Here is a 71,168-nt window from a genome sequence, read left to right as displayed (position 1 = left end):
GCGCTCCCTCAGTACTGCCCCTCCGACAGTGCAGCGCTCCCTCAGTACTGACCCTCCGACAGTGCAGCGCTCCCTCAGTACTGCCCCTCCGACAGTGCAGCGCTCCCTCAGTACTGACCCTCCGACAGTGCAGCGCTCCCTCAGTACTGCCCGTCCGACAGTGCAGCGCTCCCTCAGTACTGACCCTCCGACAGTGCAGCGCTCCCTCAGTACTGACCCTCCGACAGTGCAGCACTCCCTCAGTACTGCCCGTCCGACAGTGCAGCGCTCCCTCAGTACTGACCCTCCGACAGTGCAGCGCTCCCTCAGTACTGCCCGTCCGACAGTGCAGCGCTCCCTCAGTACTGCCCGTCCGACAGTGCAGCGTTCCCTCAGTACAGCCCCTCCGACAGTGCAGCGCTCCCTCAGTACTGCCCCTCCGCCACTGCAGCGTTCCCTCAGTACTGCCCCTCCGACAGTGCAGCGCTCCCTCAGTACTGTCCCTCCGACAGTGCAGCACTCCCTCAGTACTGCCCCTCCGACAGTGCAGCGCTCCCTCAGTACTGCCCCTCGGACAGTGCAGCACTCCCTCAGTACTGCCCCCTCCGACAGTGCAGCGCTCCCTCAGTACTGTCCCTCCGACAGTGCAGCACTCCCTCAGTACTGCCCCTCCGACAGTGCGGCGCTCCCTCAGTACTGCCCCTCCGACAGTGTAGTGCTCCCTCAGTACTACCCCCCCGACAGTGCAGCGCTCCCTCAGTACTGCCCCTCCGACAGTGCAGCGCTCCCTCAGTACTGCCCCTCCGACAGTGCAGCGCTCCCTCAGTACTGCCCCTCCGACAGTGCAGCGCTCCCTCAGTACTGCCCCTCCGACAGTGCGGCGCTCCCTCAGTACTGCCCCTCCGACAGTGTAGTGCTCCCTCAGTACTACCCCCCCGACAGTGCAGCGCTCCCTCAGTACTGCCCCTCCGACAGTGCAGCGCTCCCTCAGTACTGCCCCTCCGACAGTGCAGCGCTCCCTCAGTACTGCCCCTCTGACAGTGCAGCGCTCCCTCGGTACTGACCCTCCGACAGTGCAGCGCTCCCTCAGTACTGCCCCTCCGACAGTGCAGCGCTCCCTCAGTACTGCCCCTCCGACAGTGCAGCGCTCCCTCAGTACTGCCCCTCTGACAGTGCAGCGCTCCCTCGGTACTGACCCTCCGACAGTGCAGCACTCCCTCAGTACTGACCCTCCGACAGTGCGGCGCTCCCTCAGTACTGCCCCTCTGACAGTGCAGCGCTCCCTCAGTACTGCCCCTCGGACAGTGCAGCACTCCCTCAGTACTGCCCCTCCGACAGTGCAGCACTCCCTCAGTACTGCCCCTCCGACAGTGCAGCGCTCCCTCAGTACTGCCCCTCGGACAGTGCAGCGCTCCCTCAGTACTGCCCCTCCGACAGTGCAGCACTCCCTCAGTACTGCCCCTCCGACAGTGCAGCACTCCCTCAGTACTGCCCCTCCGACAGTGCAGCGCTCCCTCAGTACTGCCCCTCGGACAGTGCAGCACTCCCTCAGTACTGCCCCTCCGACAGTGCAGCACTCCCTCAGTACTGGCCCTCCGACAGTGCCGCACTCCCTCAGTACTGCCCCTCCGACAGTGCAGCACTCCCTCAGTACTGGCCCTCCGACAGTGCAGCACTCCCTCAGTACTGCCCCTCCGACAGTGCAGCACTCCCTCAGCACTGCCCCTCCGACAGTGCGGCGCTCCCTCAGTACTGCCCGTCCGACAGTGCAGCGCTCTCTCAGTACTGACCCTCCGACAGTGCAGCACTCCCTCAGTACTGCCCCTCCGACAGTGCAGTGCTCCCTCAGTACTGCCCGTCCGACAGTGCAGCGCTCCCTCAGTACTGACCCTCCGACAGTGCAGTGCTCCCTCAGTACTGCCCGTCCGACAGTGCAGCGCTCCCTCAGTACTGACCCTCCGACAGTGCAGCGCTCCCTCAGTACTGCCCGTCCGACAGTGCAGCGCTCCCTCAGTACTGACCCTCCGACAGTGCAGTGCTCCCTCAGTACTGCCCGTCCGACAGTGCAGCGCTCCCTCAGTACTGACCCTCCGACAGTGCAGTGCTCCCTCAGTACTGCCCCTCCGACAGTGCAGCGCTCTCTCAGTACTGACCCTCCGACAGTGCAGCACTCCCTCAGTACTGCCCCTCCGACAGTGCAGCGCTCCCTCAGTACTGCCCGTCCGACAGTGCAGCGCTCCCTCAGTACTGACCCTCCGACAGTGCAGTGCTCCCTCAGTACTGACCCTCCGACAGTGCAGTGCTCCCTCAGTACTGACCCTCCGACAGTGCAGCGCTCCCTCAGTACTGACCCTCCGACAGTGCAGCGCTCCCTCAGTACTGCCCGTCCGACAGTGCAGCACTCCCTCAGTACTGCCCGTCCGACAGTGCGGCGCTCCCTCAGTACTGACCCTCCGACAGTGCAGCGCTCCCTCAGTACTGCCCCTCCGACAGTGCAGCGCTCCCTCAGTACTGACCCTCCGACAGTGCAGTGCTCCCTCAGTACTGCCCCTCTGACAGTGCAGCGCTCCCTCAGTACTGCCCGTCCGACAGTGCAGCGCTCCCTCAGTACTGACCCTCCGACAGTGCAGCGCTCCCTCAGTACTGACCCTCCGACAGTGCAGCGCTCCCTCAGTACTGACCCTCCGACAGTGCAGCGCTCCCTCAGTACTGACCCTCCGACAGTGCAGCGCTCCCTCAGTACTGCCCCTCCGACAGTGCAGCGCTCCCTCAGTACTGACCCTCCGACAGTGCAGCGCTCCCTCAGTACTGACCCTCCGACAGTGCAGCGCTCCCTCAGTACTGCCCCTCCGACAGTGCAGCGCTCCCTCAGTACTGACCCTCCGACAGTGCAGCGCTCCCTCAGTACTGCCCGTCCGACAGTGCAGCGCTCCCTCAGTACTGACCCTCCGACAGTGCAGCGCTCCCTCAGTACTGACCCTCCGACAGTGCAGCACTCCCTCAGTACTGCCCGTCCGACAGTGCAGCGCTCCCTCAGTACTGACCCTCCGACAGTGCAGCGCTCCCTCAGTACTGCCCGTCCGACAGTGCAGCGCTCCCTCAGTACTGCCCGTCCGACAGTGCAGCGTTCCCTCAGTACAGCCCCTCCGACAGTGCAGCGCTCCCTCAGTACTGCCCCTCCGCCACTGCAGCGTTCCCTCAGTACTGCCCCTCCGACAGTGCAGCGCTCCCTCAGTACTGTCCCTCCGACAGTGCAGCACTCCCTCAGTACTGCCCCTCCGACAGTGCAGCGCTCCCTCAGTACTGTCCCTCCGACAGTGCAGCACTCCCTCAGTACTGCCCCTCCGACAGTGCAGCGCTCCCTCAGTACTGCCCCTCGGACAGTGCAGCACTCCCTCAGTACTGCCCCCTCCGACAGTGCAGCGCTCCCTCAGTACTGCCCCTCTGACAGTGCAGCGCTCCCTCGGTATTGCCCCTCCGACAGTGCTGCGCTCCCTCAGTACTGCCCCTCGGACAGTGCGGCGCTCCCTCAGTACTGCCCCTCCGACAGTGCAGCACTCCCTCAGCACTGCCCCTCCGACAGTGCAGCACTCCCTCAGCACTGCCCCTCCGACAGTGCAGCACTCCCTCAGCACTGCCCCTCCGACAGTGCGGCACTCCCTCAGCACTGCCCCTCCGACAGTGCAGCACTCCCTCAGCACTGCCCCTCCGACAGTGCAGCACTCCCTCAGTACTGCCCCTCCGACAGTGCGGCGCTCCCTCAGTACTGCCCCTCCGACAGTGCAGCACTCCCTCAGCTCTGCCCCTCCGACAGTGCAGCACTCCCTCAGCACTGCCCCTCCGACAGTGCAGCACTCCCTCAGCACTGCCCCTCCGACAGTGCGGCACTCCCTCAGCACTGCCCCTCCGACAGTGCAGCACTCCCTCAGCACTGCCCCTCCCACAGTGCAGCACTCCCTCAGTACTGCCCCTCCGACAGTGCGGCGCTCCCTCAGTACTGCCCCTCCGACAGTGCAGCACTCCCTCAGCACTGCCCCTCCGACAGTGCAGCACTCCCTCAGCACTGCCCCTCCGACAGTGCAGCACTCCCTCAGCACTGCCCCTCCGACAGTGCGGCACTCCCTCAGTACTGCCCGTCCGACAGTGCAGCGCTCTCTCAGTACTGACCCTCCGACAGTGCAGCACTCCCTCAGTACTGCCCCTCCGACAGTGCAGCACTCCCTCAGTACTGCCCCTCTGAGAGTGCAGCGCTCCCTCAGTACTGCCCGTCCGACAGTGCAGCGCTCTCTCAGTACTGACCCTCCGACAGTGCAGCACTCCCTCAGTACTGCCCCTCCGACAGTGCAGTGCTCCCTCAGTACTGCCCGTCCGACAGTGCAGCGCTCCCTCAGTACTGACCCTCCGACAGTGCAGTGCTCCCTCAGTACTGCCCGTCCGACAGTGCAGCGCTCCCTCAGTACTGACCCTCCGACAGTGCAGCGCTCCCTCAGTACTGCCCGTCCGACAGTGCAGCGCTCCCTCAGTACTGACCCTCCGACAGTGCAGTGCTCCCTCAGTACTGCCCGTCCGACAGTGCAGCGCTCCCTCAGTACTGACCCTCCGACAGTGCAGTGCTCCCTCAGTACTGCCCCTCCGACAGTGCAGCGCTCTCTCAGTACTGACCCTCCGACAGTGCAGCACTCCCTCAGTACTGCCCCTCCGACAGTGCAGCGCTCCCTCAGTACTGCCCGTCCGACAGTGCAGCGCTCCCTCAGTACTGACCCTCCGACAGTGCAGTGCTCCCTCAGTACTGACCCTCCGACAGTGCAGTGCTCCCTCAGTACTGACCCTCCGACAGTGCAGCGCTCCCTCAGTACTGACCCTCCGACAGTGCAGCGCTCCCTCAGTACTGCCCGTCCGACAGTGCAGCACTCCCTCAGTACTGCCCGTCCGACAGTGCGGCGCTCCCTCAGTACTGACCCTCCGACAGTGCAGCGCTCCCTCAGTACTGCCCCTCCGACAGTGCAGCGCTCCCTCAGTACTGACCCTCCGACAGTGCAGTGCTCCCTCAGTACTGCCCCTCTGACAGTGCAGCGCTCCCTCAGTACTGCCCGTCCGACAGTGCAGCGCTCCCTCAGTACTGACCCTCCGACAGTGCAGCGCTCCCTCAGTACTGACCCTCCGACAGTGCAGCGCTCCCTCAGTACTGACCCTCCGACAGTGCAGCGCTCCCTCAGTACTGACCCTCCGACAGTGCAGCGCTCCCTCAGTACTGCCCCTCCGACAGTGCAGCGCTCCCTCAGTACTGACCCTCCGACAGTGCAGCGCTCCCTCAGTACTGACCCTCCGACAGTGCAGCGCTCCCTCAGTACTGCCCCTCCGACAGTGCAGCGCTCCCTCAGTACTGACCCTCCGACAGTGCAGCGCTCCCTCAGTACTGCCCGTCCGACAGTGCAGCGCTCCCTCAGTACTGACCCTCCGACAGTGCAGCGCTCCCTCAGTACTGACCCTCCGACAGTGCAGCACTCCCTCAGTACTGCCCGTCCGACAGTGCAGCGCTCCCTCAGTACTGACCCTCCGACAGTGCAGCGCTCCCTCAGTACTGCCCGTCCGACAGTGCAGCGCTCCCTCAGTACTGCCCGTCCGACAGTGCAGCGTTCCCTCAGTACAGCCCCTCCGACAGTGCAGCGCTCCCTCAGTACTGCCCCTCCGCCACTGCAGCGTTCCCTCAGTACTGCCCCTCCGACAGTGCAGCGCTCCCTCAGTACTGTCCCTCCGACAGTGCAGCACTCCCTCAGTACTGCCCCTCCGACAGTGCAGCGCTCCCTCAGTACTGCCCCTCGGACAGTGCAGCACTCCCTCAGTACTGCCCCCTCCGACAGTGCAGCGCTCCCTCAGTACTGTCCCTCCGACAGTGCAGCACTCCCTCAGTACTGCCCCTCCGACAGTGCAGCGCTCCCTCAGTACTGCCCCTCCGACAGTGCAGCGCTCCCTCAGTACTGCCCCTCCGACAGTGCAGCGCTCCCTCAGTACTGCCCCTCCGACAGTGCGGCGCTCCCTCAGTACTGCCCCTCCGACAGTGTAGTGCTCCCTCAGTACTACCCCCCCGACAGTGCAGCGCTCCCTCAGTACTGCCCCTCCGACAGTGCAGCGCTCCCTCAGTACTGCCCCTCCGACAGTGCAGCGCTCCCTCAGTACTGCCCCTCTGACAGTGCAGCGCTCCCTCGGTACTGACCCTCCGACAGTGCAGCGCTCCCTCAGTACTGCCCCTCCGACAGTGCAGCGCTCCCTCAGTACTGCCCCTCCGACAGTGCAGCGCTCCCTCAGTACTGCCCCTCTGACAGTGCAGCGCTCCCTCGGTACTGACCCTCCGACAGTGCAGCACTCCCTCAGTACTGACCCTCCGACAGTGCGGCGCTCCCTCAGTACTGCCCCTCTGACAGTGCAGCGCTCCCTCAGTACTGCCCCTCGGACAGTGCAGCACTCCCTCAGTACTGCCCCTCCGACAGTGCAGCACTCCCTCAGTACTGCCCCTCCGACAGTGCAGCGCTCCCTCAGTACTGCCCCTCGGACAGTGCAGCGCTCCCTCAGTACTGCCCCTCCGACAGTGCAGCACTCCCTCAGTATTGCCCCTCCGACAGTGCAGCACTCCCTCAGTACTGCCCCTCCGACAGTGCAGCGCTCCCTCAGTACTGCCCCTCGGACAGTGCAGCACTCCCTCAGTACTGCCCCTCCGACAGTGCAGCACTCCCTCAGTACTGGCCCTCCGACAGTGCCGCACTCCCTCAGTACTGCCCCTCCGACAGTGCAGCACTCCCTCAGTACTGGCCCTCCGACAGTGCAGCACTCCCTCAGTACTGCCCCTCCGACAGTGCAGCACTCCCTCAGCACTGCCCCTCCGACAGTGCGGCGCTCCCTCAGTACTGCCCGTCCGACAGTGCAGCGCTCTCTCAGTACTGACCCTCCGACAGTGCAGCACTCCCTCAGTACTGCCCCTCCGACAGTGCAGTGCTCCCTCAGTACTGCCCGTCCGACAGTGCAGCGCTCCCTCAGTACTGACCCTCCGACAGTGCAGTGCTCCCTCAGTACTGCCCGTCCGACAGTGCAGCGCTCCCTCAGTACTGACCCTCCGACAGTGCAGCGCTCCCTCAGTACTGCCCGTCCGACAGTGCAGCGCTCCCTCAGTACTGACCCTCCGACAGTGCAGCGCTCCCTCAGTACTGCCCGTCCGACAGTGCAGCGCTCCCTCAGTACTGACCCTCCGACAGTGCAGTGCTCCCTCAGTACTGCCCCTCCGACAGTGCAGCGCTCTCTCAGTACTGACCCTCCGACAGTGCAGCACTCCCTCAGTACTGCCCCTCCGACAGTGCAGCGCTCCCTCAGTACTGCCCGTCCGACAGTGCAGCGCTCCCTCAGTACTGACCCTCCGACAGTGCAGTGCTCCCTCAGTACTGACCCTCCGACAGTGCAGTGCTCCCTCAGTACTGACCCTCCGACAGTGCAGCGCTCCCTCAGTACTGACCCTCCGACAGTGCAGCGCTCCCTCAGTACTGCCCGTCCGACAGTGCAGCACTCCCTCAGTACTGCCCGTCCGACAGTGCGGCGCTCCCTCAGTACTGACCCTCCGACAGTGCAGCGCTCCCTCAGTACTGCCCCTCCGACAGTGCAGCGCTCCCTCAGTACTGACCCTCCGACAGTGCAGTGCTCCCTCAGTACTGCCCCTCTGACAGTGCAGCGCTCCCTCAGTACTGCCCGTCCGACAGTGCAGCGCTCCCTCAGTACTGACCCTCCGACAGTGCAGCGCTCCCTCAGTACTGACCCTCCGACAGTGCAGCGCTCCCTCAGTACTGACCCTCCGACAGTGCAGCGCTCCCTCAGTACTGACCCTCCGACAGTGCAGCGCTCCCTCAGTACTGCCCCTCCGACAGTGCAGCGCTCCCTCAGTACTGACCCTCCGACAGTGCAGCGCTCCCTCAGTACTGACCCTCCGACAGTGCAGCGCTCCCTCAGTACTGCCCCTCCGACAGTGCAGCGCTCCCTCAGTACTGACCCTCCGACAGTGCAGCGCTCCCTCAGTACTGCCCGTCCGACAGTGCAGCGCTCCCTCAGTACTGACCCTCCGACAGTGCAGCGCTCCCTCAGTACTGACCCTCCGACAGTGCAGCACTCCCTCAGTACTGCCCGTCCGACAGTGCAGCGCTCCCTCAGTACTGACCCTCCGACAGTGCAGCGCTCCCTCAGTACTGCCCGTCCGACAGTGCAGCGCTCCCTCAGTACTGCCCGTCCGACAGTGCAGCGTTCCCTCAGTACAGCCCCTCCGACAGTGCAGCGCTCCCTCAGTACTGCCCCTCCGCCACTGCAGCGTTCCCTCAGTACTGCCCCTCCGACAGTGCAGCGCTCCCTCAGTACTGTCCCTCCGACAGTGCAGCACTCCCTCAGTACTGCCCCTCCGACAGTGCAGCGCTCCCTCAGTACTGTCCCTCCGACAGTGCAGCACTCCCTCAGTACTGCCCCTCCGACAGTGCAGCGCTCCCTCAGTACTGCCCCTCGGACAGTGCAGCACTCCCTCAGTACTGCCCCCTCCGACAGTGCAGCGCTCCCTCAGTACTGCCCCTCTGACAGTGCAGCGCTCCCTCGGTATTGCCCCTCCGACAGTGCTGCGCTCCCTCAGTACTGCCCCTCGGACAGTGCAGCACTCCCTCAGTACTGCCCCTCCGACAGTGCAGCGCTCCCTCAGTACTGCCCCTCGGACAGTGCAGCACTCCCTCAGTACTGACCCTCCGACAGTGCAGCGCTCCCTCAGTACTGCCCCCTCCGACAGTGCAGCGCTCCCTCAGTACTGCCCCTCCGACAGTGCAGCGCTCCCTCAGTACTGCCCCTCCGACAGCGCAGTGCTCCCTCAGTACTGCCCCTCCGACAGTGCAGCACTCCCTCAGTACTGCCCCTCCGACAGTGCGGCGCTCCCTCAGTACTGCCCCTCCGACAGTGCAGCACTCCCTCAGCACTGCCCCTCCGACAGTGCAGCACTCCCTCAGCACTGCCCCTCCGACAGTGCAGCACTCCCTCAGCACTGCCCCTCCGACAGTGCGGCACTCCCTCAGCACTGCCCCTCCGACAGTGCGGCACTCCCTCAGCACTGCCCCTCCGACAGTGCAGCACTCCCTCAGTACTGCCCCTCCGACAGTGCGGCGCTCCCTCAGTACTGCCCCTCCGACAGTGCAGCGCTCCCTCAGTACTGCCCGTCCGACAGTGCAGCGCTCCCTCAGTACTGCCCGTCCGACAGTGCAGCGCTCTCTCAGTACTGACCCTCCGACAGTGCAGCACTCCCTCAGTACTGCCCCTCCGACAGTGCAGTGCTCCCTCAGTACTGCCCGTCCGACAGTGCAGCGCTCCCTCAGTACTGACCCTCCGACAGTGCAGTGCTCCCTCAGTACTGCCCGTCCGACAGTGCAGCGCTCCCTCAGTACTGACCCTCCGACAGTGCAGCGCTCCCTCAGTACTGCCCGTCCGACAGTGCAGCGCTCCCTCAGTACTGACCCTCCGACAGTGCAGTGCTCCCTCAGTACTGCCCGTCCGACAGTGCAGCGCTCCCTCAGTACTGCCCCTCCGACAGTGCAGCGCTCTCTCAGTACTGACCCTCCGACAGTGCAGCACTCCCTCAGTACTGCCCCTCCGACAGTGCAGCGCTCCCTCAGTACTGCCCGTCCGACAGTGCAGTGCTCCCTCAGTACTGACCCTCCGACAGTGCAGTGCTCCCTCAGTACTGACCCTCCGACAGTGCAGCGCTCCCTCAGTACTGACCCTCCGACAGTGCAGCGCTCCCTCAGTACTGCCCGTCCGACAGTGCAGCACTCCCTCAGTACTGCCCGTCCGACAGTGCGGCGCTCCCTCAGTACTGACCCTCCGACAGTGCAGCGCTCCCTCAGTACTGCCCGTCCGACAGTGCAGCGCTCCCTCAGTACTGCCCCTCTGACAGTGCAGCGCTCCCTCAGTACTGCCCGTCCGACAGTGCAGCGCTCCCTCAGTACTGCCCCTCCGACAGTGCAGCGCTCCCTCAGTACTGACCCTCCGACAGTGCAGCGCTCCCTCAGTACTGACCCTCCGACAGTGCAGCGCTCCCTCAGTACTGCCCGTCCGACAGTGCAGCGCTCCCTCAGTACTGACCCTCCGACAGTGCAGTGCTCCCTCAGTACTGCCCATCCGACAGTGCAGCGCTCCCTCAGTACTGCCCCTCTGACAGTGCAGCGCTCTCTCAGTACTGACCCTCCGACAGTGCAGCACTCCCTCAGTACTGCCCCTCCGACAGTGCAGCGCTCCCTCAGTACTGCCCGTCCGACAGTGCAGTGCTCCCTCAGTACTGACCCTCCGACAGTGCAGTGCTCCCTCAGTACTGCCCCTCCGACAGTGCAGCGCTCCCGCAGTACTGCCCGTCCGACAGTGCAGTGCTCCCTCAGTACTGCCCGTCCGACAGTGCAGTGCTCCCTCAGTACTGACCCTCCGACAGTGCAGCGCTCCCTCAGTACTGACCCTCCGACAGTGCGGCGCTCCCTCAGTACTGCCCGTCCGACAGTGCAGCACTCCCTCAGTACTGCCCGTCCGACAGTGCGGCGCTCCCTCAGTACTGACCCTCCGACAGTGCAGCGCTCCCTCAGTACTGCCCGTCCGACAGTGCAGCACTCCCTCAGTACTGCCCGTCCGACAGTGCGGCGCTCCCTCAGTACTGACCCTCCGACAGTGCAGCGCTCCCTCAGTACTGCCCGTCCGACAGTGCAGCGCTCCCTCAGTACTGCCCCTCTGACAGTGCAGCGCTCCCTCAGTACTGCCCCTCCGACAGTGCAGCGCTCCCTCAGTACTGCCCCTCCGACAGTGCAGCGCTCCCTCAGTACTGACCCTCCGACAGTGCAGCGCTCCCTCAGTACTGCCCCTCCGACAGTGCAGCGCTCCCTCAGTACTGCCCCTCCGACAGTGCGGCGCTCCCTCAGTACTGCCCCTCCGACAGTGCAGCATTCCCTCAGTACTGACCCTCCGACAGTGCAGCGCTCCCTCAGTACTGCCCCTCCGACAGTGCAGCGCTCCCTCAGTACTGACCCTCCGACAGTGCAGCGCTCCCTCAGTACTGACCCTCCGACAGTGCAGCGCTCCCTCAGTACTGCCCCTCCGACAGTGCAGCGCTCCCTCAGTACTGACCCTCCGACAGTGCAGCGCTCCCTCAGTACTGCCCGTCCGACAGTGCAGCGCTCCCTCAGTACTGACCCTCCGACAGTGCAGCGCTCCCTCAGTACTGACCCTCCGACAGTGCAGCACTCCCTCAGTACTGCCCGTCCGACAGTGCAGCGCTCCCTCAGTACTGACCCTCCGACAGTGCAGCGCTCCCTCAGTACTGCCCGTCCGACAGTGCAGCGCTCCCTCAGTACTGCCCGTCCGACAGTGCAGCGTTCCCTCAGTACAGCCCCTCCGACAGTGCAGCGCTCCCTCAGTACTGCCCCTCCGCCACTGCAGCGTTCCCTCAGTACTGCCCCTCCGACAGTGCAGCGCTCCCTCAGTACTGTCCCTCCGACAGTGCAGCACTCCCTCAGTACTGCCCCTCCGACAGTGCAGCGCTCCCTCAGTACTGTCCCTCCGACAGTGCAGCACTCCCTCAGTACTGCCCCTCCGACAGTGCAGCGCTCCCTCAGTACTGCCCCTCGGACAGTGCAGCACTCCCTCAGTACTGCCCCCTCCGACAGTGCAGCGCTCCCTCAGTACTGCCCCTCTGACAGTGCAGCGCTCCCTCGGTATTGCCCCTCCGACAGTGCTGCGCTCCCTCAGTACTGCCCCTCGGACAGTGCAGCACTCCCTCAGTACTGCCCCTCCGACAGTGCAGCGCTCCCTCAGTACTGCCCCTCGGACAGTGCAGCACTCCCTCAGTACTGACCCTCCGACAGTGCAGCGCTCCCTCAGTACTGCCCCCTCCGACAGTGCAGCGCTCCCTCAGTACTGCCCCTCCGACAGTGCAGCGCTCCCTCAGTACTGCCCCTCCGACAGCGCAGTGCTCCCTCAGTACTGCCCCTCCGACAGTGCAGCACTCCCTCAGTACTGCCCCTCCGACAGTGCGGCGCTCCCTCAGTACTGCCCCTCCGACAGTGCAGCACTCCCTCAGCACTGCCCCTCCGACAGTGCAGCACTCCCTCAGCACTGCCCCTCCGACAGTGCAGCACTCCCTCAGCACTGCCCCTCCGACAGTGCGGCACTCCCTCAGCACTGCCCCTCCGACAGTGCGGCACTCCCTCAGCACTGCCCCTCCGACAGTGCAGCACTCCCTCAGTACTGCCCCTCCGACAGTGCGGCGCTCCCTCAGTACTGCCCCTCCGACAGTGCAGCGCTCCCTCAGTACTGCCCGTCCGACAGTGCAGCGCTCCCTCAGTACTGCCCGTTCGGCAGTGCAGCGCTCTCTCAGTACTGACCCTCCGACAGTGCAGCACTCCCTCAGTACTGCCCCTCCGACAGTGCAGTGCTCCCTCAGTACTGCCCGTCCGACAGTGCAGCGCTCCCTCAGTACTGACCCTCCGACAGTGCAGTGCTCCCTCAGTACTGCCCGTCCGACAGTGCAGCGCTCCCTCAGTACTGACCCTCCGACAGTGCAGCGCTCCCTCAGTACTGCCCGTCCGACAGTGCAGCGCTCCCTCAGTACTGACCCTCCGACAGTGCAGTGCTCCCTCAGTACTGCCCGTCCGACAGTGCAGCGCTCCCTCAGTACTGCCCCTCCGACAGTGCAGCGCTCTCTCAGTACTGACCCTCCGACAGTGCAGCACTCCCTCAGTACTGCCCCTCCGACAGTGCAGCGCTCCCTCAGTACTGCCCGTCCGACAGTGCAGTGCTCCCTCAGTACTGACCCTCCGACAGTGCAGTGCTCCCTCAGTACTGACCCTCCGACAGTGCAGCGCTCCCTCAGTACTGACCCTCCGACAGTGCAGCGCTCCCTCAGTACTGCCCGTCCGACAGTGCAGCACTCCCTCAGTACTGCCCGTCCGACAGTGCGGCGCTCCCTCAGTACTGACCCTCCGACAGTGCAGCGCTCCCTCAGTACTGCCCGTCCGACAGTGCAGCGCTCCCTCAGTACTGCCCCTCTGACAGTGCAGCGCTCCCTCAGTACTGCCCGTCCGACAGTGCAGCGCTCCCTCAGTACTGCCCCTCCGACAGTGCAGCGCTCCCTCAGTACTGACCCTCCGACAGTGCAGCGCTCCCTCAGTACTGACCCTCCGACAGTGCAGCGCTCCCTCAGTACTGCCCGTCCGACAGTGCAGCGCTCCCTCAGTACTGACCCTCCGACAGTGCAGTGCTCCCCTCAGTACTGCCCGTCCGACAGTGCAGCGCTCCCTCAGTACTGCCCCTCTGACAGTGCAGCGCTCTCTCAGTACTGACCCTCCGACAGTGCAGCACTCCCTCAGTACTGCCCCTCCGACAGTGCAGCGCTCCCTCAGTACTGCCCGTCCGACAGTGCAGTGCTCCCTCAGTACTGACCCTCCGACAGTGCAGTCCTCCCTCAGTACTGCCCCTCCGACAGTGCAGCGCTCCCGCAGTACTGCCCGTCCGACAGTGCAGTGCTCCCCTCAGTACTGCCCGTCCGACAGTGCAGTGCTCCCTCAGTACTGACCCTCCGACAGTGCAGCGCTCCCTCAGTACTGACCCTCCGACAGTGCGGCGCTCCCTCAGTACTGCCCGTCCGACAGTGCAGCACTCCCTCAGTACTGCCCGTTCCGACAGTGCGGCGCTCCCTCAGTACTGACCCTCCGACAGTGCAGCGCTCCCTCAGTACTGCCCGTCCGACAGTGCAGCACTCCCTCAGTACTGCCCGTCCGACAGTGCGGCGCTCCCTCAGTACTGACCCTCCGACAGTGCAGCGCTCCCTCAGTACTGCCCGTCCGACAGTGCAGCGCTCCCTCAGTACTGCCCCTCTGACAGTGCAGCGCTCCCTCAGTACTGCCCCTCCGACAGTGCAGCGCTCCCTCAGTACTGCCCCTCCGACAGTGCAGCGCTCCCTCAGTACTGACCCTCCGACAGTGCAGCGCTCCCTCAGTACTGCCCCTCCGACAGTGCAGCGCTCCCTCAGTACTGCCCCTCCGACAGTGCGGCGCTCCCTCAGTACTGCCCCTCCGACAGTGCAGCATTCCCTCAGTACTGACCCTCCGACAGTGCAGCGCTCCCTCAGTACTGCCCCTCCGACAGTGCAGCGCTCCCTCAGTACTGACCCTCCGACAGTGCAGCGCTCCCTCAGTACTGACCCTCCGACAGTGCAGCGCTCCCTCAGTACTGCCCCCTCCGACAGTGCAGCGCTCCCTCAGTACTGACCCTCCGACAGTGCAGCGCTCCCTCAGTACTGCCCGTCCGACAGTGCAGCGCTCCCTCAGTACTGACCCTCCGACAGTGCAGCGCTCCCTCAGTACTGACCCTCCGACAGTGCAGCACTCCCTCAGTACTGCCCGTCCGACAGTGCAGCGCTCCCTCAGTACTGACCCTCCGACAGTGCAGCGCTCCCTCAGTACTGCCCGTCCGACAGTGCAGCGCTCCCTCAGTACTGCCCGTCCGACAGTGCAGCGTTCCCTCAGTACAGCCCCCTCCGACAGTGCAGCGCTCCCTCAGTACTGCCCCTCCGCCACTGCAGCGTTCCCTCAGTACTGCCCCTCCGACAGTGCAGCGCTCCCTCAGTACTGTCCCTCCGACAGTGCAGCACTCCCTCAGTACTGCCCCTCCGACAGTGCAGCGCTCCCTCAGTACTGTCCCTCCGACAGTGCAGCACTCCCTCAGTACTGCCCCTCCGACAGTGCAGCGCTCCCTCAGTACTGCCCCCTCGGACAGTGCAGCGCTCCCTCAGTACTGCCCCCCTCCGACAGTGCAGCGCTCCCTCAATACTGCCCCTCTGACAGTGCAGCGCTCCCTCGGTATTGCCCCTCCGACAGTGCTGCGCTCCCTCAGTACTGCCCCTCGGACAGTGCAGCGCTCCCTCAGTACTGCCCCTCCGACAGTGCAGCACTCCCTCAGTACTGCCCCTCCGACAGTGCAGCACTCCCTCAGTACTGCCCCTCCGACAGTGCAGCGCTCCCTCAGTACTGCCCCTCGGACAGTGCAGCACTCCCTCAGTACTGACCCTCCGACAGTGCAGCGCTCCCTCAGTACTGCCCCTCCGACAGTGCAGCGCTCCCTCAGTACTGCCCCTCCGACAGCGCAGTGCTCCCTCAGTACTGCCCCTCCGACAGTGCAGCACTCCCTCAGTACTGCCCCCTCCGACAGTGCGGCGCTCCCTCAGTACTGCCCCTCCGACAGTGCAGCACTCCCTCAGCACTGCCCCCTCCGACAGTGCAGCACTCCCTCAGCACTGCCCCTCCGACAGTGCAGCACTCCCTCAGCACTGCCCCTCCGACAGTGCGGCACTCCCTCAGCACTGCCCCTCCGACAGTGCGGCACTCCCTCAGCACTGCCCCTCCGACAGTGCAGCACTCCCTCAGCACTGCCCCTCCGACAGTGCAGCACTCCCTCAGTACTGCCCCCTCCGACAGTGCAGCGCTCCCTCAGTACTGCCCCTCGGACAGTGCAGCACTCCCTCAGTACTGACCCTCCGACAGTGCAGCGCTCCCTCAGTACTGCCCCTCCGACAGTGCAGCGCTCCCTCAGTACTGCCCCCTCCGACAGCGCAGTGCTCCCTCAGTACTGCCCCTCCGACAGTGCAGCACTCCCTCAGTACTGCCCCTCCGACAGTGCGGCGCTCCCTCAGTACTGCCCCTCCGACAGTGCAGCACTCCCTCAGCACTGCCCCTCCGACAGTGCAGCACTCCCTCAGCACTGCCCCTCCGACAGTGCAGCACTCCCTCAGCACTGCCCCTCCGACAGTGCGGCACTCCCTCAGCACTGCCCCTCCGACAGTGCGGCACTCCCTCAGCACTGCCCCTCCGACAGTGCAGCACTCCCTCAGTACTGCCCCCTCCGACAGTGCGGCGCTCCCTCAGCACTGCCCCTCCGACAGTGCAGCACTCCCTCAGTACTGCCCCCCCCGACAGTGCAGTGCTCCCTCAGTACTGACCCTCAGACAGTGCAGCGCTCCCTCAGTACTGCCCCTCCGACAGTGCGGCGCTCCCTCAGTACTGCCCCTCCGACAGTGCGGCGCTCCCTCACTGACCCTCCGACAGTGCAGCACTCCCTCAGTACTGACCCTCCGACAGTGCAGCACTCCCTCAGTACTGACCCTCCGACAGTGCGGCGCTCCCTCACTGACCCTCCGACAGTGCAGCACTCCCTCAGTACTGACCCTCCGACAGTGCAGCACTCCCTCAGTACTGCCCCTCCGACAGTGCAGCACTCCCTCAGTACTGCCCCTCCGACAGTGCGGCGCTCCCTCAGTACTGCCCCTCCGACAGTGCAGCACTCCCTCAGCACTGCCCCTCCGACAGTGCAGCACTCCCTCAGCACTGCCCCTCCGACAGTGCAGCACTCCCTCAGCACTGCCCCTCCGACAGTGCGGCACTCCCTCAGCACTGCCCCCTCCGACAGTGCGGCACTCCCTCAGCACTGCCCCTCCGACAGTGCAGCACTCCCTCAGTACTGCCCCTCCGACAGTGCGGCGCTCCCTCAGTACTGCCCCTCCGACAGTGCAGCGCTCCCTCAGTACTGCCCGTCCGACAGTGCAGCGCTCCCTCAGTACTGCCCGTCCGACAGTGCAGCGCTCTCTCAGTACTGACCCTCCGACAGTGCAGCACTCCCTCAGTACTGCCCCTCCGACAGTGCAGTGCTCCCTCAGTACTGCCCGTCCGACAGTGCAGCGCTCCCTCAGTACTGACCCTCCGACAGTGCAGTGCTCCCTCAGTACTGCCCGTCCGACAGTGCAGCGCTCCCTCAGTACTGACCCTCCGACAGTGCAGCGCTCCCTCAGTACTGCCCGTCCGACAGTGCAGCGCTCCCTCAGTACTGACCCTCCGACAGTGCAGTGCTCCCTCAGTACTGCCCGTCCGACAGTGCAGCGCTCCCTCAGTACTGCCCCTCCGACAGTGCAGCGCTCTCTCAGTACTGACCCTCCGACAGTGCAGCACTCCCTCAGTACTGCCCCTCCGACAGTGCAGCGCTCCCTCAGTACTGCCCGTCCGACAGTGCAGTGCTCCCTCAGTACTGACCCTCCGACAGTGCAGTGCTCCCTCAGTACTGACCCTCCGACAGTGCAGCGCTCCCTCAGTACTGACCCTCCGACAGTGCAGCGCTCCCTCAGTACTGCCCGTCCGACAGTGCAGCACTCCCTCAGTACTGCCCGTCCGACAGTGCGGCGCTCCCTCAGTACTGACCCTCCGACAGTGCAGCGCTCCCTCAGTACTGCCCGTCCGACAGTGCAGCGCTCCCTCAGTACTGCCCCTCTGACAGTGCAGCGCTCCCTCAGTACTGCCCGTCCGACAGTGCAGCGCTCCCTCAGTACTGCCCCTCCGACAGTGCAGCGCTCCCTCAGTACTGACCCTCCGACAGTGCAGCGCTCCCTCAGTACTGACCCTCCGACAGTGCAGCGCTCCCTCAGTACTGCCCGTCCGACAGTGCAGCGCTCCCTCAGTACTGACCCTCCGACAGTGCAGTGCTCCCTCAGTACTGCCCGTCCGACAGTGCAGCGCTCCCTCAGTACTGCCCCTCTGACAGTGCAGCGCTCTCTCAGTACTGACCCTCCGACAGTGCAGCACTCCCTCAGTACTGCCCCTCCGACAGTGCAGCGCTCCCTCAGTACTGCCCGTCCGACAGTGCAGTGCTCCCTCAGTACTGACCCTCCGACAGTGCAGTGCTCCCTCAGTACTGCCCCTCCGACAGTGCAGCGCTCCCGCAGTACTGCCCGTCCGACAGTGCAGTGCTCCCTCAGTACTGCCCGTCCGACAGTGCAGTGCTCCCTCAGTACTGACCCTCCGACAGTGCAGCGCTCCCTCAGTACTGACCCTCCGACAGTGCGGCGCTCCCTCAGTACTGCCCGTCCGACAGTGCAGCACTCCCTCAGTACTGCCCGTCCGACAGTGCGGCGCTCCCTCAGTACTGACCCTCCGACAGTGCAGCGCTCCCTCAGTACTGCCCGTCCGACAGTGCAGCACTCCCTCAGTACTGCCCGTCCGACAGTGCGGCGCTCCCTCAGTACTGACCCTCCGACAGTGCAGCGCTCCCTCAGTACTGCCCGTCCGACAGTGCAGCGCTCCCTCAGTACTGCCCCTCTGACAGTGCAGCGCTCCCTCAGTACTGCCCCTCCGACAGTGCAGCGCTCCCTCAGTACTGCCCCTCCGACAGTGCAGCGCTCCCTCAGTACTGACCCTCCGACAGTGCAGCGCTCCCTCAGTACTGCCCCTCCGACAGTGCAGCGCTCCCTCAGTACTGCCCCTCCGACAGTGCGGCGCTCCCTCAGTACTGCCCCTCCGACAGTGCAGCATTCCCTCAGTACTGACCCTCCGACAGTGCAGCGCTCCCTCAGTACTGCCCCTCCGACAGTGCAGCGCTCCCTCAGTACTGACCCTCCGACAGTGCAGCGCTCCCTCAGTACTGACCCTCCGACAGTGCAGCGCTCCCTCAGTACTGCCCCTCCGACAGTGCAGCGCTCCCTCAGTACTGACCCTCCGACAGTGCAGCGCTCCCTCAGTACTGCCCGTCCGACAGTGCAGCGCTCCCTCAGTACTGACCCTCCGACAGTGCAGCGCTCCCTCAGTACTGACCCTCCGACAGTGCAGCACTCCCTCAGTACTGCCCGTCCGACAGTGCAGCGCTCCCTCAGTACTGACCCTCCGACAGTGCAGCGCTCCCTCAGTACTGCCCGTCCGACAGTGCAGCGCTCCCTCAGTACTGCCCGTCCGACAGTGCAGCGTTCCCTCAGTACAGCCCCTCCGACAGTGCAGCGCTCCCTCAGTACTGCCCCTCCGCCACTGCAGCGTTCCCTCAGTACTGCCCCTCCGACAGTGCAGCGCTCCCTCAGTACTGTCCCTCCGACAGTGCAGCACTCCCTCAGTACTGCCCCTCCGACAGTGCAGCGCTCCCTCAGTACTGTCCCTCCGACAGTGCAGCACTCCCTCAGTACTGCCCCTCCGACAGTGCAGCGCTCCCTCAGTACTGCCCCTCGGACAGTGCAGCGCTCCCTCAGTACTGCCCCCTCCGACAGTGCAGCGCTCCCTCAATACTGCCCCTCTGACAGTGCAGCGCTCCCTCGGTATTGCCCCTCCGACAGTGCTGCGCTCCCTCAGTACTGCCCCTCGGACAGTGCAGCGCTCCCTCAGTACTGCCCCTCCGACAGTGCAGCACTCCCTCAGTACTGCCCCTCCGACAGTGCAGCACTCCCTCAGTACTGCCCCTCCGACAGTGCAGCGCTCCCTCAGTACTGCCCCTCGGACAGTGCAGCACTCCCTCAGTACTGACCCTCCGACAGTGCAGCGCTCCCTCAGTACTGCCCCTCCGACAGTGCAGCGCTCCCTCAGTACTGCCCCTCCGACAGCGCAGTGCTCCCTCAGTACTGCCCCTCCGACAGTGCAGCACTCCCTCAGTACTGCCCCTCCGACAGTGCGGCGCTCCCTCAGTACTGCCCCTCCGACAGTGCAGCACTCCCTCAGCACTGCCCCTCCGACAGTGCAGCACTCCCTCAGCACTGCCCCTCCGACAGTGCAGCACTCCCTCAGCACTGCCCCTCCGACAGTGCGGCACTCCCTCAGCACTGCCCCTCCGACAGTGCGGCACTCCCTCAGCACTGCCCCTCCGACAGTGCAGCACTCCCTCAGTACTGCCCCTCCGACAGTGCAGCACTCCCTCAGTACTGCCCCTCCGACAGTGCAGCGCTCCCTCAGTACTGCCCCTCGGACAGTGCAGCACTCCCTCAGTACTGACCCTCCGACAGTGCAGCGCTCCCTCAGTACTGCCCCTCCGACAGTGCAGCGCTCCCTCAGTACTGCCCCTCCGACAGCGCAGTGCTCCCTCAGTACTGCCCCTCCGACAGTGCAGCACTCCCTCAGTACTGCCCCTCCGACAGTGCGGCGCTCCCTCAGTACTGCCCCTCCGACAGTGCAGCACTCCCTCAGCACTGCCCCTCCGACAGTGCGGCACTCCCTCAGCACTGCCCCTCCGACAGTGCGGCACTCCCTCAGCACTGCCCCTCCGACAGTGCAGCACTCCCTCAGTACTGCCCCTCCGACAGTGCGGCGCTCCCTCAGCACTGCCCCTCCGACAGTGCAGCACTCCCTCAGCACTGCCCCTCCGACAGTGCAGCGCTCCCTCAGTACTGACCCTCAGACAGTGCAGCACTCCCTCAGTACTGCCCCTCCGACAGTGCGGCGCTCCCTCAGCACTGCCCCTCCGACAGTGCAGCACTCCCTCAGTACTGACCCTCCGACAGTGCAGCGCTCCCTCACTGACCCTCCGACAGTGCAGCACTCCCTCAGTACTGACCCTCCGACAGTGCAGCACTCCCTCAGTACTGTCCCTCCGACAGTGCAGCACTCCCTCAGTACTGCCCCTCCGACAGTGCAGCGCTCCCTCAGTACTGTCCCTCCGACAGTGCAGCACTCCCTCAATACTGCCCCTCTGACAGTGCAGCGCTCCCTCGGTATTGCCCCTCCGACAGTGCTGCGCTCCCTCAGTACTGCCCCTCGGACAGTGCAGCGCTCCCTCAGTACTGCCCCTCCGACAGTGCAGCACTCCCTCAGTACTGCCCCTCCGACAGTGCAGCACTCCCTCAGTACTGCCCCTCCGACAGTGCAGCGCTCCCTCAGTACTGCCCCTCGGACAGTGCAGCACTCCCTCAGTACTGACCCTCCGACAGTGCAGCGCTCCCTCAGTACTGCCCCTCCGACAGTGCAGCGCTCCCTCAGTACTGCCCCTCCGACAGCGCAGTGCTCCCTCAGTACTGCCCCTCCGACAGTGCAGCACTCCCTCAGTACTGCCCCTCCGACAGTGCGGCGCTCCCTCAGTACTGCCCCTCCGACAGTGCAGCACTCCCTCAGCACTGCCCCTCCGACAGTGCAGCACTCCCTCAGCACTGCCCCTCCGACAGTGCAGCACTCCCTCAGCACTGCCCCTCCGACAGTGCGGCACTCCCTCAGCACTGCCCCTCCGACAGTGCGGCACTCCCTCAGCACTGCCCCTCCGACAGTGCAGCACTCCCTCAGTACTGCCCCTCCGACAGTGCAGCACTCCCTCAGTACTGCCCCTCCGACAGTGCAGCGCTCCCTCAGTACTGCCCCTCGGACAGTGCAGCACTCCCTCAGTACTGACCCTCCGACAGTGCAGCGCTCCCTCAGTACTGCCCCTCCGACAGTGCAGCGCTCCCTCAGTACTGCCCCTCCGACAGCGCAGTGCTCCCTCAGTACTGCCCCTCCGACAGTGCAGCACTCCCTCAGTACTGCCCCTCCGACAGTGCGGCGCTCCCTCAGTACTGCCCCTCCGACAGTGCAGCACTCCCTCAGCACTGCCCCTCCGACAGTGCGGCACTCCCTCAGCACTGCCCCTCCGACAGTGCGGCACTCCCTCAGCACTGCCCCTCCGACAGTGCAGCACTCCCTCAGTACTGCCCCTCCGACAGTGCGGCGCTCCCTCAGCACTGCCCCTCCGACAGTGCAGCACTCCCTCAGCACTGCCCCTCCGACAGTGCAGCGCTCCCTCAGTACTGACCCTCAGACAGTGCAGCACTCCCTCAGTACTGCCCCTCCGACAGTGCGGCGCTCCCTCAGCACTGCCCCTCCGACAGTGCAGCACTCCCTCAGTACTGACCCTCCGACAGTGCAGCGCTCCCTCAGTACTGCCCCTCCGACAGTGCAGCGCTCCCTCAGTACTGACCCTCCGACAGTGCAGCACTCCCTCAGTACTGCCCCTCCGACAGTGCAGCACTCCCTCAGTACTGCCCCTCCCACAGTGCGGCGCTCCCTCAGTACTGACTCTCCGACAGTCCCGAGGGGGGGAGGATGGTTCAATCTATCTATAAACACTATTAATGTTCAATCACACCTTGTCTCCCGGCACAAAGGCATCAAAAAAATGTTTGTAAAACAATCACCATTTTAAACCACTTTTTTTATTCATGTACAGATTATGTGTCAGGACTCGTAGATCAGAGCACATGACAAGTGCTCGGGTTCGCTAAACAGCAATGTGATAATGGTTTTTTTAGGGAACAGGTTCCTCTACATTACCCTGACAGTGTGTCCCCACTTTATACCCAGTGTCAGCATCGAGCGCTCCCAGGGCAGGTACAGCACGGGTTAGATACAGTGTAGAGCTCCCTCTACATTACCCTGACAGTGTGTCCCCACTTTATACCCAGTGTCAGCATCGAGTGCTCCCAGGGCAGGTACAGCACGGGTTAGATACAGTGTAGAGCTCCCTCTACATTACCCTGACAGTGTGTCCCCCACTTTATACCCAGTGTCACCATCGAGCGCTCCCGGGGCAGGTACAGCACGGGTTAGATACAGTGTAGAGCTCCCTCTACATTACCCTGACAGTGTGTCCCCACTTTATACCCAGTGTCAGCATCGAGTGCTCCCAGGGCAGGTACAGCACGGGTTAGATACAGTGTAGAGCTCCCTCTACATTACCCTGACAGTGTGTCCCCACTTTATACCCAGTGTCACCATCGAGCGCTCCCAGGACAGGTACAGCACGGGTTAGATACAGTGTAGAGCTCCCTCTACATTACCCTGACAGTGTGTCCCCCACTTTATACCCAGTGTCAGCATCGAGCGCTCCCAGGGCAGGTACAGCACGGGTTAGATACAGTGTAGAGCTCCCTCTACATTACCCTGACAGTGTGTCCCCACTTTATACCCAATGCCAGCATCGAGCGCTCCCAGGGCAGGTACAGCATGGGTTAGATACAGTGTAGAGCTCCCTCTACATTACCCTGAGTGTGTCCCCACTTTATACCCAGTGTCAGCATCGAGCGCTCCCAGGGCAGGTACAGCATTGGTTAGATACAGTGTAGAGCTCCCTCTACATTACCCTGACAGTGTGTCCCCACTTTATACCCAGTGTCAGCATCGAGCGCTCCCAGGGCAGGTACAGCACGGGTTAGATACAGTGTAGAGCTCCCTCTACATTACCCTGACAGTGTGTCCCCACTTTATACCCAGTGTCACCATCGAGCGCTCCCGGGGCAGGTACAGCATGGGTTAGATACAGTGTAGAGCTCCCTCTACATTACCCTGACAGTGTGTCCCCCACTTTATACCCAGTGTCAGCATCGAGCGCTCCCAGGGCAGGTACAGCACGGGTTAGATACAGTGTAGAGCTCCCTCTACATTACCCTGACAGTGTGTCCCCACTTTATACCCAGTGTCAGCATCGAGCGCTCCCAGGGCAGGTACAGCACGGGTTAGATACAGTGTAGAGCTCCCTCTACATTACCCTGACAGTGTGTCCCCACTTTATACCCAATGCCAGCATCGAGCGCTCCCAGGGCAGGTACAGCACGGGTTAGATACAGTGTAGAGCTCCCTCTACATTACCCTGACAGTGTGTCCCCACTTTATACCCAATGCCAGCATCGAGCGCTCCCAGGGCAGGTACAGCACGGGTTAGATACAGTGTAGAGCTCCCTCTACATTACCCTGACAGTGTGTCCCCACTTTATACCCAGTGTCAGCATCGAGCACTCCCGGGGCAGGTACAGCACAGGTTAGATACAGTGTAGAGCTCCCTCTACATTACCCTGACAGTGTGTCCCCACTTTATACCCAGTGTCAGCATCGAGCGCTCCCAGGGCAGGTGCAGCACGGGTTAGATACAGCGTAGAGCTCCCTCTACATTACCCTGACAGTGTGTCCCCACTTTATACCCAGTGTCAGCATCGAGCGCTCCCAGGGCAGGTACAGCACGGGTTAGATACAGTGTAGAGCTCCCTCTACATTACCCTGACAGTGTGTCCCCACTTTATACCCAGTGTCAGCATCGAGCGCTCCCAGGGCAGGTACAGCATGGGTTAGATACAGTGTGGAGCTCCCTCTACATTACCCTGACAGTGTGTCCCCCACTTTATACCCAGTGTCACCATCGAGCGCTCCCAGGGCAGGTACAGCACGGGTTAGATACAGTGTAGAGCTCCCTCTACATTACCCTGACAGTGTGTCCCCACTTTATACCCAGTGTCAGCATCGAGCACTCCCAGGGCAGGTACAGCACGGGTTAGATACAGTGTAGAGCTCCCTCTACACTACCCTGACAGTGTGTCCCCACTTTATACCCAGTGTCAGCATCGAGCGCTCCCGGGGCAGGTACAGCACGGGTTAGATACAGTGTAGAGCTCCCTCTACATTACCCTGACAGTGTGTCCCCACTTTATACCCAGTGTCAGTATCGAGCGCTCCCAGGGCAGGTACAGCACGGGTTAGATACAGTGTAGAGCTCCCTCTACATTACCCTGACAGTGTGTCCCCCACTTTATACCCAGTGTCAGCATCGAGCGCTCCCAGGGCAGGTACAGCACGGGTTAGATACAGTGTAGAGCTCCCTCTACATTACCCTGACAGTGTGTCCCCACTTTATACCCAGTGTCAGCATCGAGCGCTCCCGGGGCAGGTACAGCACGGGTTAGATACAGTGTAGAGCTCCCTCTACAGTGACAGGATCGGACAAAGTCAGCATGGATTTACAAAAGGTAAATCGTGCTTGACTAATCTGGAATTTTTTGAGGATGTAACTGGTAAAATTGATGAGGGAGAACCAGTGGATGTGGTGTATTTGGACTTTCAGAAGGCTTTCGATAAGGTCCCGCATAAGAGATTAGCGTGTAAAGTTAATGCACATGGGATTGGGGCAAGGTATTGACTTGGATAGAGAACTGGTTGGCAGACAGGAAGCAAAGAGTTGGAATAAACGGGTCTTTTTCCGAGTGGTGGGCAGTGACTAGTGGGGTACCGCAGGGATCGGTCCTGGAACCCCAGCTATTCACAATATATATTAATGATCTAGACGAGGGAATTGGATGTAATATCTCCAAGTTTGCAGACGACACAAAGCTGGGTGGGAGAAAATTACTGGTACAGCACACTACAGACATAAAATGCTTATACTTAAAGGGAATGGGGAACACACGGCACAATCGAGGGAAAACAACTATATTAGCTATCCCCTTAATTCCCACCCCCTATACCTAACTAGATTAGACTATGAGGGGCCAGGACTTCATGCTCACCAATCCAAGAACTTGTTACGTTTTTTTTTTTAAATGGTTGAATGTTTTGGGTTCACTCCTTGTGCACTGTGTGGCCTGCCGACGTCACGTGGTTCCAGCGCGCTGCAAGGGTGCCGTCCAGGTAAAATACCCCAATACTGAAGTCTCTGCCTGGGTATTTTACCTTGCAGGACGGGCTCTTCAGTTGATATTCTTCCTTGGTTGATCCTGTTGGATTGAATGAGCTGGACTGAGGGCCCGTTTAGTCGAAGCCCCACGCAGTCTTCTTCATACAACCCGTCCTGGTTGTAATCTGGCAGCAAGTTGAGAGGCAGGAGAGAAGAGGCAAGAGAGAGAGTGGCTTCCTGATGGGCCCATAGTTATACCCCCATCGGGAGCCCTTATCTGCGCTCCAAATCAGTTCAGTCCTTTGTCTGATCTGGGTGAGCTCATTTAAATGTTTAAAGACGTTTATAAAAATGACCTGTAGAGTGATAGTCGTTATGTCTAAAGTAGCCTCGAAACCCTGGCCGTTGTTAAAGACAAGTTGTGAATTGCTCCCATTCAGACTTAATGGCCCTGGTGAGCGGTTCCCGATTTAAAATGCAGAAAGCCTAATGGCTTGATGGAGCCCATTCCAACTTAATGACTGGAATGTACAGTCTTTTTGTTCATTCTATCAGTCCTTACAAAGTCTTTGATTAGCTTAAAACTTGAACTCCTTGACCTGTTTGTTTTGCAGAACCTTTGTTTTAAAATCCCATTTGGCCTGGTCACCAGGTTTACTGCAGCCATTTTGGGTACCCTGGTTTTAAAATCAGGTCCGTCCAGGGTCCCTTTTGATTAATAACTTTGGGGAAGGTTGGAATTTTGAGAACCTTACAACAGGTTGGGTGATTGGGCAGAAGCATGGCAGATGCAATATAACGTGGATAAATGCGAGGTTATCCACGTTGGTGTCAAAAACAGGAAGGCAGATTATAATCTGAACGGCAATAGATTGGGAGAAGGGGAAGTGCAACGAGACCTGGGTATCCTTGTGCACCAGTCGCTGAAGGTAAGCATGCAGGTGCAGCAGGCGGTTAAGAAGGCAAATGGTATGTTGGCCTTCGTAGCGAGAGGGTTCGAGTACAGGAGCAAGGAAGTCTTGCTGCAGTTGTACAGGGCCTTGGTGAGACCACACCCTGAGTATTGTGTGCAGTTTTGGTCGCCTTATCTGAGGAAGGATGTTCTTGCCATGGAGGGAGTGCAGCGAAGATTCACCAGACTGATACCTGGGATGGCAGGAATGACTTATGAGGAGAGATTGGATCGATTGGGCTTATACTCGCTGGAGTTTAGAAGAATGAGAGGGGATCTTATTGAAATTCATAAAATACTAACAGGACTAGATAGACTGGTTGCAGGAAGGATGTTCCCGATGGCCGGGGAGTCCAGAACCGGGGGTCACAGTCTAAGGATAAGGGGTAAGCCATTTAGGACTGAGATGAGGAGGAATTTCTTCACCCAGAGAGTGGTGAACCTGTGGAATTCTCTACCACAGAAGGCAGTGGAGGCCAATTCATTAAATATATTCAAGAAGGAGTTGGATATATTTCTTAAGGCTAAAGGGATCAAGGGATATGGAGAGAAGGCAGGGACAGGGTACTGAATTTGGATGATCAGCCATGATCGCATTGAATGGCAGAGTAGGCTCGAGGGGCCGAATGGCCTACTCCTCCTATTTTCTATGTTTCTATTTTTCTGACTGTGTCCCCCACTTTATACCCAGTGTCAGCATCGAGCGCTCCCAGGGCAGGTACAGCACGGGTTAGATACAGTGCAGAGCTCCCTCTACATTACCCTGACAGTGTGTCCCCCACTTTATACCCAGTGTCAGCATCGAGCGCTCCCAGGGCAGGTACAGCACGGGTTAGATACAGTGTAGAGCTCCCTCTACATTACCCTGACAGTGTGTCCCCCACTTTATACCCAGTGTCAGCATCGAGCGCTCCCAGGGCAGGTACAGCACGGGTTAGATACAGTGTAGAGCTCCCTCTACATTACCCTGACAGTGTGTCCCCACTTTATACACCGTGTCAGGATCGAGCACTCCCAGGGCAGGTACAACACGGGTTATCCACACACCCTCCGGGGCGGGAGTTGACCCCAGTTCCCGGCAGGTGAAAGTTCAGTATCTGACCCCCTGACCTCACCCCAGTCCCCAAGGATTAAAAAGTAAGTTGCGGACAGTTGGTTTTTACGGCTTCCGAAAGAATCTGAGCACGAGGTAGCAGGCCAGACGGCAGGCCACCATAAATAGGAGGAGAATGACGACATTGGCCCAGATCGGGAGCGTGACGTTAAAATGGGCCAAGATCTCGTCGCTGGAGGTGTTGGTTGTGTTTCTGACCATATTGCAGTGCCGATAGGCTGAGTTCTCCGCTTTACATCTGCAACACAACAAATTAATAAATCATTTAGAGATGGTCCCTAACTAGCAGGTACATATTTGAGGAAACAGGTTAAGGAGAATGTGTGTTTAGGGACGGTCACTAATTATCAGGTACATGTGTAAGGGAGCTGATTGAGGAGTGTGTGTGTTTAGGGACAGTCACTAACTATCAGGTACATGTGTAAGGGAGCTGATTGAGGAGTGTGTGTGTTTAGGGACAGTCACTAACTATCAGGTACATGTGTAAGGGAGCTGATTGAGGAGAGTGTGTGTTTAGGGACAGTCACTAATTATCAGGTACATGTGTAAGGGAGCTGATTGAGGAGAGTGTGTGTTTAGGGACAGTCACTAACTATCAGGTACATGTGTAAGGGAGCTGATTGAGGAGAGTGTGTGTTTAGGGACAGTCACTAACTATCAGGTACATGTGTAAGGGAGCTGATTGAGGAGTGTGTGTGTTTAGGGACAGTCACTAACTATCAGGTACATGTGTAAGGGAGCTGATTGAGGAGTGTGTGTGTTTAGGGACAGTCACTAACTATCAGGTACATGTGTAAGGGAGCTGATTGAGGAGTGTGTGTGTTTAGGGACAGTCACTAACTATCAGGTACATGTGTAAGGGAGCTGATTGAGGAGAGTGTGTGTTTAGGGACAGTCACTAACTATCAGGTACATGTGTAAGGGAGCTGATTGAGGAGTGTGTGTGTTTAGGGACAGTCACTAACTATCAGGTACATGTGTAAGGGAGCTGATTGAGGAGTGTGTGTGTTTAGGGACAGTCACTAACTATCCATCAGTGACACAGAAGGAGCGAGGTACTCACAGAATGGTGTGATCATCGGAGAACTCCACGCTCAGCATGATGTGGAACGGGTAGAGCACAAATGCCAGGTAGCGAGCCCAGGTGAGCCAGGACGGAAACCGCTGAATGTAGAACCCGCCCAGAACGACATTGCTCAGCATGATGATAGTGGCAAGGATGATGGACTGGTCAATCCTGAGGAAGACAACGCTGGCAAACAAACCAATGGACTGAGAGAAACAGAGAAGAGGAGGTGTGGAATGAATATCATCAGTCTACATGTAAAACCCCATCCGCCTTTATTCCAATAAGCTCATTACCCCCTCTGCCACCGCACTCCCCCACTTTACTACTACTCTAGGAGTCACTAAGATTCACTCTCCCATCTGAGTCAAAATGTCATCGGTTCGAGCCCCACAATTCCAGGCCAAAAATCCCCCAGGTTGCAAGTGCTGAGGGAGCATTGCACTGTTGGAGGGGCAGTACTGAGGGAGCACTGCACTGTCGGAGGGGCAGTACAGAGGGAGCGCTGCACTGTCGGAGGGGCAGTACTGAGGGAGCACTGCACTGTCGGAGGGGCAGTACTGAGGGAGCGCTGCACTGTCGGAGGGGCAGTACAGAGGGAGCGCTGCACTGTCGGAGGGGCAGTACTGAGGGAGCATTGCACTGTTGGAGGGGCAGTACTGAGGGAGCACTGCACTGTCGGAGGGGCAGTACAGAGGGAGCGCTGCACTGTCGGAGGGGCAGTACTGAGGGAGCGCCGCACTGTCGGAGGGGCAGTACTGAGGGAGCACTGCACTGTCGGAGGGGCAATACTGAGGGAGCGCTGCACTGTCGGAGGGGCAGTACAGAGGGAGCGCTGCACTGTCGGAGGGGCAGTACTGAGGGAGCACTGCACTGTCGGAGGGGCAGTACTGAGGGAGCGCTGCACTGTCGGAGGGGCAGTACGGAAGGAGTGCTGCACAGTCGGAGGGACAGTACTGAGGGAGCACTGCACTGTGGGAGGGGCAGTACTGAGGGAGCACGGCACTGTGGGAGGGGCAGTACTGAGGGAGCGCTGCACTGTCGGCGTGTCTGTACCGAGCGAGCGCTGCACTGTCGGAGTGGCAGTACCAAGGGAGCGCTGCACTGTCGGAGGGGCAGTACTGAGGGAAAGCTGCACTGTGGGAGGGGCAGTACTGAGGGAGCGTTGCGCTGTAGGAGGGGCAGTACTGAGGGAATGCTGCACTGTTGGAGGGGCAGTACTGAGGGAATGCTGCACTGTTGGCGGGGCAGTACTGAGGGAGTGCTGCACTCTCGGACGGACAGTACTGAGGGAGCATTGCACTGTTGGAGGGACAGTACTGAGGGAGCGCTGCACTGTTGGAGGGGCAGTACTGAGCGAGCGCTGCACTCTCGGACGGACAGTACTGAGGGAGCATTGCACTGTCGGAGGGACAGTACTGAGGGAGCACTGCACTGTGGGAGGGGTAGTACTGAGGGAGCACTGCACTATCGGAAGGGCAGTACTGAGGGAGCACTGTCGGCGTGTCTGTATCGAGCGAGCGCTGCACTGTGGGAGGGGCAGTACTGAGGGAGCGCTGCACTGTCGGATGTGCCGACTTTCAGAGAAGACGTTAAACTGAGAACCACATCAGTCCTCAGGCGGACGTAAAAGGACCCTCGGACAGTATTTCGAAGAAGACCGGGGGTGTCCTGGAGCCCAATATTTATCCCTCAACCAGCCTCACTAAGAGTACAGTTTATCTGGCCGTTTAACACACTCCTGTTTGTGGGAGCTTTCTGTGCGCAGATTGGCTACTGCGCTTCCTACAATACAACAGTGACTACACATCAAAAAATTATTTCATTGGCTGTAGAGCACTTTGGGCCGTCCTGGAGTTGTGAAAGGCACTATATCGAGGTACACTGTCAGGGTAATATAGAGTATCTAACCCATGCTGTACCTGTCCTGGGAGCGCTCGATGCTGACACTAGGTATAAAGTGGGGACACACTGTCAGGGTAATGTAGAGGGAGCTCTACACTGTAACCTGTGCTGTACCTGCCCTGGGAGTGCTCGATGCTGACACTAGGTATAAAGTGGGGGACACACTCTCAGGGTGATGTAGAGGGAGCTCTACACTGTATGTAACCCGTGCTGTACCTGCCCTGGGAGTGCTCGATGCTGATACTGGGTATAAAGTGGTGGATACACTCTCAGGATAATGTAGAGGGAGCTCTACACTGTATCTAACCCGTGCTGTACCTGCCCTGGGAGTGCTCGATGCTGACACTGGGTATAAAGTGGGGGAAACACTCTCAGGATAATGTAGAGGGAGCTCTACACTGTATCTAACCCGTGCTGTACCTGCCCTGGGAGTGCTCGATGCTGACACTGGGTATAAAGTGGGGGATACACTGTCAGGGTAATGTAGAGGGAGCTCTACACTGTATCTAACCCGTGCTGTACCTGCCCCGGGAGCGCTCGATGCTGACACTGGGTATAAAGTGGGGGATACACTGTCAGGGTAATGTAGAGGGAGCTCTACACTGTATCTAACCCGTGCTGTACCTGCCCTGGGAGGGCTCGATGCTGACACTGGGTATAAAGTGGGGACACACTCTCAGGATAACGTAGAGGGAGCTCTACACTGTATCTAACCCGTGCTGTCCTTGCCCCTCACTTACCTGTGCTGTCACTGCGCTGAGCATTAACAGACCCATATCTGTGAAGTAGGCAGTCACTCCATTGAGACCGCCCATCCAGAAGGCAATGGTTATGCTGATGGCTGGCTGGACGATAGTCAAGGGCAACTCGCTTGTCATCTTGGCCAGATAATAAGCAGACAGGCGGTAGGACCCAGATAGCCTTTCCTTGTTGATGATTGGCCGTTCCAATGGGACTGAAAGACACAAGAGGTCCTGTGAGACCTTGTAGAGCCTGGGCCCCCTGACGCTACAGAATCGCCCCACTTGGAGCGAGCGAGCGGCTGTGACTCCCAGGTGAATACAGCCGCACACTTGCACACAGACACACACATGCACACAGACCCACACTGCCACACCCGCACACAGACCCACACAGCCACACGTGCACACAGACCCACACTGCCACACGTGCACACAGACCCACACTGCCACATGTGCACACAGACCCACACTGCCAGACCCGCACACAGACCCACACTGCCACACGTGCACACAGACCCACACTGCCAGACCCGCACACAGACCCACACTGCCACACGTGCACACAGACCCACACTGCCAGACCCGCACACAGACCCACACTGCCACACGTGCACACAGACCCACACTGCCACACGTGCACACAGACCCACACTGCCACACGTGCACACAGACCCACACTGCCACACGTGCACACAGACCCAAACTGCCAGACCCACACACAGACCCACACTGCCACACGTGCACACAGACCCACACTGCCACACGTGCACACAGACCCACACTGCCAGACCCGCACACAGACCCACACTGCCACACGTGCACACAGACCCACACTGCCACACGTGCACACAGACCCACACTGCCACACGTGCACACAGACCCACACTGCCACACCCGCACACAGACCCACACTGCCACACGTGCACACAGACCCACACTGCCACATGTGCACACAGACCCACACTGCCACACGTGCACACAGGCCCACACTGCCACACGTGCACACAGACCCACACTGCCACACGTGCACACAGACCCACACTGCCACACGTGCACACAGACCCACACTGCCACACGTGCACACAGACCCACACTGCCACACCCGCACACAGACCCACACTGCCACACGTGCACACAGACCCACACTGCCACACCCGCACACAGACCCACACTGCCACACGTGCACACAGACCCACACTGCCACACATGCACACAGACCCACACGTGCACACAGACCCACACTGCCAGACCCGCACACAGACCCACACTGCCACACATGCACACAGACCCACACTGCCACACGTGCACACAGACCCACACTGCCAGACCCGCACACAGACCCACACTGCCACACGTGCACACAGACCCACACTGCCAGACCCGCACACAGACCCACACTGCCAGACCCGCACACAGACCCACACTGCCAGACCCGCACACAGACCCACACTGCCAGACCCGCACACAGACCCACACTGCCACACGTGCACACAGACCCACACTGCCACACGTGCACACAGACCCACACTGCCAGACCCGCACACAGACCCACACTGCCACACGTGCACACAGACCCACACTGCCACACGTGCACACAGACCCACACTGCCAGACCCGCACACAGACCCACACTGCCACACGTGCACACAGACCCACACTGCCAGACCCGCACACAGACCCACACTGCCACACGTGCACACAGACCCACACTGCCACACGTGCACACAGACCCACACTGCCACACGTGCACACAGACCCACACTGCCACACGTGCACACAGACCCACACTGCCACACGTGCACACAGACCCACACTGCCACACGTGCGCACAGACCCACACTGCCACACGTGCACACAGACCCACACTGCCACACGTGCACACAGACCCACACTGCCACACGTGCACACAGACCCACACTGCCACAGGTGCACACAGACCCACACTGCCACACGTGCACACAGACCCACACTGCCAGACCCGCACACAGACCCACACTGCCAGACCCGCACACAGACCCACACTGCCACACGTGCACACAGACCCACACTGCCACACGTGCACACAGACCCACACTGCCACACGTGCACACAGACCCGCACTCGCACACACACTCCTGCCCACCCCTGGACTATACGCTAACTAGATGTATTACAGTGCTTGTGAAGTTGGTGAAACTCACATGAATTTAAGGACTCGTAGACTGCAGAGAATCCCCAGAATATGAGCAGAAAGTAAAGCTGAAACAACAATGAAGGAGACAGATTAGCATAACATCCAGCTCACCCGAGTCAATCAAGTTGGTCAGCATTCCCTCGGTACTGCCCCTCTGACAGTGCAGCACTTCCTCAGAACTGCCCCTCCGACAGTGCAGCGCTCCCTCAGTGCTGCCTCTCCGATAGTGCAGTGCTCCCTCAGTTCTGCCTCTCCGACAGTGCAGCGCTCCCTCAGTACTGCCCCTCCGAAGGTGCAGCTCTCCCTCAGTACTGGCCCTCCCAACAGTGCAGCGCTCCCTCAGTACTGCCCCTCCGACAGTACAGCGCTCCCTCAGTGCTGCCCCTTCAACAGTGCAGCACTCCCTCGGTACTGCCTCTTCAACAGTGCAGTGCTCCTTCAGTACTGCCCCTCCGACAGTGCAGTGCTCCCTCAGTACTGCCCCTCCGACAGTGCAGTGCTCCCTCAGTACTGCCCCTCCGACAGTGCAGTGCTCCCTCAGTACTGCCCCTCCGACAGTGCAGTGCTCCCTCAGTACTGCCCCTCCGACAGTGCAGCGCTCCCTCAGTACTGCCCTTCCGACAGTGCAGTGCTCCCTCAGTACTGCCCCTCCGACAGTGCAGTGCTCCCTCAGTACTGCCCTTCCGACAGTGCAGCGCTCCCTCAGTATTGCCCCTCTGACAGTGCAGCACTCCCTCGGTACTGCCTTTTCGACAGTGCAGTGCTCCTTCAGTACTGCCCCTCCGACAGTGCAGCGCTCCCTCAGTACTGCCCTTCCGACAGTGCAGCGCTCCCTCAGTACTGCCCCTCCGACAGTGCAGTGCTCCCTCAGTACTGCCCCTCCAACAGTGCAGTGCTCCCTCAGTACTGCCCCTCTGACAGTGCAGCACTCCCTCAGTACTGCCCCTCCGACAGTGCAGTGCTCTCTCAGTACTGCCCCTCCAACAGTGCAGTGCTCCCTCAGTACTGCCCCTCTGACAGTGCAGCGCTCCTTCAGTTCTGCTCCTCGGCTGCCCGAATAGTTTCTATGGAAGCGAGAGGGATTATGGGATGAACGTACCAATGCTGCTTGGGCCTGGATCTGTTCCTCTAACGTAGGCAGTTGCCACTAAATGACACCGGGAATGACGGCCATGGTCAGGGTCCTGATGAGATTGAGCCAGGACAGGATGACCCATCGCTGTTGCTTGAAGTTGCGGGCTGTTAGGGTGCGGTACTGAGTCCAAAAGGAAGAGGCCCATCTTCTGTTCTGCTCCTCCTCCAAGGCCAGAGGGGACTCACCTGAAACACGGGGCGGGAGAGAGTTGATTTAGATTGTTACATCCAAGGTTCATGGGGAGCCGATAGAGAAGGTTCCTCCTGATAGCCAGAGTCTGACCGTCTTCTTAAACCCCTCTCCCCTGTCTCCTCCAGCCTCACATCTGACCACAAGTGTGAGGAGCTCATGGACTTCTTTGTCTCTAAGATTGAGACCATCCGTTCAGCTGCCTCTGCCACTTCCTTTCCTTCCCCTAGCCCACGGGCCAAACTTCCTCTAAGGATCCCCCAAGCCCTAGCCCTGAACTCACATCTTTCTCCAGTTTCTCTCCAATCTCCCCTCCTGAAACAGCTCTCATCAAAGTCACAAATTACACCCTTTGTGACTGTGACAAAGGTAAACTATCCCTCCTCGTCCTTGACTTGTCTGCAGCCTTTGACACGGTTGACCACTCCATCCTTCTCCAACACCTCTCACCGTCGTCCAGCTGGGTGGGACTGCACTGGCCTGGTTCCATTCTTATCTAATCGTAGCCAGAGAATCACCTGCAACGGCTTCTCTTCCCGCTCCCACATCGTTACCTCTGGTGTCCCCCAAGGGTCTATCCTTGGCCCCCGTCTATTTCTCATCTACATGTTGCCCCATGGCGACATCATCTGAAAACACAGCGTCAGTTTCCACATGTATGCTAACGACACCCAGCTCCACCTCAGCACCACTTCTCTCGACCCCTCCACGGTCTCTAAATTGTCAGACTGCTTGTCTGACATCCAGTTCTAGATGAGCAGAAATTTTCTCCAATTAAATATTGGGAAGACCGAAGCCATTGTTTTCGGTCCCCGGCAGAAACTCCGTTCCCGAGCCACTGACTCCATCCCTCTCCCTAACATCTATCTGAGACTGAAACACACTGTTCACAACCTTGGTGTCATATTTGACTCTGAAATGAGCTTCCGGCCACATATCCTCAGCATCACTAAGACCGCCGATTTCCACCTCCGTAACATTGCCCGTCTCCGCCCTTGCCTCAGCTCATCTGCGGCTGAAACCCTCATCCATGCCTTTGTTACCTCTAGTCTTGACTATTCCAACACACTCCTAGCTGGCCTCCCACATTCTACCCTAATAGAGTATGAGAGTAAGCTTTCAGGGAACATAAAAACTGACTGACTGTAAAAGCTTCTATAGATATGTGAAGAGAAAAAGATTGGGGAAGTCAAGCGTAGGTCCCTTGCAGTCAGAATCAGGGGAATTTATAATGGGGAACAAAGAAATGGCTGACCAATTAAATACATACTTAGGTTACATAATAAGAACATAAGAAATAGGAGCAGGAGTAGGCCAATCGGCCCCTCGAGCCTGCTCCGCCATTCAATAAGATCATGGCTGATCTGACCCTAACCGCCAATCTACTATCACAGAACCATCTCCTGAATCTAACAGAATTAGACACACAAAATAGGAGCAGGATCAGGCTACACGGGCCCTGGGTCCGCTCCGCTACCCACAGGGCCATGACCGAGCCGAACCTAGACTCATGTCCAAATTCCTGCCCGCTCCCCGTAACCCTTAATTCCCTTTACTTCTAGGAAACTGTCTATTTCTGTTTTAAATTTATGTAATGATGTAGCTTCTACAGCTTTTTGGGGCAGCATATTCCATGGACCTACCACCCTCTGAGTGAAGTAGTTCCTCCTCCTCTCAGTTTTGAAAGAGCAGCCCCTTATTCTAAGACTATGCCCCCTCGTTCTAGTTTCACCCATCATCGGGAACATTCTCCCCGCATCCACCCGATCCAACCCCTTCACAATCTTATATGTTTCAATAAGATCGCCTCTCATTCTTCTGAACTCCAATGAGTAGAGTCCCAATCTACTCAACCTCTCCTCATATGTCCATCCCCTCATCCCCGGGATTAACCGAGTGAACCTTCTTTGTACTGACTCGAGAGCAAGTATGTCTTTTCTTAAGTATGGACACCAAAACTGTATGTAGTATTCCAGGTGCGGTCTCACCAATACCTTGTACAACTGAAGCAATACCTCCTTATTTTTATATTCTATCCCCCTAGCAATGAAAGCCAACATTCCATTGGCCTTCTTAATCACTTGCTGCACCTGCATACTAACCTTTTGAGTTTCGTGCACCAGGACCCCCAGATCCCTTTGTACTTCAGTATTTTCCAGTTTCTTGCCATTAAGATAATAACTTGCTCTACGATTTTTCCTGCCAAAGTGCATAACCTCACACTTTCCAGTATTGTATTCCATCTGCCAAATCTCTGCCCACTTACTTAGCCTGTCTATGTCCCCTTGCAGGTTTTTTATGTCCTCCTCACTCACTACTTTCCCCCCCATCTTAGTATCATCTGCAAACTTTGATATGTTACACTCGGTCCCCTCCTCCAAATCGTTAATATAGATTGTAAAGAGTTGGGGACCCAGCACCGACCCCTGCGGAACACCACTAGTTACTGATTGCCAGTCTGAGAATGAACCATTTATCCCAACTCTCTGCCTTCTGTTAGATAGCCAATCCTCTATCCATGCCAGAATATTACCCCCAATCCCGTGATTTTTTATCTTAAGCAATAATCTTTTCTGTGGCACCTTGTCAAATGCCTTTTGGAAGTCTAAATACACTACGTCCACTGGTTCCTCTTTATCCATCCTGTATGTTACTTCCTCAAAGAACTCCAGCAAATTTGTCAAACATGACTTCCCCTTCATAAAACCATGCTGACTTTGTCCTATTAAATTATGATTATCTAAATGTCCTGTTACTGTCTCCTTAATAATGGACTCCAAAATTTTACCGACCACAGATGTTAGGCTAACCGGTCTATAGTTTCCAGCCTTCTGTCTACTGCCCTTTTTAAATAAGGATGTTACATTAGCAGTTTTCCAGTCTGCCGGGACCTTTGCCGAGTCCAGGGAGTTTTGGAAAATTATTACCAATGCATCGACAATCCCTACCGCCACTTCCCTCAAGACCCTAGGATGTAAGCCATCCGGTCCAGGTGATTTATCCGCCTTGAGTCCCATTATTTTACCGAGTACCACTTCCTTAGTGATTTTGATTGTGTTTAGCTCCTCCCCCCCTATTGCCCCCTGTTTGTCCAGTGTTGGGATATTCTTAGTGTCCTCTACTGTAAAGACTGATACTAAATATTCATTCAGTGTTTTTGCCATCTCCATATTTCCCACCATTAATTTCCCGATCTCATCCTCTAAGGGACCAACATTTACTTTAGTCACCCCTTTTCTTTTTGTATAACTATAAAAACTCTTACTATCTGTTTTTATATTTTTTGCTAATTTACTTTCATAATCTATCTTCCCTTTCTTAATTAATCTTTTTGTTATCTTTTGCTGTCTTTTAAAGTTTTCCCAATCCTCTATCCTCCCACTAGATTTGGCTACCTTATATGCCCTTGTTTTTAGTCGAATACTATGCTTAATTTCTTTACTTAGCCACGGATGGCTGTCTTTTCTTTTACACCCTTTTCTTCTCAGTGGAATATATATTTTTTGGAAGTTGTAAAATAACTCCTTAAATGTACACCACTGATCATGTATCGTCTTACCCATTAATCTATTTTCCCAATCCACTCTACTCAATTCTGCTCTCATACCTTCATAGTCTCCTTTATTCAAGCTTAGCACGCTTGTTTGAGATCCAACCTTCTCACCCTCTAATTGAATATGGAATTCAACCATGTTATGGTCACTCATTCCAAGGGGATCCTTTACTAGGACATTTTTAATTAATCCTGTCTCGTTACACAGGACCAGATCTAAGGTTGCTTGCCCCCTGGTCGGTTCAGTTACATACTGCTCAAGAAACCCATCCCTAATACATTCAATGAACTCATCCTCAAGGCAGCCCTGCCCAATTTGATTTGTCCAATTAATATGATAGTTAAAAGCCCCCATAATTATAGATGTTCCCTTATTACAAGCCTCAACTATTTCCTGATTGATACTCCGTCCAACAGAGTTGCAACTGTTCGGAGGCCTATAGACTACGCCCACTAGTGTTTTTTTCCCCTTATTATTCCTTATCTCCACCCAAACTGTTTCATTATCCTGATCTTTTGACCCAATATCATTTCTCTGTATTACAGTGATTCCTTCCTTTATTAACATAGCCACCCCACCTCCCCTTCCTTCCTGCCTGTCCTTCCTGATCGTTAAATAACCTGGTATGTTTAATTCCCAGGCATTGTCACCCTGCAGCCATGTTTCTGTAATGGCCACAAGATCATACCCATATGTAGTTATTTGTGCCATTAACTCGTCTATTTTGTTACGAATGCTACGTGCATTCAGATAAAGAACTTTCAAATATGTTTTGTGACACTTAGTTCCTGCTTTTGCCCTTTTTATTACTTTACCTTTTACTCCATACTTTCTGCCCCTTCCTGACACGCTCTGGTTTTTAATTTCCCCACTGCTACCTAAGTCTATGACCTTCTCTGTTGTCATTTTTATTATTTGCTCTCTAGGAACCTCCCCCCCACTAGTTAGTTTAAAGCCCTCTCTACAGCCCTAGTTATATGATCCGCCAGGACTCTAGTCCCAGCACTGGCCAAGTGAAGCCCGTCCCAACGGAACAGCTCCCTCCTGCCCCAGTACTGGTGCCAGTGTCCCAGGAAGCAAAACCCATTTCTCCCACACCAGTCTTTGAGCCACGCATTTAACTCTCTAATTTTATTTGTCCTAGCCAAATTCGCTCGTGGCTCAGGTAATAATCCAGAGATTATTACCCTTGAGGTTCTGTCTTTTAATTTGACCCCTAGCTGCTCATACTCCTTTAACAGAACCGGCTTCCTAGTCCTATCTATGTCGTTTGTACCAACATGGACCACGACAACTGGATCAACCCCCTCCCACTGCAAGTTTCTTTCCAGCCCAGAGAAGATGTCCTTAACCCTGGCAGCGGGTAGGCAACACAGCCTACGGGACTCTCGCTCTCGGCTGCAGAGAACTCTATCTATCCCCCTAATAATACTATCCCCTACCACTACAACATTTCTATTTACTCCCCCCTCTTGAATGGCCCCCCGTTCCACGGTGCTGTGGCCAGGTTGCTCATCCTCCCTGCATTCCCTGCTCCTGTCCCCACAGGGAGTAAGAACCTCGAACCTGTTGGACAAGAGCAAGGGCTGCGGCTCCTCCAACACTACCTCCTGGATCCCCGTACCTGCCTCACTCATAGTCACACCTTCCTGTCCCTGACCATGGGCTACATCTGAATTAATTAACTTCATAGGTGTGACCACCTCCTGATACACAGAGTCCAGGAACTTCTCCCCCTCCCTGATGTGTCGCAGTGTCTGAAGCTCAGACTCCAGCTCATCAACACGGAGCTGGAGTTCCTGTAGCAGCAGACACTTGTCACAGACGTAATCACCATGAGCCTCAATGGGGTTCACCGGCTCCCACATCTCGCAACAGTAACACATCACCTGCTCCATTCTATGTAATTAATTAAATGTTTTATTGTTAGTTATGGACACCCTCTGCCCGATTTTAGATGCTAGTATCCCCTTTAATTAATTGGATTTAAATTAAATCAATTCCTCTAATTACACCAGTTAAATGGTTTACCAACAGTCACTCTGCACCAGAAAGGCCTTATTAGCTGCAACCCACAGTTCTGTCTTTACAAAGGAGGACACAAATAACCTCCCAGAGATGTCGGGGAACATAGGGTCTAATGAAAGGGAGGAACTGAATGAAATCAGTGTTTGTAGGGAAATGGTGTTAGGAAAATTGACGGGATTGAAGGCCGATAAATTCCCAGAGCCTGATAATCTACATCCTAGGGTACTTAAGGAAGTGGCCCTAGAAATAGTAGATGCATTGCTGGTCATCTTCCAAAATTCTATGGACTCTGGCACAGTTCCCATGGATTGGAGGGTAGCTAATGTAACCCCACTATTTAAAAAAGGTGGTCGAGAGAAAATGGAGAATTATAGACCGGTAAGCCTGACATCAGTAGTGGGGAAAATGCTGCAGTCCATTGTAAAAAATGTAATAACAGAGCACTTGGAACACAGTGACAGGATCAGACAAAACCAACATGGATTGCTTGACTAATATACTGGAATTTTTTGAGGATGTAACTGGTAGAATAGATAAGGGAGAACCAGTGGATGTGGTGTATTTGGACTTTCAGCAGGCTTTCGATAAGGTCCTGCATAAGAGATTAGCATGCAAAGTTAAAGCACATGAGATTGGGGGTAAGGTTCTGACGGATAGAGAACTGGTTGGTAGACAGGAAGCAAAGAGTTGGAATAAACGGGTCCTTTTCCGAGTGGCAGGCAGTGACTAGTGGCGTACCGCAGGGATCAGTGCTAGGTCCCCAGCTATTCACAATATATATTAATGATCCAGACGAAGGAACTAGATGTAATATCTCCAAATTTGCAAATGACACAAAGCTGGGTGGGTGGGTCTGCTGTGAGGAGGATGCAGAGAAACTCCAGAATGATTTGGACAGCTTGGGCGATTGGGCAAAAGCATGGCAGATGCAGTATAATATGGATAAATATGAGGTTATCCACTTTGGTGGCAAAAACATGAAGGCAGATTATTATCTGAACGGCAATAGATTGGGAGAAGGGGAAGTGCAACGAGACCTGGGTGTCCTTGTGCACCAGTCGCTGAAGGTAAGCATGCAGGCGCAGCAGGTGGTTAAGAAGGCAAATGGTATGTTGGCCTTCATAGCGAAAGGGTTTGATTACAGGAACAAGGATGTCTTGCTACAGTTGTACAGGGCCTTGGTGAGACCACACCTTGAGTATTGTGTGCAGTTTTGTTTGCCTTATCTGAGGAAGGATGTTCTTGCCATGGAGGGAGTGCAGCGAAGATTCACCAGACTGATACCTGGGATGGCAGGAATGACGTATGAGGAGAGATTAGGTAGATTGGGCTTATATTCGCTGGAGTTTAGAAGATTGAGAGGGGATCTCATTGAAACTTATAAAATTCTTAACAGTACTAGACAGACTAGATGCAGGAAGGATGTTCCCGATGGCGGGGAGTCCAGAACCAGGGGTCACAGTCTAAGGATAAGGGGTAAGCCATTTAGGACAGAGATGAGGAGGAATTTCTTCACCCAGAGAGTGGTGAACCTGTGGAATTCTCTACCACAGAAGGCAGTTGAGGCAATTCATTAAATATATTCAAGAAGGAGTTAGATATATTTCTTAAGGCTAAAGGGATCAAGGGATATGGGGAGACGGCAGGGACAGGGTACTGAATTTGGATGATCTGCCATGATCTCATTGAATGGCGGAGCAGGCTCGAGGGGCCGAATGGCCTACTCCTGCTCCTATGCTATGTAAACTTGAGGTGATTCAAAACTCGGCTGCCTGTGTCCTAACTCACACCAAGTTCACCCATCTCCCCTGTGCTCGTTGACCTACATTGGCTCCCGGTTCAGCAATGCCTCGATTTCAAAATTCTCCTTGTTTTCTATTCCCTCCATGGCCTCGCCCCTCCCTATCTCTGTAATCTCCTTCAGCCCCACAACCCCCCCGAGATACCTGCGCTCCTCTAATTCTGCCCTCTTGAGCATCCCTGATTATAATCGCTCAACCTTTGGTGGTCGTGCCTTCTGTTGCTGGGCCCTTAGCTCTGGAATTCCCTGCCTAAACCTCTCCGCCTCGCTATCTCTCTCTCCTTTAAGACGCTCCTTAAAACCTACCTCTTTGACCAAGCTTTTGGTCACCTGCCCTAATTTCTCCTTATGTGGCTCGGTGTCAAATCTTCTGTCTGATAATACTCCTGTGAACTGCCTTGGGACGTTTTACTACGTTAAGGGTGCTATATAAATACCAGTTGTTGTTGTTGTAGATACAGTGTAGAGCTCCCTCTACATCACCCTGACAGTGTGTCCCCCACTTTATACCCAGTGTCAGGATCAAGCGCTCCCAGGGCAGGTACAGCATGGGTTAGATACAGTGTAGAGCTCCCTCTACATTACCCTGACAGTGTGTCCCCACTTTATACCCAGTGTCAGGATCAAGCGCTCCCAGGGCAGGTACAGCACGGGTTAGATACAGTGTGGAGCTCCCTCTACATCACCGTGACAGCCTGTCCCCCACTTTATACCCAGTGTCAGCATCGAGCGCTCCCAGGGCAGGTACAGCACGGGTTAGATACAGTGTAGAGCTCCCTCTACATCACCGTGACAGCCTGTCCCCCACTTTATACCCAGTGTCAGCATCGAGCGCTCCCAGGGCAGGTACAGCATGGGTGAGATACAGTGTAGAGCTCCCTCTACATCACCGTGACAGTGTGTCCCCCACTTTATACCCAGTGTCAGCATCGAGTGCTCCCAGGGCAGGTACAGCACAGGTTAGATACAGTGTAGAGCTCCCTCTACATCACCGTGACAGTGTGTCCCCCACTTTATACCCAGTGTCAGCATCGAGCGCTCCCAGGGCAGGTACAGCACGGGTTAGATACAGTGTAGAGCTCCCTCTACATTACCCTGACAGTGTGTCCCCACTTTATACCCGGTGTCAGCATCGAGCGCTCCCAGGGCAGGTACAGCACGGGTTAGATACAGTGTAGAGCTCCCTCTACATTACCCTGACAGTGTGTCCCCACTTTATACCCAGTGTCAGCATCGAGCGCTCCCAGGGCAGGTACAGCACGGGTTAGATACAGTGTAGAGCTCCCTCTACATTACCCTGACAGTGTGGTCCCACTTTATACCCAGTGTCAGCATCGAGCGCTCCCAGGGCAGGTACAGCACAGGTTAGATACAGTTTGGAGCTCCCTCTACATTACCCTGACAGTGTGTCCCCCACTTAATACCCAGTGTCAGCATCAAGCGCTCCCAGGGCAGGTACAGCACGGGTTAGATACAGTGTAGAGCTCCCTCTACATTACCCTGACAGTGTGTCCCCACTTTATACCCAGTGTCAGCATCGAGCGCTCCCAGGGCAGGTACAGCACGGGTTAGATACAGTGTAGAGCTCCCTCTACATTACCCTGACAGTGTGTCCCCCACTTTATACCCAGTGTCAGCATCGAGCGCTCCCAGGGCAGGTGCAGCACAGGTTAGATACAGTGTGGAGCTCCCTTTACATTACCCTGACAGTGTGTCCCCCACTTTATACCCAGGTCAGCATCGAGTGCTCCCGGGGCAGGTACAGCATGGGTTAGATACTGCGTAGAGCTCCCTCTACATTACCCTGACAGTCTGTCCCCCACTTTATACCCAGTGTCAGCATCGAGTGCTCCCAGGGTAGGTACAGCACGGGTTAGATACAGTGTAGAGCTCCCTCTACATTACCCTGACAGTGTGGTCCCACTTTATACCCAGTGTCAGCATCGAGCGCTCCCAGGACAGGTACAGCACGGGTTAGATACAGTGTAGAGCTCCCTTTACATTACCCTGACAGTGAGTGCCTGAGATTTGGGGAATATTCGGTACCTTGCTTCCGTGCGTGGTTGGATCCTGTCAGCTGAAGATGCTTGTTCATGGTGAGGCCGATGGGAATTTTGGCATCTGTCACCTCAGTGTAACCAGGATGCCATGGTGATTCCAGGCTGATTTTTCTAGGAATGTGGAGGAAACAGGTAAGAGACAGGAGCGTCGCTCCTTTAGTTTAAAGGCATGACGCTGAAATCAATTTGATAATTAGTTAGTGCTAAACCTGTATCAATCACTGGTTAGGCCCAATAATGGGCACCGCATCTTTGGAAGGATGTCAAGGCCTTGGAGAGGGTGCAGAGGAGATTGACCAGAATGATACCAGTGATGAGGGACTTTAGTAATGTGGAGAGACTGGAGAAGGCAGGATTCTTCTCCTTGGAGCAGACAAGGTTAAGGGGAGATTGACCAGAATGGTACCAGGGATGAGGGACTTCAGTTACCTGGAGATGTTGTGGTTGTTCTCCTTAGACCAGAGAAGGTTAAGGGGAGAATTGACCAGAATGGTACCAGGGATGAGGGACTTCAACAATGTGGAGAGACTGGAGATGTTGTGGTTGTTCTCCTTAGACCAGAGAAGGTTAAGGGGAGAATTGACCAGAATGGTACCAGGGATGAGGGACTTCAACAATGTGGAGAGACTGGAGAAGCTGGGCTTGCTCACCTTAGAGCAGAGAAGGTTAAGGGGAGATTTAATCGTGGCATTCAAAATCATGAAGCATTAAGGAGCAACTGTTCCCACTGGTAGGGGGTCGGTAACCAGAGGACACAGATTTCAGGTAATTGGCAAAAGAACCAGAGGAGGAGATGAAGAGTATTTTGTTGATGCGGCGAGTTGTTGTGATCTGGAACGCGCTGCCTGAAAGGGCGGTGGAAGCAGATTCAACAGTGACTTTCAAAAGGGGAATTGGAGAAATACTTGAAGGGGAACATTTTGCAGGGCGATGGGGAACGGGCAGCGGGGGGAGTGGGACTAATTGGATCGATCTTTCAAAGAGCCGGCACAGGCACGATGGGCCGAATGGGCTCCTTCTGTGCTGTATCATTCTATGATTCTAATAATCAGGAAAGATTGAACAGACTGGGGCTCTTTCCTCAAGAAAAGAGAAGTCTGAGGGGTGACCTGATGGAGGTCTTTCAGTTTATGGAAGTGTTTGATGGGCTAGACATAGAGAGGATGTTTCCACCTGTAGAACTAGGGGCCATCAATATAAGATAGCCACTAATAAATCCAATAGGGAATTCTGGAGAAACTTCTTTACCCAGAGAGTGGTGAGAATTTACAGCATAAAATTCTCATCCTTGTTTTCAAATCACCTCCCTGACCTCACCCCTCCCTATATCTGTAACCTCCCCCAGCCCCAATAAGCTTTGAGGTCTCTGTGCTCCTCCAATCACAGCCTGTCGCGCATCCTCGATTTTAATCGCTCCACCATTGGCGGCTGTGCCTTCAGCTGCCTGGGCCCTAAGCTCTGGAATTCCCTCACTAACCCACTCTGCCTGTCTCTATTCTCCTTTAAGACGCCCCATAAAACCAACCTCTTTGACCAAGCTTTTGGTCACCTGTCCTAATATCTCCTTATATGGCTCAGTCTCAAATTTTGTTTGATAATCGCTCCTGTGAAGCGCCTTGGGATGTTTTACAATGTTAAAGGCGCTGTATCAATGCAGGTTGTTACTGTATTTAAAAAATAATATTTATTCATTCATGGGATGTGGGTGTCCCTGGCAAGGCCAGCATTTTTTAAAATTTGTTTATGGGATGTGGGCGTCGCTGGCAAGGTGTGGAGCTATAGTAGGGGGTAGTGCACAGCCAAATATAGAGGAAAAAACAAGTCAGCCTGGAAGGCAGAGCAAATATATAACAGCACAAGGGAGTATGGCAAGGCTGGATGGCATTTATTTTAATGCAAGGATTCTTGCGAGTAAGGCAGATGAATTGAAAGTGGGAACACATGGGAGTATGATATTGTTGCTATCACGGAGACATGGGTGAGGGAGGAGCAGGACTGGCAGCTCAATATTCCGGGGTATAGAATCTTCAGGCGAGACAGAGGGGGTGTAAAAGAGGAGGGGGTGTCACAATATTAATCAAGGAGTCAATTACTGCTGTAAGGTGGGATGATATCTTAGCAGGTTCCTCTAATGAGGCCATATGGGTAGAACTTAGAAACAAAAAGGGGGCAAGCACTTTGCTGGGAGTGTACTATAGACCCCCAAACAGGCAGGGGGAGATAGAGGAACAGATATGTAGGCAAATCTCAGAGAAGTGTAGAAATAATAGGGTAATAATAGCGGGGGATTTCAATTTCCCCAATATTAACTGGGATAGTCAGAGTGTGAAAGGCTTAGAGGGTGCGGAATTCTTAAAGTGCATCCAGGAGAGCTTTTTGAGCCAGCATGTAGAAAGTCCTACAAGAGAGGGGATGGTACTGGACCTAATTCTAGGGAATGTAGCTGGGCAAGTGGTAGAGGTGTCAGTCGGAGAGCATTTTGGTCACAGTGACCATAATTCGATGAGATTGAAGGTAGTCATGGAAAAGGACAAAGATGGACCGGAAATAAAGGTTCTAAATTGGGGGAAGGCTGATTTAATATGATACGGCAGGATCTGGCCAAAATGGACTGGGATCAGCTACTTGTAGGAAAATCCACATTAGAGAAATGGGAGTCTTTCAAAAAGGAAATAGAGAGAGTACAACGCCAACATGTTCCTGTAAAGATCAAGGGTGGGACCAACAAGCCCAGGGAACTCTGGATGTCAAGGGATATACAAGAATGGATTAGGAAAAAAAGGGAGGCTTTTGGCAGATACAAAGGACTAAAAACAGTGGAAGCCCTAGAGGAGTATAGAAAGTGCAGGGGGGTACTTAAAAAAGAAATTAGGAGAGCGAAGGGGGGGAATGAAAAAACACTGGCGGGCAAAATAAAGGAAAATCCCATGGTGTTTTATAAGTATATTAAGGGCAAGACGGTAACCAGGGAAAGAGTAGGACCCATTAGGGACCAAAGTGGCAATCTGTGCATAGAGCCGGAAGATGTAGATGAGGTTTTAAATGAATATTTTGCACCTGTGTTCACTATGGAGAAGGACGATGTAGGCATAGAAATTAAGCAGGGGGATTGTGATATACTTAAACAAATTAGTATTGAGAGGAAGGAGGTACTAACGGTTTTAGTGGGCTTAAAAGTGGATAAATCCCCAGGCCCAGGCGAGATGTATCCCAGGCTGCTGTGTGAGGCAAGGGAGGAGATTGCAGGGGCTCTGACATAAATTTTTAGAACCTCTCTGACCACAGGGGAGGTGCCAGAAGACTGGAGGACAGCTAACATAGTTCCATTATTCAAGAAGGGTAGTAGGGATAAACCAGGGGATTACAGGCCAGTGAGCCTAACATCGGTGGTAGGGAAATTATTGGAAAAAGTTCTGAGGGACTGAATTAGTCTCCACTTGGAGAGGCAGGGATTAATCAGGGATAGTCAGCATGGCTTTGTCAGGGGGAGATCATGTCTGACCAATTTGATTGAATTTTTCGAGGGGGTGAATAGGTGTGTGGATGAGGGTAGTGCAGTTGATGTAGTCTACATGAACTTCAGTAACGCTTTTGACTAAGTTCCGCATGGGAGACTGGTCAAGAAGGTAAGAGCCCATGGGATCCAGAGCAATTTGGCACATTGGATCCAAAATTGGCTTAGTGGCAGGAGGCAGAGGGTGATGGTCGAAGGTTGTTTTTGTGACTGGAAGCCTGTGTCCAGTGGTGTACCGCAGGGATCGGTGCTGGGTCCTTTGCTGTTTGTACTGTACGTTAATGATTTAGATATGAATGTAGGAGGTAGGATCAGTAAGTTCACAGATGACACGAAAATTGGTGGCGTGGTAAATAGCGAGGAGGGAAGCCTCAGGCTACAGGACGATATAGACGAGTTGGTTAGATGGGCAGAACAGTGGCAAATGGAATTTAACCCTGAAAAGTGTGAGGTGATGCATTTTGGGAGGACTAACAAGGCAAGGGAATACACAATGAATGGTAGGACCCTAGGAAGGACAGAGGATCAGAGGGATCTTGGTGTGCATGTACATAGATCCCTGAAGGCAGCAGGACAGGTAGATAAGGTGGTTAAAAAGTCATATGGGATACTTGCCTTCATTAGCCGAGGCATAGAATATAAGAGCAGGGAAGTTATGATGGAGCTGTACAAAACGCTAGTTAGGCCACAGCTGGAACACTGTGTGCAGTTCTGGTCGCCACCCTATAGGAGGGATGTGATTGCATTGCAGAGGAGATTCACCAGGATGTTACTTGGGCTGGAACGCTTCAGCTATGAAGAGAGACTGGACAGGCTGGGGTTGTTTTCCTTCGAGCAGAGAAGGCTGAGGGGGGAACCTGATTGAGGTGTACAAAATTATGAGGTAGATAGAAAGGAACTTTTCCCCTTAGTAGAGGGGCCAATAACCAGGGGGCATAGTTTCAAGGTAAGGGGCAGGAGGTTTAGAGGGAATTTGAAGAAAAACATTTTCACCCAGAGGGTGGTTGGAATCTGGAACTCACTGCCTGAAAGGGTGGTAGAGGCAGGAACCCTCACAACATTCAAGAAGCATTTAGATGAGCACTTGAAACGCCACAGCATACAAGGCTACGGACCAAGTGCTGGAAAATGGGATTAGAATAGCTTGATGGCCGGCGCGGACACGATGGGCCGTTGGGCCTCTTTCTGTGCTGTATACCTCTATGACTCTATTATTGCCCATCCCTAATTGTCCTTGAGAAGGTGGTGGTGAGCCGCCTTCTTGAACTGCTGCAGTCCGTGTGGTGAAGGTACTCCCACAGTGCTGTTAGAAAGAGAGTTCCAGGATTTTGGTCCAGCGACTATGAAGGATCGACGATATACTTCTAAGTCAGGATGGTGTGTGACTTGGAGGGGAACTTGGAGGTGGTGGTGTTCCCATGCGCCTGCTGCCTTTGTCCTTCTAGGTGGAAGAGGTTGCGGGTTTGGAAGGTGCTGTCGAAGATGCCTTGGTGAGTGTGGTAAACCACTGTTTGTATTCCTGTTTGTCCTGTTTGTATTCCACTGTGTACATGCCTGGACATGCCTCGGCTGACTCCTCCCACAGGTCCTAGTATAAAGGTGACTGCTCCCCAGCCCTTAGTATCATGGACCGGTCGACCACGCGAGGCAGACCTCCATTCTGTTGTTAATAAAAGCCTTTGGTTACTCTTCTAACTCTCAGTCTTTTATGAGTAATTGATAGCGCATCAATTTTATTAACAACATTTTTATAATGGAGAAGATCCTCACACCAGCATGCCTGGACTTAGATCATCGGGAGGCGGACTCATCCACCAAGTTTACTCACTGGCTTAAGTGTTTTGAAAAATTCCTGACCGCCTCCGAAGCAATCAAATCGGACGAGGACAAACTGGATGTCCTGACCTCCAAAGTGAACCACCGAGTGTACTCGGTCATCCAAGACGCGACCTCGTATGCGGACGCTATCAAGCTCCTCAAGGACCAGTACACGCGCCCAGTGAACGAAGTGTATGCCAGGCACCTCCTGGGGAGTCGTAAACAACAACCTGGGGAATCGACCGTGGAATACCTTCAGGCACTGTCTGTGCTTGGCCGGGCCTGTGGTTGTAAGGATGTAAAGGCCGCCGTGTACACAGAGGAACTTATCCGGGACGCTTTTGTAGCGGGCCACAGATCCAATTACACCCGACAGCGACTGTTGGAGCAGAGTAACCTCGACCTCAACAAGGCCTCTGAACTCGCACTATCATTGGATGCAGCCTACCAGGGCATGGATGCCTACTCCTCTGCACCGTGGACGCCGCGGGGAATGACAGCCTGGGACACGGTAGGACCGCCTCATAGCGCCGTGCCACCCCAGCCACACCCCAACAACGGCCCAACTACCGCAGCAGTGTCCCAAGGCCAGACAGCAGTGCCCCAAGGCCAGAAATGCTACTTCTGTGGCCAGGCAAAACACCCCAGAGCGCGCTGCCCGGCGAAAAACGCGATCTGCTCGGGCTGCGGGAAGAAGGGACACTACGCTAGCGTCTGCAGGGCCAAAGCCACCCCGAACCCCAGCAGCGCCGCGTGTGGGCCATGCGGGCCGCCATCTTGGACCTCCCCGGCCATGTGCGAATCACCGGTACAGCAGCCATTTTGGACGCCTCCAGCCACATGGGGATCATGGACGCCGCCATCTTGGACGACAGCCGGGACGCAGCAGGCCCCCGACACTGCCTCATCTGATACCCGCAGCGACACACCGACCCCTACGCTGGCATCCGTTACACTGGACCAAGCGAGACCGCACCAACTGGCCAGTTCCACAATGGATATTAAGGTAAATGGTCACGATACAATCTGCCTTTTTGACTCTGGGAGCACGGAGAGCTTCATCCACCCCGACACAGTGCGGCGTTGCTCTCTCCCAGTCCTGCCTGCGCAACAGCGGATTTCTATGGCCTCCGAGTCCCAGTCGGCGGACATCGGCGGCTACTGCGTGGTGACACTCGTAGTAGACGGGACCGTGTACGATCATTTTAAACTTCTGGTCCTGCCTGACCTCTGCGCTGCCGTCCTGCTGGGGTTAGATTTTCAGTGCCACCTTAAAAGTGTTACGATGGCGTACGGTGGACCCCTACCCCCACTCACAGTCCGCAGCCAGCAGCTTCCAAACTGCCCGCCGCGCACCAGGTGCAACCTCTCCACACTCAGAGTCACCCCCCCCCAACTGTTTGCTAACCTCACCCCCGACTGTAAGCCCATCGCCATGAAGAGCAGGCGATACAGTGCCGGGGACAGGGTTTTCATTAAAACCGAAGTGGAGCGGCTCCTGAAAGGAGGGATTATTGAGGGCAGCACCAGCCCCTGGCGAGCCCAGGTTGTGGTCGTTAAGACCGGCGAGAAGCAGCGCCTGGTCATCGACTACAGCCAGACAATAAATCGCTACACCCTGCTGGACGCCTACCCACTCCCCCGTATAGCTGATATGGTCAACCAGATCGCGCAGTACCGCGTCTTCTCGACCATTGACCTGAAATCAGCGTACCACCAGCTCCCCATCCGCCCTGAGGACCGCCAGTACACTGCCTTTGAGGCAAACGGCCGCCTCTATCACTTCCTTAGGGTTCCCTTTGGCGTCACCAACGGGGTCTCCGTCTTCCAAAGGGAGATGGACCGGATGGTAGATCAAAATGCGTTGCAGGCCACTTTCCCATATCTGGACAATGTGACCATCTGCGGCCGTGACTTGCAGGACCATGACGCAAACCTCGAAAAATTCCTCCGCACCGCCCAACTCCTAAACCTGACATATAACAAGGAGAAGTGCATATTCCGCACAAACCGCCTCGCCATCCTTGGCTGTGTTGTGGAACACGGAGTCATCGGCCCCGACCCCGACCGGATGCGTCCCCTTATGGAACTTCCACTGCCCCACTGCCTCAAGGCCCTGAAGAGGTGCCTAGGGTTTTTCTCCTATTACGCCCAGTGGGTCCCCTACTATGCGGACAAGGCCCGTCCGCTGATCAAGTCCACCTCTTTTCCCTTGACGGCAGAGGCCCGCTTAGCCTTCCACCGTATCAAGGAGGACATTGCCAAAGCCACCATGCACGCAGTGGACGAATCCATCCCCTTCCAGGTGGAAAGCGACGCGTCTGACTTTGCCCTGGCCGCTACCCTCAATCAGGCGGGGAGACCCGTGGCCTTCTTTTCACGAACCCTCCAAGGCCCGGAGACCAGACACTCCACTGTTGAGAAGGAGGCCCAGGCGATTGTGGAGGCTGTGCGTCATTGGAGGCACTACCTGGCCGGAAAACGATTTACCCTGCTCACTGACCAGCGTTCAGTTGCTTTTATGTTTAACAACAAGCAGAGGGGCAAAATCAAAAATGACAAGATCTTGAGGTGGAGAATCGAACTTTCCACCTACAACTACGAGATCTTGTACCGGCCCGGGAAGCTAAATGAACCCCCGGATGCGCTATCGCGTGGCACCTGCGCCAGCGCGCAGATCGATAGACTGCGGGCCCTCCACAATGACCTCTGCCACCCGGGGGTCACCAGGTTCTTCCACTTCATCAAGGCCCGCAACCTGCCTTACTCTATTGAGGAGGTCAGGACCATGACCAGGAACTGCCAAGTCTGCGCTGAGTGCAAACCGCACTTTTATAGACCAGACAGGGCCCACCTGATAAAAGCCACTCGCCCCTTCGAGCGCCTGAGCGTCGATTTTAAAGGGCCTCTCCCCTCCTCCGACCGCAATGTGTACTTCCTCAATATTATTGATGAGTACTCCCGTTTCCCGTTCGCCTTCCCCTGCCCGGACATGACCAGTGCCACGGTCATTAAATGTCTGAACAACCTCTTCACCCTGTTCGGCTTCCCCAGCTATATCCATAGCGACCGGGGCCTATCGTTTATGAGCGACGAACTCCGTCAGTACCTGCTAACTAGGGGTATTGCCACAAGCAGGACCACCAGTTATAACCCCCGGGGGAACGGACAGGTGGAAAGAGAAAATGCGACAGTTTGGAAGGCCGTCCTGCTAGCCTTAAAGTCTAGGGGCCTTCCAACCTCCCGCTGGCAGGATGTGCTCCCCGATGCGCTCCACTCTATTCGGTCACTGCTCTGCACTGCCACTAACGCCACCCCTCATGAGAAAATGTTTGTCTTCCCAAGGAAGTCCACATCGGGGACATCGCTACCGCCATGGCTGACGTCCCCAGGGCCGGTCCTACTGAGAAGACACGTGAGGACCCATAAAACGGACCCCCTGGTCGAGAGGGTCGACCTCCTCCACGCCAACCCCCAGTATGCTTACATCGCATACCCAGACGGGCGGGAGGACACAGTCTCCATAAGAGACCTTGCACCCTCGGGGGCCGCAGTAACCCACTACCCACTACCACCCCCCCCATGATCCGATATCCAGCCCCAGCAGACGGCAGGCCTGGGCCCCGCGACCCGCTCGACATCTACGAGGACGACACGCCTGTGCCACAGCCTACGCTGGACTCGACGCCGGAAACTTCACTACCCCTGCCGTCGCCACGCAGATCACAGCGGCAGACAAGACCTCCGGAGAGACTCCAATACACTAACTTTTAATACACTTCACCCCGCCGGACTCAATTTTAAACAAGGGGTGAATGTGGTAAACCACTGTTTGTATTCCTGTTTGTCCTGTTTGTATTCCACTGTGTACATGCCTGGACATGCCTCGGCTGACTCCTCCCACAGGTCCTAGTATAAAGGTGACTGCTCCCCAGCCCTTAGTATCATGGACCGGTCGACCACGCGAGGCAGACCTCCATTCTGTTGTTAATAAAAGCCTTTGGTTACTCTTCTAACTCTCAGTCTTTTATGAGTAATTGATAGCGCATCAGTGAGTTGCTGCAGTGCATTTTTTAGATGGTACACACTGCAGCCACGGTGCGCCGGTGGTGGAGGGAGTGAATGTTTAAGGTGCTGGATGGGGTGCCGATCAAGCGGGCTGCTTTGTCTTGGATGGTGCTGAGCTTCTTGAATGTTGTTGGAGCTGCACTCATCCAGGCAAGTGGAGAGTATTCCATCACACTCCTAACATGTGCCTCGTACATAATGGAAATCTTTGGGGGAGTCAGGAGGTGAGACACTCGCTGCAGAATACCCAACCTCTGACCTGCTCTTGTAGCCACAGTATTTATGTGGCTGGTCCAGTTAAGTTTCTTGTCAAATCTGTGAAATTCTATGTCATTTGGGAAGAGGCTAGGCCTATACTTCCTAGAGTTTAGAAGAATGAGAGGTGACGTCATTGAAATGCATAAAATTCTTAAGGGGCTTGACAGGGTAGATGCTGAGAGGCTGTTTCACCAGGCTGGGGAGTCGAGAACCAGGGGTCATAGTCTGACGTGCGAAATTTCCTTAAATCAGGGGGCTCTGAGTCTTTGGAATTCTCAATCCCAGAGCGCTGTGGTTGAGTATATTCAAGACAGAGATCGAGCGACTTGTTGATAATAAGGGAACCAAGGGATACTGCGGGAAGGTGGATTTGAGGTTGAAGATCAGCCATGATCTCATTGAATGGTGGAGCGGACTCGAAGGCCCGAATGGCCTATTCTTGCTCCTGTTTCTTATGATCTTACGTTAATACCAGAATGGTCAGTCACGGTGAGGCGTTGGTGAGATGCAGATGTGACGAGGTGGAGTTTGTAAGCTTAGCCCCAGGCTGGAGAAAGTAGCTGCACATAAACGTGGGTCCAGTCCTCAGTCAGTCAAGCCCTGGACTTGCTGGGCTCTGAAACTAGTGAGACCTGACCCACATTACCGAGGGCACTCGCACCCTTTCACTGACCTCGATGGAGTGTTCAAGGGGTGACGGCTGCACACGTCAAGTGTGAGTGTGAATCACAACACTTCGAGCACCCAAAGGATTCAACAAGGACAGTTTAAAGGGTCCCTGACAGAGAGAATCCCTCTTTAAACAGGTTCCCTGATGGAGAGACTCCCTCTTTAAACAGGGTCCCTGACGGAGAGACTCCCTCTTTAAACAGGGTCCCTGACGGAGAGACTCCCTCTTTAAACAGGGTCCCTGACGGAGAGACTCCCTCATTAAACAGGGTCTCTGACGGAGAGACTCCCTCTTTAAACAGGGTCCCTGATGGAGAGACTCCCTCTTTAAACAGGGTCCCTGACGGAGAGACTCCCTCATTAAACAGGGTCCCTGACGGAGAGACTCCCTCTTTAAACAGGGTCTCTGATGGAGACTCCCTCTTTACCAGGGGTCCCTGATGGAGAGACTCCCTCTTTAAACAGGGTCCCTGACGGAGAGACTCCCTCTTTAAACAGGGTCCCTGACGGAGAGACTCCCTCTTTAAACAGGGTCCCTGATGGAGAAACTCCCTCTTTAAACAGGGTCCCTGACGGAGAGACTCCCTCTTTAAACAGGGTCTCTGACGGAGAGACTCCCTCTTTAAACAGGGTCCCTGACGGAGAGACTCCCTCTTTAAACAGGGTCCCTGACGGAGAGACTCCCTCTTTAAACAGGGTCCCTGATGGAGAGACTCCCTCTTTAAACAGGGTCCCTGACGGAGAGACTCCCTCTTTAAACAGGGTCCCTGACGGAGAGACTCCCTCTTTAAACAGGGTCCCTGACGGAGAGACTCCCTCTTTAAAAGGGGTCCCTGACGGAGAGACTCCCTCTTTAAACAGGGTCCCTGACGGAGAGACTCCCTCTTTAAACAGGGTCCCTGACGGAGAGACTCCCTCTTTAAACAGGGTCCCTGACGGAGAGACTCCCTCTTTAAACAGGGTCCCTGACGGAGAGACTCCCTCTTTAAACAGGGTCCCTGACGGAGAGACTCCCTCTTTAAAAGGGGTCCCTGACGGAGAGACTCCCTCTTTAAACAGGGTCCCTGATGGAGAGACACCCTCTTTAAACAGGGTCCCTGATGGAGAGACTCCCTCTTTAAACAGGGTCCCTGACGGAGAGACTACCTCTTTAAACAGGGTCCCTGACGGAGAGACTCCCTCTTTAAACAGGGTCCCTGACGGAGAGACTCCCTCTTTAAACAGGGTCCCTGACGGAGAGACTCCCTCTTTAAACAGGGTCCCTGACGGAGAGACTCCCTCTTTAAAAGGGGTCCCTGACGGAGAGACTCCCTCTTTAAACAGGGTCCCTGACGGAGAGACTCCCTCTTTAAACAGGGTCCCTGACGGAGAGACTCCCTCTTTAAACAGGGTCCCTGATGGAGAGACACCCTCTTTAAACAGGGTCCCTGACGGAGAGACTCCCTCTTTAAAAGGGGTCCCTAACGGAGAGACTCCCTCTTTAAAAGGGTCCCTGAAAGAGAGACTCCCTCTTTAAACAGGGTCCCTGACGGAGAGACTCCCTCTTTAAACAGGGTCCCTGACGGAGAGACTCCCTCATCAAACAGGGTCCCTGATGGAGAGACTCCCACTTTACTCGGGGTCCCTGATGGAGAGACTCCCTCTTTAAACAGGGTCCCTGACGGAGAGACTCCCTCTTTAAAAGGGCCCCTGAGTTTTTTCAGATCTGGAACGAGCGGTTGAATGTCAGAGTTGCGGTGTAAGTTGGCGGTCTCTTACCGTAACTCATTCGCCGCTGCCATTATCCTCTGTCTCACCTCGGGAGATTGTTTGACTTTTTCCACTAAAGAAAGGACAGACAGTTTAGCGTGGAAATCCTTTCCCTCAAACTGCAGTCGGGAGAAGGTGTGGGGACACTATCAATATTGTGCTTCATTCTGCTTTGTACCTCACTTTGGAAAATTTTCCTGCTCTCCTGGACTCCAGACTCGACAATGCCAACGTTCTCCTGGCCGGCTTCCCACCTCCCACCCTCCGTAACCTGCAGCTCATCCGAAACTCCTCCCCGCCCCGTATCCCAACTCATCACCGCCCCTGTGTTCACTAACCTATATTGTCTCCTGGTTCAGCAAATCCTTGAATATAAAATTCCCTATCCTCATGTTCAAATCCCTGCATAGAGTCACCCCACTCTCCCTATCTCTGTAACCTCCTCCAGCCCCAACAACCCTCCCTATCTCTGTAACCTCCTCCAGCCCCTACAACCCTCCCTATCTCTGTAACCTCCTCCAGCCCCTACAACCCTCCCTATCTCTGTAACCTCCTCCAGCCCCTACAACCCTCCCTATCTCTGTAACCTCCTCCAGCCCCTACAACCCTCCCTATCTCTGTAACCTCCTCCAGCCCCTACAACCCTCCCTATCTCTGTAACCTCCTCCAGCCCCTACAACCCTCCCTATCTCTGTAACCTCCTCCAGCCGCTACAACCCTCCCTATCTCTGTAACCTCCTCCAGCCGCTACAACCCTCCCTATCTCTGTAACCTCCTCCAGCCCCTACAACCCTCGCTATCTCTGTAACCTCCTCCAGCCCTCCGAGATCTCTGCGCTCCTCCAATTTTGGCGTCTTGCACATCCCGCCACTCCCCCCCCACCCCCCCCCCCCGATTTCCATTGCTCCACTATCGGCGGCCGTGCCTTCAGCTGCTTCGGTGCTTAGCTCAACCTCTCCGCCTCTCTCGCCCCCTTTAAAACGCTCCTTAAAACCTGCCTGCTTGAACGTAGGAGCAGAGGAACAGGAGGAGGCCATTCAGCCCCTTGAGCCTTTTATATAGGAACAGGAGGAGGCCATTCAGGCTCTCGAGCCTTCCCGCCATTCACTGAGATCATCGCTGATCTGTATCCTAACTCCTTCCACACTCCTTGGCTCCATATCCTTTTGTACCCTTGTCTAGCAAAAATCTAGCTCTCTCAGATTTAAAATGATTAATTGAGCTGGCATCTACTGCCTTTAGTGGGAGAGAGTTCCACACTTCTACCACCCTTTGTGTGAAGAAGTGTTTCCTAACCTCTCTCCTGAATGGCCCGGCTCTGATTTTAAGGTTATGTCCCCATGTCCTAGACTCCCTCAACAGCAAGAAATAGCTTCTCTCTATCGAACGCCATCAATTCCTTTCAAAATCCCCCCAAAAATCTCTAAAGAATAGCTCATCCACTTTGGACCTACAAAGGATAGATCCGAGTACTTTCTAAATGGTGAAAAGCTACAAGCAGTGGCGGCCCAAAGAGACTTCGGGGTCCATGTACACAGATCATTAAAGTGTCATGGACAGATACAGAAAATAATCAAAGGCTAATGGAACGCTGGCCTTTATATCGAGAGGACTAGACTACAAGGAGATAGAAGTTACAGAACAGCTGTACAGAACCCTGGTTAGACCACACCTGGAGTACTGTGAGCAGTTTTGGGTTTCACACTTTAGGAAGGATGTGCAGCGTAGATGTCCCAGAATGATACCTGGACTCCAAGGTATAATTATGAGGAGAGACTACACCAACTAGGGTTGTAGTCCCTGGAACTTAGAAGGTTAAGGGGTGATTTGATCAAAGTGTTCAAGATATTAAGAGGAACTTCCGCAAACAGCAGTCGATGCTGGGTCAGTTAATTTTAAATCTGATATTGGTAGATTTTTGTTAACCAAAGGTATTAAGGGACATGGGGGCAAAGGCGGTTATAAGGAGTTCGGTCACAGATCAGCCATGTTCTTATTGAATGACGGAACAGACTCGATGGGCTGAATGACCTCCTGTTCCTATGTTGACCAAATCAATCTCTTATCCTTCGATATTCCAGGGACCACGTTCGAGTTCAAGCAGAGAAGGTTGAAGGTACAATTCGATCTCGTACCATCTCGGGGCTTGTTAGAACATTGAGATACTCACAGATAAAGTCAGCAGGATTGTTGTGTGGGGCACAATGGAGGCCGATAGCAGCAAAGAATTCCAGGATTTGGGATGAGGCTCCGTAGTATGCGATCTGCAAAATAAGGAGAATCAGAAATGAGTGGGAATTCCACTGGGTCCCTCACTGTATCTAACCAGTGCCCTGGACTGAGAGGGTTGTCCTATGAGGAGAGATTGGTTAGAATGAGCGGAGTAGAAAAAAATCTCATTGAAACATGTAAACTTCTGAGAGGGCTTGACAGGGTAGATGCTGAGAGGCTGTTTCCCCCCGGGCTGGAGAGTCTAGAACTAGGGGTCTCAGAATAAGGGGTCGGCCATTTAGGACTGAGATGAGGAGGAATTTCTTCACTCAGAGGGTTGTGAACCTTTGAAATTCTCTACCCCAGGGGGCTGTGGTGGCTCAGTCGCTGATTATGTTCAAGACTGAGATCGACACATTTTTGGATACTAAGCGAATCAAGGGATGTGGGGATAGGACGGGAAAGTGGATTTGATGTAAAAGTTCAGCCATGATCCTATTCAATGGCGGAGCATGCTTGACGGGCTGAACGGCCTACTCCTCCTCCTATTTCGTACGTTCTTATGCCCTGGGAGCGCTCGATACTGACACTGGGTATAAAGTGGGGACACACTGTCAGGGTAATGTAGAGGGAGCTCTACACTGTATCTAACATGTGCTGTACCTGCCCTGGGAGCGCTCGATGCTGACACTGGGTATAAAGTGGGGACACACCGTCAGGGTAATGTAGAGGGAGCTCTACACTGTATCTAACCCGTGCTGTACCTGCCCTGGGAGTGCTCGATGCTGACACTGGGTATAAAGTGGGGACACACCGTCAGGGTAATGTAGAGGGAGCTCTACACTGTATCTAACCCGTGCTGTACCTGCCCCGGGAGCGCTCGATACTGACACTGGGTATAAAGTGGGGGACACACTGTCGGGGTATTGTAGAGGGAGCTCTACACTGTATCTAACCCGTGCTGTACCTGCCCTGGGAGCGCTCGATGCTGACACTGGGTATAAAGTGGGGACACACCGTCAGGGTAATGTAGAGGGAGCTCTACACTGTATCTAACCCGTGCTGTACCTGCCCCGGGAGCGCTCGATACTGACACTGGGTATAAAGTGGGGGACACACTGTCGGGGTATTGTAGAGGGAGCTCTACACTGTATCTAACCCGTGCTGTACCTGCCCTGGGAGCGCTCGATGCTGACACTGGGTATAAAGTGGGGGACACACTGTCAGGGTAATGTAGAGGGAGCTCTACACTGTATCTAACCCGTGCTGTACCTGCCCTGGGAGCGCTCGATGCTGACACTGGGTATAAAGTGGGGGACACACTGTCAGGGTAGTGTAGAGGGAGCTCTACACTGTATCTAACCTGTGCTGTACCTGCCCTGGGAGTGCTCGATGCTGACACTGGGTATAAAGTGGGGACACACTGTCAGGGTAATGTAGAGGGAGCTCTACACTGTATCTAACCCGTGCTGTACCTGCCCTGGGAGCGCTCGATGCTGACACTGGGTATAAAGTGGCGACACACTGTCAGGGTAATGTAGAGGGAGCTCTACACTGTATCTAACCCGTGCTGTACCTACCCTGGGAGCGCTCGATGCTGACACTGGGTATAAAGTGGGGACACACTGTCAGGGGAATGTAGAGGGAGCTCTACACTGTATCTAACCCGTGCTGTACCTGCCCTGGGAGCGCTCGATGCTGACACTGGGTATAAAGTGGGGACACACTGTCAGGGTAATGTAGAGGGAGCTCTACACTGTATCTAATCCGTGCTGTACCTGCCCTGGGAGCGCTCGATGCTGACGCTGGGTATAAAGTGGGGACACACTCAGGGTAATGTAGAGGGAGCTCTACACTGTATCTAACCCGTGCTGTACCTGCCCTGGGAGCGCTCGATACTGACACTGGGAATAAAGGGGGGACACACTGTCAGGGTAATGCAGAGGGAGCTCTGCATTGTATCTAACCCATGCTGTACCTGCCCTGGGAGCACTCGATGGTGACACTGGGTATAAAGTGAGCTCTCGATACTGACACTGGGTATAAAGTGAGCACTCGATGGTGACACTGGGTATAAAGTGAGCTCTCGATACTGACACTGGGTATAAAGTGAGCTCTCGATACTGACACTGGGTATAAAGTGAGCGCTCGATACTGACACTGGGTATAAAGTGAGCTCTCGATACTGACACTGGGTATAAAGTGAGCTCTCGATACTGACACTGGGTATAAAGTGAGCTCTCGATACGGACACTGGGTATAAAGTGAGCGCTCGATACTGACACTGGGTATAAAGTGAGCTCTCGAAACTGACACTGGGTTTAAAGTGAGCTCTCGACACTGACACTGGGTATAAAGTGAGCTCTCGATACTGACACTGGGTATAAAGTGAGCGCTCGATACTGACACTGGGTATAAAGTGAGCTCTCGATACTGACACTGGGTATAACGTGAGCTCTCGATACTGACACTGGGTATAAAGTGAGCTCTCGATACTGACACTGGGTATAAAGTGAGCTCTCGATACTGACACTGGGTATAAAGTGAGCACTCGATACTGCCACTGGGTATAAAGTGAGCTCTCGATACTGCCACTGGGTATAAAGTGAGCTCTCGATACTGCCACTGGGTATAAAGTGAGCTCTCGATACTGCCACTGGGTATAAAGTGAGCACTCGATACTGACACTGGGTATAAAGTGAGCTCTCAATACTGACACTGGGTATAAAGTGAGCTCTCGATACTGACACTGGGTATAAAGTGAGCACTCGATACTGACACTGGGTATAAAGTGAGCTCTCGTTACTGACACTGGGTATAAAGTGAGCTCTCGATACACTGGGTATAAAGTGAGCTCTCGATACTGACACTGGGTATAAAGTGAGCTCTCGATACTGACACTGGGTATAAAGTGAGCACTCGATACTGACACTGGGTATAAAGTGAGCTCTCGATACTGACACTGGGTGTAAAGTGAGCACTCGATACTGACACTGGGTATAAAGTGAGCTCTCGATACTGACACTGGGTATAAAGTAAGCTCTTGATACTGACACTGGGTATAAAGTGAGCTCTCAATACTGACACTGGGTATAAAGTGAGCTCTCGATACTGACACTGGTTATAAAGTGAGCACTCGATACTGACACTGGGTATAAAGTGAGCTCTCGATACTGACACTGGGTATAAAGTGAGCACTCGATACTGCCACTGGGTATAAAGTGAGCTCTCGATACACTGGGTATAAAGTGAGCTCTCGATACTGACACTGGGTATAAAGTGAGCTCTCGATACTGACACTGGGTATAAAGTGAGCTCTCGATACTGACACTGGGTATAAAGTGAGCACTCGATACTGACACTGGGTATAAAGTGAGCTCTCGATACTGACACTGGGTATAAAGTGAGCACTCGATACTGACACTGGGTATAAAGTGAGCTCTCGATACTGACACTGGGTATAAAGTGAGCTCTCGATACTGACACTGGGTATAAAGTGAGCTCTCGATACTGACACTGGGTATAAAGTGAGCTCTCGATACTGCCACTGGGTATAAAGTGAGCACTCGATACTGACACTGGGTATAAAGTGAGCTCTCGATACTGACACTGGGTATAAAGTGAGCACTCGATACTGACACTGGGTATAAAGTGAGCTCTCGATACTGACACTGGGTATAAAGTGAGCTCTCGACACTGACACTGGGTATAAAGTGAGCTCTCGATACTGACACTGGGTATAAAGTGAGCTCTCGATACTGCCACTGGGTATAAAGTGAGCACTCGATACTGACACTGGGTATAAAGTGAGCTCTCGATACTGACACTGGGTATAAAGTGAGCTCTCGATACTGACACTGGGTATAAAGTGAGCGCTCGATACTGACACTGGGTATAAAGTGAGCTCTCGATACTGACACTGGGTATAAAGTGAGCTCTCGATACTGACACTGGGTATAAAGTGAGCGCTCGATACTGACACTGGGTATAAAGTGAGCTCTCGATACTGACACTGGGTATAAAGTGAGCACTCGATACTGACACTGGGTATAAAGTGAGCGCTCGATACTGACACTGGGTATAAAGTGAGCTCTCGATACGGACACTGGGTATAAAGTGAGCGCTCGATACTGCCACTGGGTATAAAGTGAGCTCTCGATACTGACACTGGGTATAAAGTGAGCGCTCGATACTGACACTGGGTATAAAGTGAGCGCTCGATACTGACACTGGGTATAAAGTGAGCACTTGATACTGACACTGGGTATAAAGTGAGCTCTCGATACTGACACTGGGTATAAAGTGAGCACTCGATACTGACACTGGGTATAAAGTGAGCTCTCGATACTGACACTGGGTATAAAGTGAGCTCTCGATACTGACACTGGGTATAAAGTGAGCGCTCGATACTGACACTGGGTATAAAGTGAGCGCTCGATACTGACACTGGGTATAAAATGAGCTCTCGATACTGACACTGGGTATAAAGTGAGCTCTCGATACTGACACTGGGTATAAAGTGAGCGCTCGATACTGACACTGGGTATAAAGTGAGCTCTCGATACTGACACTGGGTATAAAGTGAGCTCTCGATACTGACACTGGGTATAAAATGAGCTCTCGATACTGACACTGGGTATAAAGTGAGCTCTCGATACTGACACTGGGTATAAAGTGAGCTCTCGATACTGACACTGGGTATAAAGTGAGCGCTCGATACTGACACTGGGTATAAAGTGAGCTCTCGATACTGACACTGGGTATAAAGTGAGCGCTCGATACTGACACTGGGTATAAAGTGAGCTCTCGATACTGACACTGGGTATAAAGTGAGCTCTCGATACTGACACTGGGTATAAAGTGAGCTCTCGATACTGACACTGGGTGTAAAGTGAGCTCTCGATACTGACACTGGGTATAAAGTGAGCTCTCGATACTGACACTGGGTGTAAAGTGAGCTCTCGATACTGACACTGGGTATAAAGTGAGCTCTCGATACTGACACTGGGTATAAAGTGAGCTCTCGATACTGACACTGGGTATAAAGTGAGCGCTCGATACTGACACTGGGTATAAAGTGAGCTCTCGATACTGACACTGGGTATAAAGTGAGCTCTCGATACTGACACTGGGTATAAAGTGAGCTCTCGATACTGACACTGGGTATAACGTGAGCTCTCGATACTGACACTGGGTATAAAGTGAGCTCTCGATACTGACACTGGGTATAAAGTGAGCACTCGATACTGACACTGGGTATAAAGTGAGCACTTGATACTGCCACTGGGTATAAAGTGAGCTCTCGATACTGACACTGGGTATAAAGTGAGCTCTCGATACTGACACTGGGTATAAAGTGAGCTCTCGATACTGACACTGGGTATAAAGTGAGCTCTCGATACTGCCACTGGGTATAAAGTGAGCACTCGATACTGACACTGGGTATGAAGCGAGCTCTCGATACTGACACTGGGTATAAAGTGAGCTCTCGATACTGACACTGGGTATAAAGTGAGCTCTCGATACTGACACTGGGTATAAAGTGAGCTCTCGATACTGACACTGGGTATAAAGTGAGCTCTCGATACTGACACTGGGTATAAAGTGAGCTCTCGCTACTGACACTGGGTATAAAGTGAGCTCTCGATACTGCCACTGGGTATAAAGTGAGCACTCGATACTGACACTGGGTATAAAGTGAGCACTCGATACTGACACTGGGTATAAAGCGAGCTCTCGATACTGACACTGGGTATAAAGTGAGCACTCGATACTGACACTGGGTATAAAGTGAGCGCTCGATACTGACACTGGGTATGAAGCGAGCTCTCGATACTGACACTGGGTATAAAGTGAGCTCTCGATACTGACACTGGGTATAAAGTGAGCTCTCGATACTGACACTGGGTATAAAGTGAGCTCTCGATACTGACACTGGGTATAAAGTGAGCTCTCGATACTGACACTGGGTATAAAGTGAGCTCTCGCTACTGACACTGGGTATAAAGTGAGCTCTCGATACTGCCACTGGGTATAAAGTGAGCACTCGATACTGACACTGGGTATAAAGTGAGCACTCGATACTGACACTGGGTATAAAGCGAGCTCTCGATACTGACACTGGGTATAAAGTGAGCACTCGATACTGACACTGGGTATAAAGTGAGCGCTCGATACTGACACTGGGTATAAAGTGAGCACTCGATACTGACACTGGGTATAAAGTGAGCTCTCGATACTGACACTGGGTATAAAGTGAGCACTCGATACTGACACTGGGTATAAAGTGAGCTCTCGATACACTGGGTATAAAGTGAGCACTCGATACTGACACTGGGTATAAAGTGAGCTCTCGATACTGACACTGGGTATAAAGTGAGCTCTTGATACTGACACTGGGTATAACGTGAGCTCTCGATACTGACACTGGGTATAAAGTGAGCTCTCGATACACTGGGTATAAAGTGAGCTCTCGATACTGACACTGGGTATAAAGTGAGCTCTCGATACTGACACTGGGTATAAAGTGAGCACTCGATACTGACACTGGGTATAAAGTGAGCTCTCGATACTGACACTGGGTATAAAGTGAGCTCTCGATACTGACACTGGGTATAAAGTGAGCACTCGATACTGACACTGGGTATAAAGTGAGCTCTCGATACACTGGGTATAAAGTGAGCTCTCGATACTGACACTGGGTCTAAAGTGAGCACTCGATACTGACACTGGGTATAAAGTGAGCGCTCGATACTGACACTGGGTATAAAGTGAGCTCTCGATACTGACACTGGGTATAAAGTGAGCTCTCGATACTGACACTGGGTATAAAGTGAGCACTCGATACTGACACTGGGTATAAAGTGAGCTCTCGATACACTGGGTATAAAGTGAGCACTCGATACTGACACTGGGTATAAAGTGAGCTCTCGATACTGACACTGGGTATAAAGTGAGCTCTTGATACTGACACTGGGTATAACGTGAGCTCTCGATACTGACACTGTGTGTGGAGGTGGTGACAGTCTTTGGGCTGGCCGTGGGGATGAGACACACGTACCTCTCCGTCGCTCATCAGCAGCAGTTTGTCGAACATGTGGAAGATCTGCGATGAGGGCTGATGGATCGAGGTTACGACTGTCTTACCATGCTTTTCCACGCAGCGTTTCAACGTACGGCACAGGCTGTCGGCTGTGCTTGAATCCAATCCAGAAGTTGGCTACTGGGGAACAAAATACAACAACATCCACCTCTGGGTGGGCAATGGGAGGAGGAGCAGGGAGGGTGACGATGGAGGGGGAGGGGAGATGGGGAGCGGCGACAGGGGAGTGGGGACGGTGGAGGGGGAGTGGGGATGGGGAGAGGGGGAGCGGAGGGGGGGGAGGGGAGAGGGAGGGGGACCGTGGAGGGGTGTTGGGGACGGTGAAGGGGGAGCGGGGAAGGTGAAGGGGGAGCAGGAACAGATAGAGGGAGGGAGGGACAGCAGGAGCAGGGAACGGGGTGAAGAGAGGTAGAGGAGGGACAGGGGGAGGGGGAGGAGAGAGGTAGAGAAAGGACAGGGGGAGGGTGGTGAAGAGAGGTAGAGGAGGGACAGGGGGAGTGTGGTGAAGAGAGGTAGAGGAGGGACAGGGGGAGGGGGAGGAGAGAGGTAGAGGAGGGAAAGTGGGAGGGTGGTGAAGAGAGGTAGAGGAGGGACAGGGGGAGGGTGGTGAAGAGAGGTAGAGGAGGGACAGGGGGAGTGTGGTGAAGAGAGGTAGAGGAGGGACGGGGGAGGGGGAGGAGAGAGGTAGAGGAGGGACAGGGGGAGGGTGGTGAAGAGAGGTAGAGGAGGGACAGGGGGAGTGTGGTGAAGAGAGGTAGAGGAGGGACAGGGGGAGGGGGAGGAGAGAGGTAGAGGAGGGACAGTGGGAGGGTGGTGAAGAGAGGTAGAGGAGGGACAGGGGGAGGGTGGTGAAGAGAGGTAGAGGAGGGACAGGGGGAGTGTGGTGAAGAGAGGTAGAGGAGGGACGGGGAGGGTGGTGAAGAGCGGTAGAGGAGGGACAGGGGGAGGGTGGTGAAGAGAGGTAGGGGAGGGACAGGGGGAGGGTGGTGAAGAGAGGTAGAGGAGGGACAGGGGGAGGGTGGTGAAGAGAGGTAGAGGAGGGACAGGGGGAGGGTGGTGAAGAGAGGTAGAGGAGGGACAGGGGGAGGGTGGTGAAGAGAGGTAGAGGAGGGACAGGGGGAGGGTGGTGAAGAGAGGTAGAGGAGGGACGGGGAGTGTGGTGAAGAGAGGTAGTGGAGGGACAGGGAGGGTGGTGAAGAGAGGTAGAGGAGGGACGGGGAGGGTGGTGAAGAGAGGTAGAGGAGGGACGGGGGGTGTGTGGTGAAGAGAGGTAGAGGAGGGACGGGGAGGGTGGTGAAGAGAGGTAGAGGAGGGACAGGGGGAGAGTGGTGAAGAGAGGTAGAGGAGGGACAGGGGGAGTGTGGTGAAGAGAGGTAGAGGAGGGACGGGGGGAGTGTGGTGAAGAGAGGTAGAGGAGGGACAGGGGGAGTGTGGTGAAGAGAGGTAGAGGAGGGACAGGGGGAGGGTGGTGATGAGAGGTAGAGGAGGGACAGGGGGAGTGTGGTGAAGAGAGGTAGAGGAGGGACAGGGGGAGTGTGGTGAAGAGAGGTAGAGGAGGGACAGGGGGAGGGTGGTGAAGAGAGGTAGAGGAGGGACAGGGAGAGTGTGGTGAAGAGAGGTAGAGGAGGGACGGGGAGGGTGGTGAAGAGAGGTAGAGGAGGGACGGGAGAGGGTGGTGAAGAGAGGTAGAGGAGGGACAGGGGGAGTGTGGTGAAGAGAGGTAGAGGAGGGACGGGGAGGGTGGTGAAGAGAGGTAGAGGAGGGACAGGGGGAGGGTGGTGAAGAGAGGTAGAGGAGGGACAGGGGGAGGGTGGTGAAGAGAGGTAGAGGAGGGACAGGGGGAGTGTGGTGAAGAGGTAGAGGAGGGGCGGGGAGGGGGTGAAGAGAGGTAGAGGAGGGACGGGGGGAGTGTGGTGAAGAGAGGTAGAGGAGGGACGGGGGGAGTGTGGTGAAGAGAGGTAGAGGAGGGACAGGGGGAGGGTGGTGAAGAGAGGTAGAGGAGGGACAGGGGGAGGGTGGTGAAGAGAGGTAGAGGAGGGACAGGGGGAGGGTGGTGAAGAGAGGTAGAGGAGGGACAGGGGGAGGGTGGTGAAGAGAGGTAGAGGAGGGACGGGGGGAGGGTGGTGAAGGGAGGTAGAGGAGGGACTGGGAGGGGGTGGTGAAGAGAGGTAGAGGAGGGACAGGGGGAGGGTGGTGAAGAGAGGTAGAGGAGGGACAGGGAGGGGGTGGTGAAGAGAGGTAGAGGAGGGACGGGGAGGGGGAGGAGAGAGGTAGAGGAGGGACGGGGAGGGTGGTGAAGAGAGGTAGAGGAGGGACAGGGGGAGGGTGGTGAAGAGAGGTAGAGGAGGGACAGGGGGAGTGTGGTGAAGAGCGGTAGAGGAGGGACGGGGAGGGTGGTGAAGAGAGGTAGAGGAGGGACGGGGGGAGTGTGGTGAAGAGAGGTAGTGGAGGGACGGGGGAGGGTGGTGAAGAGAGGTAGAGGAGGGACAGGGGGAGGGTGGTGAAGAGAGGTAGAGGAGGGACAGGGGGAGTGTGGTGAAGAGAGCTAGTGGAGGGATGGGGGAGGGTGGTGAAGAGAGGTAGAGGAGGGACAGGGGGAGTGTGGTAAAGAGAGGTAGAGGAGGGACAGGGGGAGTGTGGTGAAGAGAGGTAGAGGAGGGACAGGGGGAGTGTGGTGAAGAGAGGTAGAGGAGGGACAGGGGGAGGGTGGTGAAGAGAGGTAGAGGAGGGACGGGGGAGTGTGGTGAAGAGAGGTAGAGGAGGGACAGGGAGGGTGGTGAAGAGAGGTAGAGGAGGGACAGGGAGGGTGGTGAAGAGAGGTAGAGGAGGGACAGGGGGAGTGTGGTGAAGAGAGGTAGAGGAGGGACGGGGAGGGTGGTGAAGAGAGGTAGAGGAGGGACGGGGGAGGGGGAGGAGAGAGGTAGAGGAGGGACAGGGGGAGTGTGGTGAAGAGAGGTAGAGGAGGGACGGGGAGGGTGGTGAAGAGAGGTAGAGGAGGGACGGGGAGGGTGGTGAACAGAGGTAGAGGAGGGACAGGGGGAGGGTGGTGAAGAGAGGTAGAGGAGGGACAGGGGGAGTGTGGTGAAGAGAGGTAGAGGAGGGGGGGAGGGGGAGGAGAGAGGTAGAGGAGGGACAGGGGAGGGTGGTGAAGAGAGGTAGAGGAGGGGGGGAGGGGGAGGAGAGAGGTAGAGGAGGGACAGGGGAGGGTGGTGAAGAGAGGTAGAGGCGGGACAGGGGGAGTGTGGTGAAGAGAGGTAGAGGAGGGACAGGGGGAGGGTGGTGACGAGAGGTAGAGGAGGGACAGGGGGAGTGTGGTGAAGAGAGGTAGAGGAGGGACAGGGGGAGTGTGGTGAAGAGAGGTAGAGGAGGGACAGGGGGAGGGTGGTGAAGAGAGGTAGAGGAGGGACAGGGGGAGGGTGGTGACGAGAGGTAGAGGAGGGACAGGGGGAGTGTGGTGAAGAGAGGTAGAGGAGGGACAGGGGGAGGGTGGTGACGAGAGGTAGAGGAGGGACAGGGGGAGTGTGGTGAAGAGAGGTAGAGGAGGGACAGGGGGTGTGTGGTGAAGAGAGGTAGAGGAGGGACAGGGGGAGGGTGGTGAAGAGAGGTAGAGGAGGGACAGGGGGAGGCTGGTGACGAGAGGTAGAGGAGGGGCGGGGAGGGTGGTGAAGAGAGGTAGAGGAGGGACAGGGGGAGTGTGGTGAAGAGAGGTAGAGGAGGGACAGGGGGAGGCTGGTGACGAGAGGTAGAGGAGGGGCGGGGAGGGTGGTGAAGAGAGGTAGAGGAGGGACAGGGGGAGGCTGGTGAAGAGAGGTAGAGGAGGGACAGGGGGAGGCTGGTGAAGAGAGGTAGAGGAGGGACAGGGAGGGTGGTGAAGAGAGGTAGAGGAGGGACGGGGGGAGGGTGGTGAAGAGAGGTAGCGGAGGGACAGGGGGAGGGTGGTGAAGAGAGGTAGGGGAGGGGCGGGGAGGGTGGTGAAGAGAGGTAGAGGAGGGACAGGGGGAGGGTGGTGAAGAGAGGTAGAGGAGGGACAGGGGGAGGGTGGTGAAGAGAGGTAGAGGAGGGACAGGGGGAGGGTGGTGAAGAGAGGTAGAGGAGGGACAGGGGGAGTGTGGTGAAGAGAGGTAGAGGAGGGACAGGGAGGGTGGTGAAGAGAGGTAGAGGAGGGACAGGGGGAGTGTGGTGAAGAGAGGTAGAGGAGGGACAGGGAGGGTGGTGAAGAGAGGTAGAGGAGGGACAGGGAGGGTGGTGAAGAGAGGTAGAGGAGGGACGGGGAGTGTGGTGAAGAGAGGTAGAGGAGGGACAGGGGGAGTGTGGTGAAGAGAGGTAGAGGAGGGACAGGGGGAGGGTGGTGAAGAGAGGTAGAGGAGGGACAGGGGGAGTGTGGTGAAGAGAGGTAGAGGAGGGACAGGGGGAGGGTGGTGAAGAGAGGTAGAGGAGGGACGGGGAGTGTGGTGAAGAGAGGTAGAGGAGGGACAGGGAGGGTGGTGAAGAGAGGTAGAGGAGGGACGGGGGAGTGTGGTGAAGAGAGGTAGAGGAGGGGCGGGGAGGGTGGTGAAGAGAGGTAGAGGAGGGACAGGGGGAGGGTGGTGAAGAGAGGTAGAGGGGGGACAGGGGGAGTGTGGTGAAGAGAGGTAGAGGAGGGACGGGGAGGGTGGTGAAGAGATGTAGAGGAGGGACGGGGGGAGTGTGGTGAAGAGAGGTAGAGGAGGGACGGGGAGGGTGGTGAAGAGAGGTAGAGGAGGGACAGGGGGAGTGTGGTGAAGAGAGGTAGAGGAGGGACGGGGGAGTGTGGTGAAGAGAGGTAGAGGAGGGACGGGGAGTGTGGTGAAGAGAGGTAGAGGAGGGACAGGGGGAGGGTGGTGAAGAGAGGTAGAGGAGGGACAGGGGGAGGGTGGTGAAGAGAGATAGAGGAGGGACAGGGGGAGTGTGGTGAAGAGAGGTAGAGGAGGGACAGGGGGAGGGTGGTGAAGAGAGGTAGAGGAGGGACAGGGGGAGGGTGGTGAAGAGAGGTAGAGGAGGGACAGGGGGAGGGTGGTGACGAGAGGTAGAGGAGGGGCGGGGAGGGTGGTGAAGAGAGGTAGAGGAGGGACAGGGGGAGTGTGGTGAAGAGAGGTAGAGGAGGGACGGGGAGTGTGGTGAAGAGAGGTAGAGGAGGGACAGGGAGGGTGGTGAAGAGAGGTAGAGGAGGGACAGGGGGAGTGTGGTGAAGAGAGGTAGAGGAGGGACAGGGGGAGGGTGGTGAAGAGAGGTAGGGGAGGGACGGGGAGGGTGGTGAAGAGAGGTAGAGGAGGGACAGGGGGAGGGTGGTGAAGAGAGGTAGAGGAGGGACAGGGGGAGGGTGGTGAAGAGAGGTAGAGGAGGGACAGGGGGAGTGTGGTGAAGAGAGGTAGAGGAGGGACGGGGGAGGGGGAGGAGAGAGGTAGAGGAGGGGCAGGGGGAGTGTGGTGAAGAGAGGTAGAGGAGGGACAGGGGGAGGGTGGTGAAGAGAGGTAGGGGAGGGACGGGGAGGGTGGTGAAGAGAGGTAGAGGAGGGACGGGGGAGTGTGGTGAAGAGAGGTAGAGGAGGGACAGGGAGGGGGTGAAGAGAGGTAGAGGAGGGACGGGGAGGGGGAGGAGAGAGGTAGAGGAGGGACGGGGGGAGTGTGGTGAAGAGAGGTAGAGGAGGGACAGGGGGAGTGTGGTGAAGAGAGGTAGAGGAGGGACGGGGAGGGGGTGAAGAGAGGTAGAGGAGGGACGGGGAGGGGGAGGAGAGAGGTAGAGGAGGGACGGGGGGTGTGTGGTGAAGAGAGGTAGGGGAGGGACAGGGGGAGTGTGGTGAAGAGAGGTAGAGGAGGGACGGGGAGGGGGAGGAGA

At 55.9% G+C, this 71,168-nt stretch overlaps 1 protein-coding gene across 1 annotated transcript; it reads right to left on the bottom strand.

Moving 5' to 3' along the window:
- Positions 1–27,317: 27,317 nt before the first annotated feature.
- LOC147092064 (uncharacterized) lies at positions 27,318–65,309 on the bottom strand. The gene is made up of 7 exons (XM_085976420.1): positions 65,274–65,309; positions 58,138–58,266; positions 56,012–56,121; positions 43,913–44,037; positions 30,984–31,198; positions 28,336–28,544; positions 27,318–27,510 (listed from the first exon to the last, which is right to left on the bottom strand). Exons 1-7 carry the CDS (start codon positions 65,307–65,309, stop codon positions 27,318–27,320), a joined length of 1,017 nt encoding a protein of 338 aa, XP_085832546.1.
- Between the last annotated feature and the right edge of the window lie 5,859 nt (positions 65,310–71,168).

This window comes from Somniosus microcephalus, unplaced genomic scaffold (assembly GCF_052327205.1).
Source record: "Somniosus microcephalus isolate GS21.2 unplaced genomic scaffold, FLI_Smic_1.0 unresolved_chr2, whole genome shotgun sequence".
Taxonomy (NCBI): Eukaryota; Metazoa; Chordata; class Chondrichthyes; order Squaliformes; family Somniosidae; genus Somniosus; species Somniosus microcephalus.
This window is presented reverse-complemented; position numbering and strand designations above follow the sequence as displayed.

Bases quoted from the DNA above. Each gene is read 5' to 3' on its own strand.
- LOC147092064 (XM_085976420.1), bottom strand. From the start codon at position 65,309: ATGTTCGACAAACTGCTGCTGATGAGCGACGGAGAG. The intron at 58,267-65,273 runs GTACGTGTGTCT...CTTATTTTGCAG, and splicing joins TGCTGATGAGCGACGGAGAG to ATCGCATACTACGGAGCCTC. The intron at 27,511-28,335 runs GTGAGTACCTCG...GTTGTGTTGCAG, and splicing joins TCCGATGATCACACCATTCT to ATGTAAAGCGGAGAACTCAG.